The sequence below is a fragment of the Dermacentor andersoni genome, chromosome 10, assembly GCF_023375885.2.
Source record: "Dermacentor andersoni chromosome 10, qqDerAnde1_hic_scaffold, whole genome shotgun sequence".
Taxonomy (NCBI): Eukaryota; Metazoa; Arthropoda; class Arachnida; order Ixodida; family Ixodidae; genus Dermacentor; species Dermacentor andersoni.
Genome location: NC_092823.1, coordinates 76,698,645 through 76,770,733, shown reverse-complemented (window position 1 = coordinate 76,770,733; position 72,089 = coordinate 76,698,645). Strand labels below are relative to the sequence as shown.

Genomic DNA, 72,089 nt, shown 5'->3' with positions numbered 1-72,089 from the left:
TTCAAGATGTCGACTAAATTGCTCGCGAAGTCCAGCTGGTTATTTCAAGATGTCGACTAAATTGCTCGCGAAGTCCAGCTGGTTATTTCAAGATGTCGACTAAATTGCTCGCGAAGTCCAGCTGGTTATTTCAAGATGTCGACTAAATTGCTCGCGAAGTCCAGCTGGTTATTTCAAGATGTCGACTAAATTGCTCGCGAAGTCCAGCTGGTTATTTCAAGATGTCGAATAAATTGCTAAGTAATTATTCGCTTTACTACAGACATTGCGGTTGCCAAATTAAAAACGAGCCATGGTACAAAGGTGTTATACCAGAACTTAACACCACCACAACGTTCAGGGTATCCGGCCTTAAATTACTTGACTAAATGCATTGGCGCCGAAGTTAATTGCCAAACCATGCGTCAAATATTTTTTAAATATAACGCGAACGCAGTGCTGAAGATAAACGTATCGAAAGCGCCACAAATGTTCGCATTCTTTTCTAAACAAACATGATTTTATTACTACTGCACTTCAATTTTGTGTTTGTAATATGTGCTAACTGAAGCATTGCAGAAGTTCATTAGTCAACTTGCTCAATTAGTGACCTGGATATTGCGAGCGATGGTGCAAGTAATCTTCACTACTTCACGTAGAATCCACCTTAAGTCACTGAATTGCGCAATGTACGCGATGCCATTGAAAAGTTGTTATAAATGAAAAATACAGTTACTGTGTCCTATAGGCCGCAAAAGTAGTTATATAGGAATATTTTACTGCCGCGTCGGAACAATTACCGCTGGCAGTATTGTTCTTGGGCTCCTATTTAGTAGCTTTTTTTCGTATCGCCCGCATTTTTTAAGCATTAGTTGCATTAACTGTGGCCAAAACCTCACATCTTTCTTCACGACATGGCTTCTCTTCTCAGAGCCTGGACCGCAAAGCTATAGTGGTAAGTGACCCTTCCTGATGTTTTGACGCCGAACTTCCTGCATAAAAGCGCACCGCATGTGCCCGCAGCGAGTCTTAGTCGTCCAGTCACCAATAAATCAGAGAGTTGCTCATGCCTAAATGTTTATCATCACCTTGCTTTTCCTACAGGCAATAGGAATGCGAGCGCTACTCTAAGAGGCAAGCTGTGTAGTCATGTGTGCACTCTTTCTTGATTTTATTACAGCCAAAGCTGTATATGACTAACCTTCCGTAGTTCTTTTAGTCGTCCGGCAACAGAAATGGACTTAACGTTTTCTAAGAAACCCATACCGGTGCAGTGCGGCATCGCAGATGTCAAAATGCGGAACAGGTTAGAACACTCGCAGTGAACAATAGCGTGACGTCAAGGTTATCGCAGTATAGAAGCATCAGAGGTATCGGTGCTAAAAACAGCTGCTTTATCAATGGGGCGGGCAGGTATAGTTCGTACACGCATCGAACAACATGCGTACGAGGAGCGTCGGAGGGAACAACAACGAGAATGGAAACAGCCCTAGTGCGAAACGACCACCGACGAAGAACGTTCCCTTGATGCTGAAGGAAAACCACAATCGCGAGCCCGAGTACTTCCGAACGACCAATGACGCCAGACTCGCAACGCAAAAAAACGACAACCATTCCACTCTGTGAAGATGGAATGGCAGCGAAAGCACTTTGCTTTTTTGTTCGAAAGCTTTGACTGTCGTCAGCTTTCGCTGCCATTCCATCTTCACAGAGTCGAATGATTGTCTTTTTTACTATATTGCTTCTGCATACACCGCCGCCGCAGAATGTTGTATTGGGCACTCCTTTATTAACATTGTGGATTGGAGGTCCTAATATCCTGTGTTGACGAAAAGCCTTGCTTGCACCAGCATCTGCCAAAAGGCAGATCGTCTTTGCGAATAACAAAGCAGTTAAGTAGTGTAATTTTGACGACTAACTTCAATTGCTTTGTGGGTACAGCACCTAACTGAACATTCTCGTATTCTGAATTGTTTTCCTCATATTATTCGCTGTGGAAAGAGCGACTCGAAGTTTCCAGGAGCTTTGCTGGAAGCCAGTACAGCGAGAAATAAAGGGTACAATAAAGTACTGGAAAACGTTTACGAAGCTCGGCTGAATTCTTCAAATTTGCACCGGCGAAGATTGTTGCTTATTAGGGCCTCTGCAATATAGCCTACAGGTTTGCAAAAAGTTGGAGTCTCGCGCAATCGGCGAAGCGTCGATTGCGATACCAATTTATAGACAGCTATATACGAAGTAAGGATAGTCGTTTTGTCTACCGCATAAACGTGGGAGCATTCGCTTACTGACTCAATTAACAAGCATGGTCTCCCGCACTCAGTAGTATGCATCAGCACATCTCATTCGATGACCGCGCACATTCGATCTCCAAACACTCAAGTGAGAAAGCGCGAAGCAGCAGCGAGCAAATTGACTTTCGTGCTGCCACTCGCTTTAACGCGATCTAAGCGCTGAGAACAGAGAGGAAACGAGGCTGTTAGCCTTGGCTGGAACCAGACTCTGTACTCATCGCAGATCGCTTTGAAGATAGGACCTGGTGGCGGCCATACGCAGCCGCCGCCGGAGTCGAACGCCACTCCCTCCCTCCCTTCCTCAACTATCTCACGCGCGGCGGAACACGGTGTGCTTCTTTTCTGCTGTCCTGCCTTGCGCGCGACATTGAGCCACTACGTTCAGGTCGCACTCTCACGCTTTGATGCGCAGAAACAGCACATAGCACGTTGCGAGGATCTTCTAGTCCTTGCACTTCAGACTGAAGATCACGGTGATGGCGACTGCAGAAGTGTGCCTGCAGAGCCCGTATGATGGCTAACGCAATAAAAATGCCAGCCTATTCAATGCTACTCAGATGCACGCAGTGTATCAGGTTGCACCGATAAGTGGCGGTTATACATCGCATGCCAATCAATTTAGTCAATCAGCCACTACATATTGTCGAGTGTGTTGAACTAAAAATTTCAGTGCCTGATGCCGATATCAGCCTAATTTCTTTTACAGGCCAACCTCAGAAAATGCAAATGTATGGTTAACAAAATTAAAAATTTTGTTCACTCCTTATCACCGAGTAGTCTTTTTTGTCTGATTGGGGAAACTAATAATAACACCCTATAGCCAACAAGGCCAGTGGTTTGCGAGTTTCTTAACACTATCAAAATGGGTAGTCAGTCCAACCATTAATGATTACACGCGAGAGGAATATATTGGAAGTAAATGCTGTCATCTTTCCTTGGCCATGTGATTCTAAGAGCCTTATTCACTAGCACCGTTTCAGCCATAATGAAGTGTCAACTGACCGATCATTATCTTGTAGGCTGTCACCTTGTGTTTCAGGTTCCATTTAGATCCCGCCGTAACCTTCATGGCCAAAACATCCTTGATATCGCTAAATTTGACAATCTTCTTGACAATTATGACTGGACAAAATATTAACGTAATTTCACGACTCTCACCGCATACACGCGTTTTGTTAATGCAATCCGCTTTTTTATAAATCGTCACCCAGAAAACAATCACCGTGGAAAAAAACGCAACCACACACTTCCATGGCTAACGTGCAATGCACTGACGGCTATTAAAGAAAAAGATGCCCTTTGGGCACGTTGTAAGCGTTCCCCAAACAATACACACCTTAGAAATCTGCACAGATCGCTCCGCAAGAGAATAAACGCCACGATTCTATCAGCAATGCGTCAGTATTAAACTAAAACCTTTTATGAAAGCAAGCGCTCCCCCATGAAAGACATGGTAAGCTACTAATGAAGTATTTGGACAAAACACCAATCAACCTTCAGAAGATGGATTCGCAAAATATTTCAGCAACCTCACATCAGCCCTTCAAAAATTAATTTACTGTTTTTCTAAAGCGGCCTTCACATTTTCAGGCTTTTGCTCCAGATGTGTGTAGCGCTGTTCCTAATACTGTACGATCGGCATTCTTGCCGCCAGTTACTGCAGAAGACTTGCACGGCATCTTATTTATCTTTTGACCTACGAAACCACCTGGTAGAGATGGTATCTCCATACATGATTTTCAAGGTAATTTTTTCGTGCTTGAATCCGCCCTTCTCTTCGTTATTAATGGGTATTTCGATTATTGTGTTATTCTCGATGATTTAAAAGCGGCTGAGGTTAAGCCGCTCTACAAGAGTGGTTCTCAACGCAAAGTAGAAAACTACAGAATGATTTCCATTCTGCTTGCAATCAGTAAAATATTTTAAAAACACCTGCTCGTAAGATGACAATTTGCTAAATAAAACTAATGTTCTGTTGCAGGCATAGTTGGGTTTTGTCCAGAGAAGAAGCACTATTTTCCCACTAGAAGACAGTGTCTAGTACGGACAGTGTCTGTTCAGCTTTTCACAATAACGAATTCGTATGTGCTCCTTATGTAGATGCAAGTAAGGCTTTTGATTCCGCATTCACACATTACGTCATGATAAGCTAGAAACAATTGGTTTCAGGGGTCCATTTATAAAGGTATTGTCTAGTTATTTTACTATTCGCTCTCAGGTGGTGCGCATAGGTAACTATACGAGTGCAAAAATGATGTTAAAATCGGGTGTTCCCCCTGGGGTCTGTTTTATCTCTGCCTTTATTTAACCTGTACGTCAATGATTTGCCTCAATTTGTATCAAAATGTCGCATATTACAGTACGGCGACGACACTGTCCTTCTGTCAACTTAAGCATCATTCAATTCATGCGTTTACACCCTTCAAGCAGATGCCACGTCTGTAATGAACTGGTGTACAAGTAACGGAATTGTAATGAATGGACGAAAGACTAAACTAGTTTTATTCCATAATTTCCATAAAAAATTGATCACCTTGTTCCATTTTTTATTCACAACCCTAATTGTATGAAGCGCAAAGGCATACCAATAGAGTGCTCAACTAATGTAAAATATTTAGGCAACATGTTTGATTCTGACATGACATGGAACACCCATGTTACAGGTATTAGAAAAAAAGCTTCGAACAATATCTTATCTTCTGTATAAGTCTAGATATCTGTCCCCGTTTTCTGTCCTAAAGGCATTGCTCACGCACTTGCGTACAGCTATCTTAGATACGGAAATATCATATTTTATCACTGTTCATTTACATGGCGCGTAAAATTGAATTCTATCCTGAAATGTGTTCTTCGAAATCCTGCATACTATAAGACCATTCCCCTTAATAATAATCTATTTTCCTTTCTGCAGTTGCCCCCATTTGATACATTATTTTTTCAAACTGTGGTGATAAAACATTTTTGGAACAGTGATTTCCTTTTTCCTTTGGTTCCTGTTAGACCACTCAGACACCATAATACGTTCACTACCCCGTGGTGTTATACTCGTTTTGGTCGTTATACCAGAAAATATTATGTTGCTAACGTTTTTAATTCTTTACCCAAAGAACGGTACTCGATCTCATCAAAACGGACAATCAAACTGTACCCCAAAACCAATTATCCTTCTGTTTAGTTGTCATTAGAGCCAGTGCCACAGTTTCGATTAGTTTAATTTGGTCTAGATTTGTGTGTATCCTTCTTTTTTTCCCTTTGTGTATTTTGTGTTTGCTTTCGCTGGTAGCTCGCGTTCGTTTTTTTTTGGTACTTTGCTTTGGTATTGTAGCCTCCTCTTGTGTGGTAGTTTGCTTTTGTTTTGTAGTTTGCTTCAGTTTATAGCTTGTTAACCTTGATTTTTTTGAGTACTTGTAGCTGACTGCCGGGTACCGCCCGACAACCCTTCATGGCTTGGTCTGGCCGGTTCTTGAATTTGTTATCTTTTTATGAAATAAAGATTATTATTATTATTAACACCCCATCAGATAATTTGCAGTGATGCTTTTACGAGAGTTGCACCACAGTTCTTGTGCAACGCCGCCGAAGGCCAGTGTACGTTTTTCGGCGGCGGGATGAGTGCCAAACGTCTAACAATACCGTCAGTTATCGTCAGTGGTCGCTGGTATACGAACAAAGATTTACGACGTAATGTTCGAAGCGCAGCAGACTCCAACTTTAGCTCGTAAAGACTGTCTTCAACATTTACGCTTAGCGCTGACCTTCTTTTTTCTCTGTCTCTCTTTCGCGGTACGACACGGACAGCGACCGAGCGTCAATTTCCTGCCGGTAAGTGCTGGTTATTGTGACACACTTAAAGAGTTGCATGCCACATGTTGTAAGTAAAGATATCGAGCTTAAAATTTCTGCAAATGCGCCGTGGTAGCCCAGTGACTATGACATTGTGCTGTGGAACGCCAGATCACTGAGTCCAATCTGGCCAACGCGACCACGCTCCAATGGGGACGGAATGCCGAAACACTTTTGTACCGCGCAGTGGGATGGAAGCTAAAGAACCCTGGGTGGTTGAAATTAATTGAGTCTGCGCTATCGTGCAGCTCATAATCAGATTATAGTTTCGGTACGTAAAACCATAAATTTAATTTACCAAGTGTATTTCCACCTCTTTATTCCTCTGTCACCTCTGCTTCCTGATTGAAAAAAAAAACAAATTAGGGTCGTGAAAGTAATTTCTGAATATTCCATTTGAGGCTTAATGTATGGGCTGATTTAATAACATTTTGCGTACTATTTTTTTCCGTCGTATCAAGTTCTTGGAGAGAAAGCAGTGATGGTTGTTAACCGTTAGAGAACCGAGAAGGGGTGGCGTAATGGGGTATTCACATGACAGACCAAATTCCGCGCCCCAGCCCGACGTAACAGAACAACGGCGAACTGCGCCGACGGCAGCTTATCTGCTTTGTCCTTGTGCGCGGCGGCATTCAGTGGCACTGATCCACGTAGTGTTTGTCCACAGATTTTGATTCGTCTTGTGAATAGCCCAAAAGGAATGCTCACGCAGAAGTGCAGGGAGTTTAGGCAATGTACATTTCACTTGGAACGACAGTTCTTTAGCGCAGTACATGCAGTAACTTCGCCTAAAAAGTTTATATTTGACACAGCGTACAGGTTCAGTGGCTGGGCTTTCTACTGGGCACGAAGTCATTGGGTTCACGCCTGGTCATGGCAACCGCATCATGACCCGGAAGGAGTGCACGATTATCCGTGTGTCGCATTTTGGCTGCATGTTATCGAACCCCCGTGACCAAAGTTATTCATGAAACCAACACGCCCTGGAACTTTAGTGCTCAAGGCGTTGCGCTCCAAGACTTGATGCCGCGAGTTCGATCACGGCCATAGGAAGCTCTATTCGATATTGGTAGCACGCAAAAAAGGAAAAAAACTCACAGAACCCATTTCACAAGGACTGTCGACTTTGTTGCGATAAGCGATGAAACAAGGTTTGTTAAGCCCTGTTACACGGGTGACCGTAACCGTGGTTAACGTAACTGCGGTTATCGCCAAACACGGGTAGTGCAGTTGCACGGCATGTAAAACGGTGCTTAAGCTACTGACCACCGTTGATCGCCAACGAAACTTCGCCACTTCGGTTTAGTGTAACCGACGTTCCGGAAACTTTCAAGATGGCGGACGGTACCTCTCCCGAGTGCAGCGCGGGCGCTAACCAGATATCTTCCAAGATGCATATCATTTGGCCTAATCCGATAACGGAGGCGCTGATGCGCATCTGGGAAGATAATCTGGACATCCTGCGCTCAAGTAGTCGAAGCGCGCGCCTTTGCACCGAGATGAAGACTAGGCTCGACGCCACTGTTTCCGGCTTCTACGGACCATACTCGTGCATGGCATTAACCATGAACAGGATGGCCGGTGTAACTCCGGCGCACTATGGTTGGCGTCCACCAAGGTTGAACGAGTTAACCACGGTTGAGCTGCCCGTGTAACTAGGGTATTACACACCGTATTGTCACCCCCGGAATGTGTCATCAATGAGGCGTGTACTGACGCCGCCGATTCTGTCCCACGCTTCTCACTAGACACGCTACGCAATTTAGCAATGTACCAGCTGTGTCCGCGGGTGGCACATGTGTGAATATATATTCAGATAAGACTGTGTGAATACATATGGAGCGGTTTCGATTCCGCCCAGATCTGGGTAACATTTATGTGATTTCTTACATTCATAAGCGACAAATACCCAGTGGCTCACACGCAGTGACCCAAGATGGCATGAAAGAGCTTCGATGAAAAGAGGAATGTATACTGTGGTACATAACAAGTGACGAAGGATGGCAATCAAAGATGTTTAAGAGCGGCACGTACCCAATGTCTCGTTCGCATAACAGAAGTTGGCGCAACGACTCACTTCGGACTATATACCGCCTCGTAGCCGTCCAATGCTCGACACATAGAAAATGAACTGCCCAGAGACCGATAGATATACAGACAGAGACGTACAGAGAATCATACAGACAGATTTCGAATTAGCTCTCGGATAGCGTGGGATGTTTACTAAGAATGAAGATGCCAATTGTTGCAAAATTCCTGCCGCCGGAACCTCGCATTGAGTGACATAATGCGAAGCATTGTTGGAGTACTCTGTGCACTTTCTGTGGTCTCTCTTTCTGTAGTCTCTCTATAACTGTTTTCCCGCCCGCTTGGATGACTGGGTTTCAATGATGTAATGGTTAGAGCATCGGGCGGCTGTGATCAGGAAACCGGGCTCGAAACCAATCGCTGGGCAAACATAGTTCAACTTCGTCATGCCACTTGGTGTATTGGGCCTGTGCGACTGCTTGTGTGTCCCTGTTCAAATAAGTCCGGTCGCTACAACCCGGATTACTGGGTATGAAAACTAGCTATTGTACCACACTTCAGTGAGCCTCTGAGCCTCTTAGATGTCAGTTCTGGCCACTGGGAATGGCCGCAGGGTATATGTCCCTGGATAGATGCTGCTATTGAATAAACTGCTTTTACGCGAACTTGGGTCCTATATATAAATATGGGTATGTGCCGCTCTTCAATGAACCTCGCTGACGCTAACTCCCTTCATCGCGCAAGCGCCATATGTTATGTAACTGGTTATTGTTGATGAAAACTATAACTTTTTGGGCAGTGTGGGGTCACAAGCTCGCCACACATGCGCGACACACGCGTGGTCCTTGCTGCGGTGGCGTTAGATTGCGCAGTGTCCCCAGAGGAAAGCGCTAGATGGAAGCCTGGCGTCATACACGCATCGCACGTTGGTGTTACAATAGTTGCTTCAATACTAATCGCATTATCCTCAACATTGATGGTGAGATTGGTTCTGCTCAATTTTTGGAGTGTAAGGAGGATGCCAGAAAGCCATCTTAATATTCTGGGCTAAATGACAGCCGCAACGTAAGGTCTGCGCGAACAGGTGTTGTATGTTGCGAGAATTACATAGTTCTTATTGAAGGTGAAATATTTACGGGTTTTGAGTGTTAGAGACGAATACTTACATCATTCGCATGTTTACGTCAAGCAAACTGCTTTTGTTCTAGTAGGGTAGCCCGTACCCCGGTCATTTCAATCGGTTAACAACGCCGAGTGGCCTCGAAGCACTTACGTTTACCTTCCTCGATCTCAACTATGGTCAGAAGCTTCTTGAAGCCAAGTACTCGAGGCGGAGAGTGCTAAAGAGTGGGGCTGGTGTGCTTAAGGAATGCGCTTAAGCGGTTTCATGTTGCGAAGCACTCTGGTACCCGGCACTTGAGATATTTGAACGCTTTTATTGACAAACACTTTATGGAATATAGGCCGGATTTTCAGCCGTCCGTCAGACCGTTTTGTGAGCTGATCCCGAAGGCAACGCTGCCCAAAATGTGGGCCTAACCTGTTTCATAGCGCTATTCAATGGTAATGTTGTTGCAATTTCTCCGGCGTTGGCAGCACCAAGCACACATCGCTCAGGTTCCTCAAGCACAGTAGCCGAACGCTTGCGCTGATTTTCATACGAATGCCTCACCCACCGAAGATACTCAGCATTGCTGACCTGAATATTCCGACTGGAAATTACCTAGTTACAAAAGTTGGCGTTATATATATTCATTGAAGAGCAGAACGTGCCTACTGGCACATACACAGGGACACAAGTTGGTTGCCAGGAAAACACTGAAGACCAGCAAAGAACGAGTGGCGCATAGTATTCCAAGTCGACCTGGACGAGAAACATTGAACAGCGCAGCATACACAGTGCCACATACCCAATCCCGCACACCGACTGACTCATGTTCGAGCCAACGAAGTTCACTATGTGCGTCACGTAGGTACACAGTGATGCATACCCAGTAAGCCAAGTTCGTCTGGTTGGTTTCGAACTCTGTCCCTTCAGCACTGCAGCTCGACGATCAACCCAATGGACTGTGGACTACTCAGAGAACAAGTTTGAAAGTGCTGAGTGATAGTGGCACATGGCAGGTTCATTTGTGGCGCCGCCTTCCAATGTACCTAGTTGCTGACTTTGAGCAACCACTGTAACAAAGTTCGAATCCGCTCAGATTTCAGGGGTGTTTTTTCGTCATTTTAGAGCAGTACATTCGCAATGACACATACCTAGGTGACCATGTTACTGCACTGACGTCAAATACGTTTACTGAAGGGCGACATGCACCTACCAGAACGTACCCAGTGACACAAGTTGGCATCAATGGGGTTCATTGAAGTTACTTGAAAGTTCGTTCCAGTTCATAGCCTTTTTTGAAGAGCGGAACTCACCTTTTGGCAATCAAGTTGGCATCAGAGTTTTATTGAAGACCAGCACAGACCGAGTGGCACATATCCGGCGCCCCAAGTCGGCGTCAAAGAGCTTCTTCGAACTGTGGTACCTAACGAGTCCGGCATCTGTAGTGACCCATGTAGACGTGAACCACTTCTATTGAAGAGCGGCACGTATGGACACATCGCCACATAGTGACCCAAGTTGATCCGATGCTTCGTTTCGAACCTTCTTACTTCAGCAAAGCAGACTGATGCGCTCACCATTCGACCCAATAACCCAGGTAGGCAGAAAAACGTTTATATACAGACAAACATAGGAACGTACATAGCTGCAAACATACAAGGTTTGATAGATAGATAGATAGATAGATAGATAGATAGATAGATAGATAGATAGATAGATAGATAGATAGATAGATAGATAGATAGATAGATAGATAGATAGATAGATAGATAGATAGATAGATAGATAGATAGATAGATAGATAGATAGATAGATAGATAGATAGATAGATAGATAGATAGATAGATAGATAGATAGTACCTCTACTATTCACGCACTGTTGATAATTGCGTTTTTGTTTGTACTCCACTCGCACTATTATAGTGTAACTAATATGGTCTCCATGTTATTGTAGTAGTCCCCCTCCCTATTTATTGCCCTCTTTCCGGGCCCTTAGAGATTCCTTAATAAAAAATAAATCAATAGTTAATGCTTGCAGAGCGCATAAAGTACCCTAAAATGCCAACGCATGTAAGATTTTTTCTATTTCCGCAATGCTGAGACGAATCGAACCCATGTCACAAGGGTTCCTCAAGGGCAGCAACCCGACGCATTAGTATGCTGCGAAGCAAGTGGATTGGGTATGTGGCACTTTTCAATGAACATCTTTCACGCCAACGCTTTCGTGAGCTTTGTCATGAATCCGGTGGATATGCGCCGCTCTTCAATGAACTTCTCGCAAACTAGGGTCACAGCGAATGTGCCACTGAGTGTGCAGCAAGCACAGAAAAAATTGCCTCCTTTCGCAGGCACTGGTTCTCCAGGCTTTTAGCGTAGGAGGCCACGCGCGCACTTCTAGGCAGTGTCACTTGATTACGCAGCGTGTCCAGAAAGATGCGCCACTGACGAGCCCAATATCTGCATAACGCTTGAGCGTCATGAGCCTTTCTGAGCGTTGGAACCCGCCGACGAGCCATGGATTTCAGGGGTCATGCGCACACTCAACTGTGGCGGCTTTAAATGGCCACAAGTGTTCTCAGGGAAGCGTGAAAGCGCAAGCCCTATTCAGTACATTCCTCATACATATCTGGTTTCGAGAGTAGCAACACGTTGTGTCGGTATATTGAATCAATACCCGCCTTGGTTGCTTAGTGGCTGTGTGTTGGCACGGGGTTACGGGATCGAATCCTCACTACAGCGGTCCCATTCCATGGGTGCGAAATGAAAACACACGTCTATATAAAATTAAGGCGCACGTTAAGGAAACCCAGGTTTTCCACATTTCTGAAGTCCCCACTACGGCGTGCCTCAAAGTCAGGTCGTGGTGTTGGCACCTAATCCCCATACATAATTACAATTATACTGAATCAATGCTAAACGCACTGCCGCCGACAGTTGTCGTGGGATGGGGTCCGCATATTCTGACTTTTGCCGCTAGGAGAGGCTGAATTCTTTTACACAAAGTTCGCTCATCAGCAGCTGCAGCGTGTAGGCTTTTGTAAACAAAAGAAAGAAATGGCTTTGAAAAGAAAATTTCGTACATTTCAGTCTGGGAGGGAATCGAAACGGGTCCTCCGGGTTCGAGACGAGCACTCATCGACGCCAAGGCGGCTGCATGGATCTGGCTTACTAAGGGTGTGCCTAGTGCGTGCGTGTGGTTGCCCAAGCCACGTCACAGCCAAGTGGCGGACTAAACTTGTGGCCCAGTGTTGGTGTCATTGGGCACGTGACAGTGCACGCAATCGTGTGTCATCAACGGCACGTCACAGGTGCACAAAGTCAGCGCGTTTATGACGTTTTGAGGTCCCCAGGTGGTGTAATATTTTCGCATTCCCACACGTAAAAATGAAAACAAATAAATAAATATTCACCTACCCGGAAATTTTTGCTCCAGTTTTGAGAGCAGCCTCTTCATCATCAATTTCAAGAAGCATTTGTATGCCAGTGCACATATCAACACTCCATTTTCCCAGTATTCTCAAGTAATGTACTTTATCCTTGCGCCTGGTATATTATTTGAGTCTTCTTTAGTTACCCGCGTTCTACAATTTGTGTAGGAAGTATTCTCTACTTCCTATTAATACAGCTGATGTGGCAGAGTTCCACACCAAAGGGAGATCTTTATTAGATACGAGGCTATCCTGAACAGTTCGTGGCTTTGTAGAGAAAGAATGGAGTAAAATTTTGAAAGTACAGATTTATTCGATCTATTCCCCCTGAGGATGATGCACTTGTTACATCGTTATTTCAGCTTTCCTAATGCATTTGAGCAAACATATTATGATAGGTCGTCAAACAAGTTTCAACAGTACGTTTGACATCAACAATGCAGTCATAATGGCGGCCTTTCAGGTGCTTCTTCAAGTTGAGAAACAGAGGATAGTCAGAAGGTGCCAGTTCAGGTAAATACGGGGATGGTATACTGATTACAAAGCCAGGCTCTTTAGTTCGGCAGATGTAACTTTGCACATGCCCGAAGCTGCTTTTTCCTGCATCAAAAAATTCCTTTGGTCAACTTCCTACGGCGTTTCGTCTTTACTGCCTCCATCAACTGCTCCAGGAGGCTGGCGTAGTGCTCTCCGGTTATATTAAAGCGCGGAGGCAGGTAGTCCGCCAAAATAACACCGTCTTTGTCCTAGAAAATGGACGCCGTGACGCTTTTTTGGCTGATTTTTGTGTGCACAATTTTTTCGTCGTAGGGAACCACTGTGACGCCATTCGTTCAACTGTTGCTTGGTTACTGGGTCTTAAATGTGCAGCCTGGTTTCAACCTTGGTCACTAACCTATCCGAAAAATTCTTTGTTTCGTCAAAATGGTTCAAAACAGCTATGGATGCCTTAACTCGTGACTCTTTCTGTTCACTGTGGGAACATTTGGGCACCAGCTTTGCTGAAAGTTTGCGCTTCAGTAGGACATTGGTAGTAATAAAACCAACACGCTCCCGGGAGATGTAGAGTACCTGGGCTATATCTGGCGGATATTCGCCTATTGGCAAGAATCGGCTTATGGAAAGCATCGCTGGCTGCCGGATCTGTTGAAGTTGTGGTGCCACCGACCACTGCGGCGTCTATCTTCAATGGTAAAAAGCCTGGCATAAAACCCAGGTTTTTACTGTGTTGCATGAAGAACACTTTTCCCCTAATGTTTCTGACATATTAGTGTGAATGTCCTTTGAAGATTTTGTCAGCAGGAACAAGATGTTCCTGATGCCCCGTAACTCCAAAGACGCGAACCTAGCTTCTGCCTCTTTCATCTCAGGTTCTATTTGAAATTAAAATAGTTCGGAAAATAAACACATCTCATGTTTTTTTTTTTTGCTTAACCAGATATCAAGCTTTTATATGGGGCCAAGTTTATGCTTTAATTCTACATGCAAGTTGGAAAAGCCAGGAACTTTTCAACACCCCCTCGTATGTGTCCATGGAAACACAACCCACTAGATAACAGTTTTTATAGTTGTACATTAAAACCACGGTTGAAGAGATGAAAAGGGATGTCCGTAATTGGAACCATGTCTCAAAAGCGGTGTAACGCAAGTGCGTGATAGCTGCTAGTCCAAATTGTCATTGCTCACAAATTAGAAGATGCGCGACCTTCTACAGCATATGCAGAACTTTGTAAATTTTCTGAGGATGCTACGTCCACAAACACGATATCATCTATGCCCACAAAACAGCCCCGATTCTTCAAGATGCACCGTAGAAAAATACTCGGTCACGCCAGAGTGACAGGTTGTTCACCCAGAAGTCTATCATAGTTTTCTGGGATTTTTGCTCGTTTTAATCGGAAGGCAGTAAGCGCCAAATGTCTCAATGCTGCTCGTCATTTGTAGCCACCCTCATCATACTGGAGGAGTTGACGTTAGCTCCATGTAACCTCCCTCTATGCTGCTTCTTTGAATCAGTCAATGCTGGGATCACATAAATTATGGCGAAATGCACAACGAAAGAGCCTTTCGTTGTGGATCATGCCATTTTGATGTAATCCCAGCATTGACAGCTGAACTTAGATTTTCAATTGACATCATTTGCACCTTTACAATCGCTTTGTTCACGCTAGGAATGATGAAATGGTTACTACAGAAGTGTAATCTTTCAATTTATGTAAAGTGGGAGCCCACGTTGAAAAGTCAACTTGTGCCCCAAGATTTATTCTCTTTCTTGCGTTCATTGTGTACCTAAGAATTTAGAAACACGTTAACAAAAAATTATCTACTTATTGCCATTAGCTTGGGAGGTAAAGTGAGTTTTTTAACGAACATCTTCGTTTAGCGAAAGCGAAAGCACATTGCAATGGTTCCGAAAATCAGTACTATTTCTTTCATACAGATATAAATCAAAACACTCTTTTTGTCTTTTTATGCTGTCTGCAAGGGTAACGGGTATTTTGTACCAATTATGCACTTGTTATTCTTCTAAAACATCTACAAAACGCCGCCAGCCCTCTATGATCTCGATGTGTTGTTTTTGACATCGTGGATAGGGTTTGAAAGATTTCTCAATGTTTTCCTGAAAACAAACTTTTGCTCTACCTCATGTTGCGCAAGCGTTGATAACTTTGTTCTAAGTGACTATAATAAAATTAAATTTCGCACACTCATTCCTCGCATAGAGATGCGTGCAAGGAATTGAAAGAAAAGACACAGATGCCATACATTCTTTTTTCATTTGCGGCGCATTTGGCAGATAAATTTGATCCAATTGCACAGTGTTTCTTCGCTTTGCTCAGTTCTTCAAGCATTACTTCCCTAATATTGATCATATTACGTATATACCTGCTCACTTTATAGGGCCCCCACTTGCTACCTAGATGCCAAAGCTTTACTCAATTCAGTATTTCATTACCTAGTTATCATTCCTGTTGTGACTAGTACTCTAAGCTAATTTTATGCCAGAATTACCTGCCAGACATTGAACCATTTTTTTTTCTCATAATAAATAGTTGGGTAAGGTAAATAAGACGGGCTTAATCACAAAAAAGTTACTCAATCTTTTTTTGTGTGATTTTAAAAAGTTTGTGTGTGGCCACCATCCTTAATACTTTCCTTTAGTTTAAATTGAAGCGCACTTCGGACAGTGTTCATTGGGTGGTGAATGGGCGCAGAAATATGTTCTTAATCCTAAGTGCATACGGTTACGCAGTGTATAACACACTAAATTTAGCAATTTAAAATCATTGCCTCTATTTTCCGCATTCGCACTGACCACACCTTCCTTTCTCTCGCACTCTGCGCTTTGGCCGACAACAGGGACCGAACTTGCTGGCGGTAAGCAAAGTTATTATTACAAGCATTAAGTATTATGTACAACATTGCGTATCAGGTGCTGCGACGGATGTTCACAATAAAATGACAACATGCGATCAGTAGCGATCTAACAATGAATGTCTCTGGAGCCAACGTTTCCATGGAGAATTTTCTTTGTAATAGCAACAACTCTTCGCCTGAACCTTCATCAGTTGAACGTTCAGGTTTTTTAGGCTTTCCTCTATTTATAACGAAAAAGATGGGAAAATAAAGCAGGAAGGCTGCTTTTCTTGCATGAATCTATGGCTGAAGTTTTTTACAAGGTCAAAATTTTTACAAGTTGCCTTTGACCAATAGCACAATTCTAATCTTTGATCTAAGTTACTTAATGAAGCGGCGATTACTTCTACGAGACATCAAAGCACCTAAATAAGTAAATAACGTAATTACCCTAAGTAACTTTTTATTTGTGTGTTTGATGACACCTTTTAATGTACGAATTGCAGCTAGTGAGAACGCACGAGTATCCACTTGAAACGAATCCCCGAAACGGTGCAGTACTGAGAATTCATTCCAAGTGGATGCACCTTGCGAAGTCACCGACTATAATTCATACATTTAAACATTTGTCAAAGTATATGTTTAAAACTTTAATTCAGCGATAAAGTGTAATATAGATCAAGGATTAGAACTAGGCCATCTGCCACAGGTACCCTCAAAAATGAAGAAAGGTCAATTTTACATATTGCTCTTAGTTTAACAAATCTAGTTGAGCATTAGTTGAAAGTTTCGCCTCATATCGATCCCATTCAAGTGCATTGGATCTGCACCATAATATTTTTAAATACTGCTGGCTACTTAGGGCACTTAAAAGCGGCCACATTTCCTGCATTTCATCCGAAAGTTGAACAAATTACTTGGCTGCAATAAAAAAAATAAAGAAATGCTACCATCACTTCAAGTACAAGTATGAAAACATCATATAAACACATGGTAAGATGAGTCACATGGTAAGCACATGATAAGATAGACACGAGTACTAAATACATGCAGAGTGGGGATCTCACTCCTGCTGATTTGGCCGCCTTCCCTCACAAAGCAAAGAGGCGTTGACAGACACATAAGTATCCTTACGTGATTACGTGCCTGAGGACTTGTCTGAGTTGTTATCTTAAGAGAAAGCTCCACTTCAATGCACCACTCCACCATGCTCTAATTTGTACTGAGATTAGCCTATCTTAATAGACCTCAAACCACCACAGCCCATCGTAATCCACTTTATTGTACGTTAATCCACTTATTTCCCCCATATTCCGCTTTATTCCACCTCATTGCAATTTTGGGAGTGGGCCAGGTCAGTTTTTTATGTTTTGGCCACGATGCCATGGCTGTTCACCGTGGGATTTCGCAGTGAGAGAAGCGGCCGATGGAGCACCGGGAGGTTGACGTCGTCACTGTTCACTTGGGGTTTGCTACCATAAGATGATAGCGCCGGACGGAAATCGGACGCCAGATTTTTCGCTTTATGGGGCATATAAGGCATTCGCCTTAAAAGTGCATAGGCGAGCGCTGCAATGAGACCACGCGTGGCCATGCCTCTTGCCGTGTCGATGCTCTCTAGGAGAAACATACGTCGAACATAGCAGATGTCGCGGGGTAGTAGGTGCGGATGCTGGCCCAGTCAGCAGCCGGCCTCTCCACCTGCCTAGATAAGTCTGTCAAGACCGTACATGTATTTAGGCGCAATTTTATTTTCTCTATCATTGTTTTAAAAGTGATCTCCTCAGATTTCACAATGTTGACGTTGTGAAACTTGAAAGGTAAGTGGTTTTATTCCATGTTATTCACGAAAAAACCACATGTAAAAGCTTGGGGATATTGTAAATGTTTAACATTTTCTGTCAGAACAAAGTAGTATACGTGTAGAACTACACATACATGTAGCAACATGTAGAACAATGTAGATAGACAGTCAAGCAGGTTTTGGAAAGCAAGAAAATGTAGCAGTCTCAAATGTTTTGCGCGTTAGCTCAATGCAGGCATAAAATTTGGAGTGCGATTAGTTCAGAGATACAATATTATATTTTACTTTGAGGCTTTCCTCGCACATTAATATTTGTGTCGATTAATTAAGCTAGTTTGAAACGGCTATTATTAGTATCTTCTAAGATTGGTCTTGTAGAGACCGTCCGTAACTTCCGCCGTTGGAGTCATTGCCCCCTGCTCGAAGCGAAGCGGCTGCCTGACTAGGGCATCACTGCTGCAGCTCGGTAAACCTGCTTTTACTTTTGAGCAAAGACAGTCGTGACTCCATTCTCAAGCTGTCCAAATGTGTATTCCTTGCTTCCGCTGAACCGACCTCCCAGCAAGTGGTGACCCGGGCGTGATTCGAACAAGCAAGCTTCTGATTCCCACGCCGGTTAGAGTGCGATGTGTTGTCAGCTTTTACTCATTTGGAAATGATCTGAGAAGCCGTCTATGTATAATTAGAGCACATTCACTTGAGTAGATGTTTCCGGCGTTTTCCCTTGGCATTCGTCGGTATTTCTATTCGTATAAATTATTGATACTCTCTCAGTGGCGTCCCAAAAGTGCATAGGCCGCTACTGTAGCAGTTCTAATGCACACCAAGCCGAGAAAGTTATCATTACGTACGTTATATTCAACTGATCCATTTTTTTACCTAGGGGACGGTTGCCTTATGCACTCTACGTTCTTTATGTGTTATATTCATTGATGGCATTAGTTGTTGCAAAAAGGCAAGTTGATTTATTAATATACTTCAGTGATCACTGGCATGTCTCCTGGTTTCCTTTATCAACATTCAAATTTTGCCAATATTTGCTCTTCTGATTCTTTGCTACAAAGTGTGGAAGGGGGGGGGGGGGGTGAAGAATATTTTCACCATATAACATTCTCCGTGTCGATCCCTTTGCAGAGTACTCTCCAGTGTTGCATCTATGCAACCATTGTCTGCTTATGAGAAGCACAAGAAATTTAAAGGCGATTTCTCCCTTCTTGCAAACGTATCGAATTTCTTAGGGAGCACAAAGGGTTGATCAGGAATGCAACAGGCTCGAATCTAGCCACGCATTGTGCAAATTGCCCGTGTAAAGTCGTCTTCCAAAAAACCGAAATATTGTATAAATAAGAAAATCAATGCAACCGCGATATTGTGGAAGCCTAGTTCAGGCATGTCAACTCAGGCGCATGTGTCAGTCAGACTTCTATCTCTGTGCATGGTAAAGAAACGAAGTTTTTGAATGGCAAGATAGGCGGACACGCTTTCACCACTTGTACGCGTCACTTCAACACATGATCACGTTCTCTGTATTTTAATAATTTGTTTAAAAAATAAACCAGTTGTAAAACTGCGGTCGTATCGTGCACTTCCTTCCCTTTTTCCTTTGTCCGGGTTGCCTTGCCCAACCCTAGGAATATGTAAAGACTGTGAAATCGCACCCCTCCCCCTCTAGTGGTATGCTAACACATGCAGTCCTCACTCATGGCAGGGAAAAATGGGTGAAATTAGAAAGACTAGTGACTAGTGTAGCAGTTTATGATAGCCTGTCGAGGTAGCCTGTTAAAATTGTTTTTTTTTGTAAATTTTTCTAGTTGGCTCTGGAAAATCCGGCTGACAAGGATAAAGAGGAAGATCCTGACAAGAAGAAGGACGAGCTTGATGAAAAAACTAAAAAGAGCATTCAAAAGGTACATTCACTTTGTATGCTCTCTGCTAACAAAATCTGTCACAAGCCTTCACAGGATGAATGTGGGCGCTAATGCAGTTGGCATTGAAGAGATGTAACCAGACACCGTATCGCACTGCCGAAACGCGTAGTCTATGAGACATCTATTCCGATGCGTGGACTTTTCTTACTCATCGAGCTCCCACTGTTGCTTGTTGCAGAAACAGTTTGTCAATGTAACCTTGATGAAGTGGTTCCGACTCTCGTACCATATTTTGGGACGCAGTCGATAAATATGTCGGCATGAAATGCTGATTGCATTAACTTAGACAGTCATATCTGTCTTTGAGCTCCCACTGCTGTCTTTGGAGGCAGCCAGTGGATGTCCAACATTTTAGCTTGCTTCAAAAATGATTCTCCACTTTAGCTATCGAGAATATTATGGATTGCTATACTGAAATGCCCATGATCAAAGTATCTGCAAAGTATAATAATTAGTTTCATGCATTTGACTCATCTTTAAGAAAGTGCGTAAAAAGTTAGGCGGTGATTGAGATAGACGATGGAAAGAAAAATTGAGCGCTGAAAGCAAAATTTCAGCAAAAATAAAGAAGCAGAACTCAAGTGGAAAATTCCTGAACGTGCTTTTAACTTTTTCTAATGATCTGCATATCGATTCCCGTGAAATGTTAAAAAAAAAGAGTTGAGAACAGTTTTTCCAAGAGAATGTAAACGTTAATTTTTCCTCCTGCTACCCTCGCATCCACGCAATGTTTACCCTCGCATACCTTGCAAGCTTCTTACTCCGTGCGGAAGTTTTCCGCTGCACTGTGACGGCAACAATTGCTCTCAGATATGCATATTCCATGGATTATATTAAACTTTTCTAAGGTCGGGGTAATCAAGATAAAAGCCAGTAGGACGGTTCATACCTGTAGAAGCTGTGCAAAGTCATTGTGGTGGTTGTTTAACCTCAATATTGCTGTACAGGTGGCCGTCTCCACAATAGTGTGTGAATAGCGTGCGAAGCAATTCTTTGGAACCACAACAACAAAAGCTTGCAGCTAAGTGACTCAGTCAATGTTGGGTTTGCCCTGAATCCGTTAACACCAAAGGTTCTTGCTCGGTGACCTCTCATATGAAATGAGCATACCCAACGTATGGACTCTTGGAAGACTTTGAGCTTCAGCTCGTATGGCGTTCATGAAGGCTCGATTGCATTTAAAGCAGGCAACCTCATCAAGTAATACAAAGTTGTGGTTGTGAACATCAGTTGTAAGGAGTCAATCCAAAAATGAAGTGAATAGACGTACCATGTAAATTTTAGAATAATTTTCAAACACTTTTACTTCGGAGGGGTGCCAACAATCTTCCTGCTTAAAAATTATATGTCAAAGTATAGTTTTTCAGTTGCCACGTAAACTATTATTTTTTGTAAAAACTGATATCTTAAGGCGCATCTACCTTTAGATCTATAAAACAAAGAATTTTTTTCGCGTAGGAGTTACATGTAAGGTAAAGAAAGAAGTTAACCGCTGAGAGAGTTCCAGAAATGCAGCAAGTTGGGGCAGTTCGTTTACATGCGTCACGTATGCGAGGAAAGGAAGAAGGAAATAAAGAGGGGTGTCACACCTGTGTTTTCTTAAGATAATAACGTGGTAAATATATATATATATATATATATATATATATATATACAATATAGCACCTCAGGTTTGCAGAAAGCCGCAAGACTGACTATTGCCGACCACCCTAATCTTACAAGAAGCTGCAAAGGGAACCCCTACAGGTATCCCAGAAAGAAAGCTTCGCAGCTGAGGAAATATTAGTCTTGTCCCGGGATTCGAACCCGGAATAAACGTCTCTCCGAGGTATTCGCTCGAGTCACGGGGATAAAAAGGATGCCAGGTGATCGCAGCGCGAAATAATCAATAACTCAATCATATGGATATGAAAATCGCAGTTCAGTTCTGCAGAATCCCGCAAAGCGGAATGCATGTCACATACGGGAAAACTGACATCTACTCAAATATAGCGCGAAGCTGCAATGTAAATACACACCGGTATCTCAGAAAGAAACCATCACAGTGCAAAGAAAAGTCCTAATTCAAATCCGCGGCCGATGCGCTCCCTGGTTGGTTTCCCTACTTTCTGGGGTAGCCAGATGATGGCTGATCAGGCTGCGAACTACTCGACAATTCTATCTATATGTATTCGGAATATGGCATAACAGTTCTCGAAAAGGTGGAGGAAGTGTGACAAATTCAAAAGTTTCATTCACCCAAATGCAGCACGAAGCAACCAACAAAACCCGTACGGGTATTTTTTGAGAAAATGCGTCATAATCTTGAAAAAATTCATCTTGGATGCACACCCGGCACCAGCGCTTTTACGGGGCACTTCCGCCACCCTCCCAACAAACGAGGAGGCTAGGAAATTGCTGCGTGAATGCGAAATATTCTACAGCTCGACGCTTAGAGATTCTGCATATAGTAAATTAGTTCTGCGGAATCTCGTAAGGTGGAGGAAGTGTCACGGCGGGAAAATTGTCATTTAACCCAAATGTTCCAGACAGCGACAAACGAGACTCGTACGGGATTTTTAGCAATATGTTTCGCAGATGAGGAAAATTGCGTACTGGTACGCGATTCAAACCCTGGACCAACGCCTTTCCATGGCGGTCGCTCTACCATCTGAGTAAAGCAGGATGCTAGTTGCGCGAAGGGCAGTTATTCTAGAGCTTGAAGAATAGGTATTCTCAATAGGGCAAACCATTTCAACGGAACTTTTCAATGTAGAGCAAATGTCACGGAAGGAAATATTTGGCTCGTGTGGGGGGGGGGGGGGAGGGGGGAGGGGAGACATTTACCCAAATGTAGGGCGAGGCAACAAGCGATACCTTTTATGGTTTCTCAGATATAAAGCTTGGCAGCTCAGGAAAAATTTTTGCTGGACCGATGATTCGAGCTCAGGACCAAAGTGTTACCGGGCGGCCGCCCCGGGAGACTTCGGCGCGACCTCAGAATCTGAGCGATCTCGGAGGCAAGCAGATCGCAGCACAACCTAATCATAAACTGAAAGCTTACGAACACATATTATGGCAAATGAGTTCAGTTCAATCCCCTGAGCGGGGGAAGAGTCAACAAAGCAAAATTATTATTCCACGCAAGGGCCCCGTAAAGAGACAAACGAAATCCATTCTGTTTTGGGGATAGAAAGCTTCGCAGTTCAGGAAAAAATACATCTCTGTTCGAACCTGCGACCAACGCCTTTCCTGGGTGGTCGATATAAACACTCCTTACACTTGTTTGCTGAAGGATTGTATCAGTCATGCAGTGGAATGTAGCAGGCGCATTTGAGTGCACCAACGGCTCAACGTTAAACTCGTACACGCCATGGGAAGTGAACAAAGTTGTCTTTCCTGAGATTTAAAAAACGATTAGAAGTATTCAGCACCTTGAAGAAAATCAAAAGTGTCGTCCCACCGAAGGAGATGGTAAACGTCTTCTCTTGTAATCCTCTTTGGGCGGCGATAATCGACACAATATTGAATGGAGCCATCTCTATTGCGCAGTAGGAGGACAGGTGATCACCTAAGACTTTGAGAAGGCTGAATGACGCTGTGCTGCATCATGTCAGCAATTTGTTCAGTGATAACTTGGGGTTGTTTTGCGGAAAGCCGATGCCGGCGCGGTCACAAGAAGGCATTTGAATCATTGTTTGAACCATTTGAACCATTGTCAATGCTATGATACACACTTGTGTGATCCAACGATGGTTGTTTATAGCCCATCGAAGAGAAGGACCCTTAATGAGAGTAAAAGGTTGGGTGCAATGAGGCGGGGAAAGGCCACTGGCGAAGTGCAGTCGGCAACGCCTCATGGAAGTGTTGATGAACTAGAAGTTATAGTGTCATGAGCTAAACGGGTATACGGGTATAAAATCGAATTCTGACCTAATAGCGGGGACGGCCAATGGGAGAACTAGCTGTTTGTTGCGAGGAAGTCTGTTAGATGGCGTAAACACCAGCGTGTTATCTGGCACGGCAGCACACGACAGGGTCACAGACGCCGGCGTCTCCGGAAGTAAGTTAGTATCAGCATCAACGAACACTTTGCGAACACAGAGGTCGGCGACGGCCAATTGTTAGTTAACGACAAAAGGCCCACCTGTGTGCGAGAACAATTGATGATCGTACTATGGCGTGAAAGGAAGTCCCATTCGAGGACTAGATCACGGAAACACGAAATATTTGCCGGCGATTTGGATGCTGCCTAAGGCAAAATTTGGCTGCACTTCTATGCGTTCTCATTTCTAGATATATTGGCTGGCGCGGATAATATCCCTCGTACGGCAGGTTGCAAACGGAGCGAAGTGTGGTCCGATTGCCTCATTAATCTGGAGATCGCGCTAGGCAGTGCGTGCGGGACGACTGGGCGCGATTCACAGCAGGCGCCTCACTCATCCACCAGACGACGAGCGCTATTCTGGCGCCCTCTCGTAGCCGTCATCGCCGCGCCACACTTCCCGCGCTTTCGCTGTACCCTCCTGATCCGCTTACCTCCTTGCATCTTTGATTCATCCTGCGCTCCGCGTATGCTCTTTCATACATTGGTGGGCTCATGTGCTCGGTTACGTAGACGCCGACGCTCGCCGCAGGAACGAGCGCATCAGAGTGGCGCAGTAATCCCGGTGATAGACAAAACCAGTTGGATGATGACTACACGGGCGGTGCACACACCTGCAGAATGAATGCTCTGCACGTATATATATATATATATATATATATATATATATATATATATATATATATATATAAGGAGCATTGCAGAGAGGCAGGGAGACGCGAGAAACTCGCATGTACATGTTTATATATATATATGTGTATATATATATATATATAAGCTGAGGAGACGCTAGAAACTCGCTTGCAGCGTTGCGCGTGCGCAATGCCCTAAGGAGCTTCCTCAGTGTCGCCACATTCGCCTCTCGATCGCTACACTATCCTTTGATCCCACGCAAAAGCCTTGCAGAAACTGCAGCACTTGCCTTTCTAATAATGTGCTAGTCGAGAGGGAAGCTTGATAGAATAGGAGATGGGGCAAAGAAGGCGTAGAACCAAATCAGTCGCGAGACGTGGAAATTAAGGCCTTCCTAATCTCGCATTACGAAAAGCGAGGGGCATAGGGGACGGGTTACATGAGAAGGGAAGGAAAGGCTACTGCTATACTATAAGGCCAACAGCGATTGCGGATAAAGTGGATAAATTCAATTTCAAGGTACAAGATGGTAGGTTTCAGCCACTTCTGAAAAATAAACGCCCTGCAAATATATAAATCGGACAACTCACGGAGTGGCAGCAGAAGCAGACCAGCCTTAATTAAAGTACACCGCAGGGTCTAGGCGACACTACGGAAGTGGTCGCACGTCAAATGAAAACTTCTGCGTCCGCCGCTGCAGCGTTACGGCAATGGCGCTGCTCGAGGTCGAGTGTATGATCCCCACCACAGTAGCTGCATTTCAATGTCGGCGAAATAAAAACAAAGTTCGTACACTGAGGTTTTGGAACATGCTAATGAACACCGCCGTCTGAAAATTAATCCGGGGTCCGACGTAATGACATGCCTCATAATGCGATTGTGGTTTTGGCACGTACATCTGCATAGTTCAATTAAAGTTTAATGTTCCTGCCAGCATGCGATGTGCATTTCAAACAATGATAGTGCGCAACCTTCTCAGGTGTTATGAAATAGGGCGCAACAAAACGCCTCAAGCAAACACCTCCCCCTGTGTGTTTTGTGCACTATGCCAACAAACAACCGTGATATACGCAAGGTAACGCTCAACATCAACTCACCACTCTCATGTTCCACTAAAAGATGAAGAAATTACATATTCACTGTCAACATCACAGCTAATTATCGTCAATCAAATCAAACAAAACAGAAAGCTTCGGTTAGATTGATTTCCTTAGTGCGTGGGATCCTCAATTTTTTTTTTATCTTACGACAAAGATTTTTATGAAGAACTGAATTTTGGGCTGTTAGGTTATTTTATAACTGTACAAGTACCTTAGCGCAACAGAAACCACAGACAAAAGGAAGGTGGGTGAAGACAACCGCTTGTCTTTGTCCACCATTCTTATGTTTTGGTTTTATTTGCGCTGAGATCTTCATAAATGACAGGACCAGGAGACAGCGGCGCTGGTATCGACAAGGGATTGTGCGGCTGCTGCCTTAATCAGGACGTCAATGACATTCTGCGGTGAAAAATGAGCTGTTACAAAGTTCAACCAGCTTGCCGTTTTTGCCTCCACAACTTCGCTAATCTCTTTCCTTCGGCAGTAGGTGGTCGACGACGCATAGGTGATAGAGACCATCGACATTGATAAGGAGAACGGTGGTACCTTGGGGGGGGGGGGGGGGGGGTCGGGGGGGTCGGGATCAAAGCGAGTCGGCGGCAAGTCTGCGGCGTCTTGGCAACGAATTTCCGCGGCATGCTGCGGCGCGTAGCAATACTGGTCCAAGGAACCACATTTAGAGGACATATTGAGACGACAGAAGCACACAATGCGAGCAGAAATTGCTCAGGCGAAGCAAATAATCCTCGTTAGTGATCGGGCGCGGCTGACGACTCCGCGCCGCCAAGGCCAATTGCGTGAGGCGAAAGTGAACGCAAACCGAACGTGTGTTTCGAAGAACGAATCCTGTGGTCTGGGGTGTGGCATCTGTCGGCTGCACGAAGAAGGTGGGGTGAACACCGTGGAATGCGAACACGGGGAACCCGATCAGTTGGTGGAGGGAAGGAATATGACTGTGTAAGTGGTCTTGCGATCGCGGTAGCGTAGCTCAGTGGCGGAGTTGTGACCACGGGTAGTCAGGATACTAGAGCGGTGCCGTCAGAGATGTGAACAGAAGCAGGTAGTCCGCATAGCAATGAGGTGCCGTTGCAAACTGTAGTGTATGAACGGGGGAAGTGCTTCGATATCTTGGCACGGACGGCTTTTAGCAGTTCCCGATACAGTGTTAGGGCCGGCTCTTGGCTATGAAGGTGCAGCGATAGCTGCCGCGGCACTTCCTCTCGAATAACATCATTCAGATGATGTACGAGAGCAGAAGGATGGACATAGCCAGCGGCAACTGCGATGACCGAGACGGAGGCAGCCTGAGGGAGGTTTTGGCGGGTGAAGTTACCTTGGCGGAGGAATTCGTGAAAACTGACACAGGTTGAAGAGTACCACGACACTATTCCGACTCTCGGAAAGAAGTATTTGAAACGCGGCATCCTCAATGTCCTTGATAATATTCTTGATTTTGTGATCCTCCGTGATTGCTAGACTACCACTGCTGGAGAGGTTCCACGCATCTTAATATAGCTAGGAACAGTATCTCCAGGCGGCTGTGCTCGCTGGCATAGATGCTGTTTGAAGCGTTGCTTGCAGACAGCGCGGCGGCCAAACACATCGATGAAATGTGCCCTGAATACAGACCAACTAATTCTCAAACCACAGGTTCGCGCTGTCAGCGGGGTAAATATGTTGTTTTGTCTCGTCATCCCACTTATTGTGAGCGCTTACACGGGAGGACAGTCAGTCTTCAATGTATCTTCGCTGGCGCCAGTCGAGATCGCTGCGTCGAGCTGACAGAGAACGCTGGAGCAAGGGGCTGCCATGGATTCAGTCGGCGCGTTACAGAAGTCTTTTATTTCAACAGTTTGGACTGGCAGCTCGATGCTCATTAGTGTTTAAAAACCGGCACTTACGCACTGATAGTGAAAACAGTAGACCACGTGCCCGTTCGTTCTCACATACATAAAATTGAAAAGGACCGAGGTCACAGTGATTGACTGTTTCTAGGCGCTTTGAGAGATTTACAACAGCTTATTGGCAACAATGCAGGACAAGAGGCTGGCGGAGCCCCATTTAAGTAGGCCAAGAAGGTAAGTGAGAAAAAAAGAAGAAAAATGAGGGATTGATAGGTCGGTGAAGGGCAGAGGGCCGGAGATTAGCATTAGGTAGGTACCAGTATACACGCGGCAAGCAGGGAAAAAACGGCCACGGCGCAGCACCAGTGCGCGCGTCGCCGTTGAAGCGGGAGAGAGGGCAAGTTGGATATGGCGATGGGGGCATGATAGAGAAGGGGCTTCAGGAAGGGAAACAGAAAAGCGGCATCTCGTGCAACGTAACAAAGTGTCACCATACACATAGAAAGGCATGGCCCTTACCGGCGATATTGTGGTGCATCTAAGGCGCGAGTAAGGAACACAAACACACACACGCACACACACACACATATATATATATATATATATATATATGGAAAAAACGGAACGTACTCTAGGCCCAATGGTGTACTCGCATTGCGAACGCTGTGTATCTATATATATATATATATATATATATATATATATATATATATATATATATATATATATATATATATATATATATATATATATATATATATATATATATATAGGCTTGCAGTCAGTTTGAGCCGTGACCAGTTCTTGGCAAACCGAACGTACTTGGCTCGTGCATACTCAAACTCAGTGGGTCCCTCGAGGTTCTCGCAACATGGCGGAGAGCCGAACCCCGAATGTCTGACCTATTTTCTTCGCTTGTCGCCTCGTTGGTCCCGTCGTCCGATAGTGTCGCAACGCTGATCTTCGATATCCTTCTCGAAGCGCCCTCACCCAGACGGCGTTTTGCGTCATATCCAGCCGCAAGCCGTCCCGAACCTGCACACGACTGACAGTGCGACCGCATGGTGTTGTCGATCACCGTGGCAGAGCAGTCACCAGTCCTGTTGGCAGCGAAGTCGTCGCGCTTCATCCGTATGACCCCAGTCACGTTTCCCGTAACCGTCATTCCGACCTAGTAGTCCACGTAGACGTTGATGGTGTATTTGTGTGTGTATGTGAAGTATTCTTAAATAGAATTGAAGAGCTAAGTGCAGTGCCGTAACTGTCTCTCAGAGGAGGGCACCCCTACAGCACTGCACATGAAAAGGGGTGTGGGGAGAAAAAGATGAAGAGAGAGGAAAGGACATGGCGGTAGGGCCCAACACTCGTGTGCTCGGGTACGAGAGGGTTGGCCCGTGCCGCCTTTTCCAGCGCTTTTTCATACCGGAGCCCACATCTCAGGGATGAGCAACCATCTTCGTTTCCGCTTGAAGGAAGTCCTTACACCTGGCGCATCTCGTGCTATCCGGGTTGCTTATGGAGCAACGCTCAGTGTCCTTTGTATGTGCACTGCCCTAATAACTGTTACTAGTTTCAACACCCGTTTTATTTGGTTTTCTGGAATGGTGCTCCCATGACGACCTTCGGGCTCGACTTCTTATCGGACCATTAGGCACTGGTTGACTGCAGTGCTGGCCTCCTCCAACTCGATCTGCCTAATTACTGCCGTCCTCCAAAAAAAGCTGAGCCTCGTTTATGTTCTGCAGATTTCATACGGTTGCCGCCTCAAGCCGCCATGTGTATGTTTTTTACGTGCTTCGCATCTGTTCCTGGCGGTGGCTGTGTGGCGACTCATAATGTCAATGTTCTCCTGCTACGCACAGATGCTGTGGCCATTGTGACCATTGTGACTACTGCCAACAACCGCGTATTCCCCCCTTATTTAAACTTCGGTTCAAGTACACAAGTTAGCCCGGGAGGCATGTCGCTCGGCAACGCTTCTCCGATCCACAATACCGCCATCTCCGTATTGAATGTTCCATGCTTGTTTGCAGCCACCTGCAGTCCGACCATTTGTGCAGTATCAGATCCCGGCATATATTCAAAGATTTTCGCTCATGACCAGCTTCCCAAAATGGCTGCACACCTCTGTCGCGTCTTCTTGTTTTATCGCGACACCTGTGACTTTGAGGATCGGACGCTGGGACAGACTTTCGTGATACACCGGTGATACCAGTCCTATCTGTCGACGTCCCTATAGCATGTCTTACGCATAACGCCAAGGTATCGAAGCTGAAGTACAAAAAATGCTAAGCAAAAGTGGAATTGAGCCCATTTCGACTCCTTGGGCGTCACCGATTGTCTTGGTCAGGAATAAGGATGACAGCTGGCGATTTTCAGTCGACTATCGCCAACTGAACTAGATCATAAAAAGGGATGCGTACCTTCTCCGGAGGATTGGTGACGCTCTCGACTTCCTTCACGGATCCAAATCCTTCTCTTCAATCGACCTGCCATCCGGTTATTGGCAGATTATTGTTGATGAACTCGAAGATGAGAAGACCACTTTCGTTACACCGTACGGCCTTTATAATTTTGGGGCTACCTCTTTCGGACTTTGTAATGTCTAATCAAATTTCGAAAGAATGATGTATTTTCTCTTTTGGTGCTGTAAGTAGTCCACGTGCCTGTGTTATCTGGACGATGTCATCGTATGTTCCCCTATGTTTGACAGCCACCTCAGTTGCTTGGCCGCTATTGTTGAAGGTTTTAGGAAGACTAGTATTCAACTTAACTCTTCTAAATGCCATTTTGGAAGTAAACGTTCTTGGTCACCTCGTCAGTGCTACCGTTATACATTCTGATCTTGATAAGATTCACGCCGTCAAGAACTTTCCTGTACCCTGCTGAGCAAAAGAGGTGCGGAGCTTGGTGGGCTTATGCTCGAATTTTCATCGATTTGTTGAAAGTTTTGCCAGTTTTTCGTGGCCAAAATCACCTTCTCAGCAAGCACATAGCAAGCGGATGAGAGTGTCGAGGGCGCCGGCTTCTCCGAAGAAAGTCAACGACACCTCTGATACTAGGCCACCTTGATGTATCTGCACCAACTCAAGTTTGCGCAGACGCCAGTGGCCATGCCATGGTGCTATCCTTGCCCAGTAGCAAAATGGAGTCGAGTGCGTTATAGCCATCGCCAATCGGCTCTTGTCCCCTTCAAAGCGCAATTTTTCCTATCAGCGAGCGCGAGTGCCTCGCCTTAGTATATGCAGCGGCTAAATTCCACCCTTACTTGTTTAGCCGCCTGTTTGCTGTCGTCACGGACATCCATGCCCTGTGCCTACTATCGTCACTGAAAGACACCACTGGTCGCCGTTGTCGCTTGTCACTTAGACTCCAGCAGTATTCATTTGTTGTAATGTACTAGTCTGGCCGCATACATCTGGACGCTGTCTGCTTGTCTCGTCATCGCGTCAATCCTCCTCACAACAGCAAACAGGATGCCGACGCTTGCATTCTGGCCATTTCTGACTTTCGCGACATCCTTAGTGAGCAGCGAAACGACGACTCTCTCGGGTCCACCGCTCAGCCAATCAAATAAGAGTAGAATGAAAACGCCCAACCAGAATGTTGGTTCTTCATGACGACATTCTTAAACGACAAAATATCAGCTCTGATGGACCAGATGTACTGCTCGTTGTCCCTCGTGATCTTCGTTCAGCTGTTCTTGCTGAGATCCACGATGCAAACCCTAACCGACACCATAGCATTTCCCGCACTTACGATAGAGTTCGCCGTCGCTTCTTCTGACCAGACGTTTACCAATCTGTGCTACACTACGTTGCGGCGTGCAACCTCTGCCAACCCCTGTGCGCTACCTGCTGGCCACCTTCATCCAATCGATGTCCCCACAGAGCCTTTCTTTCGTGTCGGCATGAACGTCCTTGGCCACTTTCCTATATCAATTAAAGGGAACAAATGAATAGCAGTTGCAAGAGACCATGCTACCTGCTATCCGATTGCACGTGTCGTGCCCACGAGCCGCGCTACAGGTATATCAGACTTTTTACTTGTGGATGTGATTCTTAACTATGGCGCGAAGACAGCTGCAGGCTGATCGTGGTCGCTGCTTCCTGCGCCAAGTTGTCGAAGGCATACTTCGTTCCTGCTGCACCGAACAAAAGCTCGCAGCCGCATATCACTCACAAACAAAAACCGACTGACTGAACGTCGAAATCGCACCCTTAGAGAGACGTGTATGTACGTTTTAGCAGGCTATCGTGCTTGGGACACCACTTTGCCCTACGTGACATTTGCATACAATTCGTCGCGTCAGGATACCACCGGTTTCTAGCCTTTCTGCCTTTTGCTTGATCCCCATCCCGCTCGGCCTTTTCACACCCTGCTCCCTTCAGTACCGCGACACACCACACAATAAACTAATGACGCCATTTGTTGGTCTGGTATGGTTTCCCACATTGCCTATTATCGAATTACAGCGGCTCAGGCGTCCCAAAGACTCGCTACGAAAGTGGGTACCGAAACTTTGTGTTCGCTACCGGAAAGCTCGTTCTTTTGTGAACTCCAATTCGTCACATTGGCCTAGCAGAAAAATTGCTCGCACACTATACCGGGCCGTATTCGGCATTACGATGATTAAGTAAAGTAAACTATGAAATCACCCCTGTTTAAGACATACCATCGTCATCCCAGCGGCGAACTGACGTCGTCCATGTGTCCTGCTTCGAGCCATAATATTCATCTAGTTCGCTATAATTAACAAGCGCCGGCATGGCGGTCCAGCACCGCGGGGGGTTATGTTACCTTGCATTTGGACAGGACCGTGTGCGAGCCCGAACGGCGAGACTAGAAATGAAATAGACTTCATACTCTGCGCTAACCCTGGCATCGTACAAGATGTGGACGTGCTCAGCAAGGTGCGCTGCAGTGACCATAGGATTGTAAGAACTCGAATTAGCCTAGACCTGAGGAAGGAACGGAAGCAACTGGTACATAAGAAGTCGATCAATGAGTTAGCGGTAAGAGGGAAAATAGAGGAATTCCAGATCAAGCTATAGAACAGGTATTCGGCTTTGACTCAGGAAGAGGACCTTTGTGTTGAAGCAATGAACGACAATCTTGTGGGCATCAATAAGGAGTGTGCAATAGATGTCGCTGGTAACTCCGTTAGACAGGATACCAGTAAGCTATCGCAGGAGACGAAAGATCTGATCAAGAAACGCTAATGTATGAAAGCCTCTAACCCTACAGCTAGAATAGAACTGGCAGAACTTTCGAAGTTAATCAACAAGCGTAAGACAGCTGACATAAGAAAGTATAACATGGATAGAATTGAACATGCTCTCAGGAACGGAGGAAGCCTAAAAGCAGTGAAGAAGAAACTAGGTATTGGCAAGAATCAGATCTATGCGTTAAGAGACCAAGCCGGCAATATCATTACTAATATGGATGAGATAGTTCAAGTGGCTGAGGAGTTCTATAGTGAGTTATACAGTACCAGTAGCACCCACGACGATAATGTAAGAGAGAATTGTCTAGAGGAATTTGAAATCCCACAAGTAACGCCGGAAGAAGTAAAGAACGCCTTGGGAGCTATGCAAAGGGGGAAGGCAGCTGGGGAGGATCAGGTAACAGCAGATTTGTTGAAGGATGGTGGGCAGATTGTTCTAGAGAAACTCAGGACTTCGAGCATACCGGAATCTTGGAAAAACGCTAACATAATCCTAATCCATAAGAAAGGGGACGCCAAACACTTGAAAAATTATAGACCGATCAGTTTACTGTCCGTTGCCTGCAAAGTGTTTACTAAGGTAATTGCAAATAGAATCAGGAACACCTTAGACTTCCGTCAACCAAAGGACCAGGCAGGATTCCGTAAAGGCTACTCAACAATAGACCATATTCACACTATCAATCAGGTAATAGAAAAATGTGCGGAATATAACCAACCTTTATATATAGCTTTCATTGATTACGAGAAAGCGTTTGATTCAGTCGAAACCTCAGCAGTCATCGAGGCATTGCGGAATCAGGGTGTAGACGAGCCGTATGCAAAAATACTGAAAGATATCTATAGCGGCTCCACAGCCACCGTAGTCCTTCATAAAGAAAGCAACAAAATCCCAATAAAGAAAGGCGTCAGGCAGGGAGATACGATCTCTCCGATGCTATTCACAGCGTGTTTACAGGAGGTATTCAGAGACCTGGATTGGGAAGAATTGGGGATAAGAGTTAATGGAGAATACCTTAGTAACTTGCGATTCGCTGATGATATTGCCTTGCTTAGTAACTCAGGGGACCAAATGAAATGCACGCTCACGACCTGGATAGGAAGAGCAGAAGGGTGGGTCCAAAAATTAATCTGCAGAAAAGTAAAGTAATGTTTCACAGTGTTGGAAGAGAAGAGCTGTTTACGATAGGTAGTGAGGCACTGGAAGTGGTAAGGGAATACATCTGCTTAGGGCAGGTAGGGACTGCGGATCCGGATCATGAGACTGAAATAATCAGAAGAATAAGAATGGGCTGGGTGCGTTTGGCAGGCGTTCTCAGATCATGAACAGCAGGTTGCCATTATCCCTCAGGAGAAAAGTTTATAACAGCTGTGTCTTACCTGTACTCACGTACGGGGCAGAAACCTGGAGGCTTACGAAAAGGGTTCTACTTTAATTAAGGACGACGCAACGAGCTATCGAAAGAAGAATGACAGGTGTAACGTCAAGGGATAACATAAGAGCAGATTGGGTGAGGGAACAAACGCGAGTTAATGATATCTCAGTTGAAATCAAGAAAAAGAAATGGGCATGGGCAGGACACGTAATGAGGAGGGAAGATAACCGATGGTCATTAAGAGTTACGGAATGGACTCCAAGGGAAGGAAAGCGTAGTAGAGGGCGGCAGAAAGTTAGGTGGGTGGACGAGATTAAGAAGTTTGCAGCGACAACATGGCCACAATTAGTACATGACCGGGGTAGTTGGAGAAGTATGGGAGAGGCCTTTGCCCTGCAGTGGGCATAACCAGGCTGATGATGATGTGTGCGCAAGGGTGAGGCGAAGACGAAGTGGTAGACTGTCTACTAGAGCTGTGACAATTGTACCAGCCTGCGCGTTTACCACTAATGCTGGCCTGTGTAAATAGTTTACTAAGGTGTGCCTGGGACCTCCTATTCGTAACAATATATATATATATATATATATATATATATATATATATAGAGAGAGAGAGAGAGAGAGAATATGTGTAGTTATGAAGCTTGGTTTTAGGCGCTAATTTACGTTTTCTTTCAGAGTCGACAGCACCGTGCACCTACACCCGCACATTATATATATATATATATATATATATATATATATATATGTGTGTGTGTGTGTGTGTGTGTGTGTGTGCGTGCGTGTGTGCGGGTACAATGATGTACAATGGGTACAACGATGCCTCTCCTGGCGCCCTATCTTCATATGGTCGCGGCAATGATGTCAGCACGCTTCAGGCATGCCAAAACGAGGCAGGGCTACGAACCACTATTTATCTGCTGCAATTCTAGATCTTATCGTTGGTATAGTGGACAATTTAGACATCCCTGCGCACACGTCATCCGTTTTATATTCGACCATGCAATCTGTGCCTATACATAAACAAAACATTAATAAACTTCGTTTTTTCTTATACATAATCAAGCTTATAAATTCAGAGTCTGCTGCAATTAACGAAATTTAAATAATTGTTCATTGCTGCCATCTCCTCCCGGAAGAATGAAGGTGCACCCATCTAGTGGTATAATGCATGCAGTCTTCACTCATGTCAGACAAAAACGGATGAAGATAGAAGCACTAGTGACTAGTGAAGCAGTTTTTGATAGCCTGTCGATGTAGTCTGTTAAAAGCGTTTTTTGTAATTTTTTCCTAGTCTGCTCTAACAACTCCGGCCGACAAGGACAAAGATGAAGATCCTCAAAAGAGGAAGGGCGGGCTTGATGAAAAGACTCGAAGGAGCATTCTAGTGGTACGTTCACTTTGTATACTCTCTGCTAAAGCATTCTGTCACACGCCTTCTAAGAGTGAGTGTGGACGCTAATGAGATTAGCATTGGAGCAATGTCTCCAGACACCGTATTGGCACTGCCGAAACACATCATCTATTAGATATCTACTCAGAGGCCCTTACTTTTCTTGATCCACGAGTTCCTGTTGCTGCTTGTGGCGGTGAACAGTTTGTGAGCGTAACTTTGTTGAAGTTCAGATTCTGGAACCTTACTTTTACGACGCTGTAGATGAATGTGACTGTCTGTAATGCTGACTGCAATAACGTAATCAGTCATCTCGGCCTATGAGCTCCGACTGCGGTTTTTGGCGGCAGCCAGTGGCTCTCCAAGATTTGAGCTTGCTTCAAGAATTATCCTGGACTTTAGCTATCAAGATTATTATACGTTGCTATACAGAAATGCCCATGATCAAACAATCGGCAAAGTACAGTAACCAGTTACTTGTATTTGAGTCATCTTTAACCAAGTGCGTAATATGTTAAGCATAAAAGCATCAAAGAATAATTTTTAAATTACCACGTAAAAAATTATTTCTAATGAAAACTGATATTTTGAGGTACGTCTTTTCTCAAATCTATAAAACACGGAAGCAATCTCGCGAAGGAAGTAATTGGAAGGCAAAGAAACGAATAACGAGGTGAGAGAGTGGCTGTTGTGCAGTGACTTGGGCGAGTTCATTTGCATATATAACACACACACGCACACACACACACACACACACACACACACACACACACACACATATATATATATATATATATATATATATATATATGTGTGTGAACCCTTCGTCGTCTTCTCTCTGGTGATCGGAATTTGTAGCGGGTAGGCTACTTAGCGTATATATATATATATATATATATATATATACGCAATCTAACCTACGGGCTACAAGTTCCGATCACCAGAGAGAAGACGACGAACGGTTCAGTTATCTTCGCGACATATTATTGGCGATGGTGTGGGTACATGCTAGCACTACCGGAGACACAGCGTACTCCTGACTCGTCAACTGTAAAGAGCCCGAGAGAGACTACCCGTGTACACATACGTGGGCTCCAACCTGAGCGCGGTCTTTTGCCAGAGCCTATCCGGACAATGAAGCGGAGTCCACTGGCTGCTGCTGCTGTTGTGCCGGCGCAGTTCATCATCACCTAGCCGCGGGCGCCGATTGCAATTCACATAGATGCTACTGAAGGCGTAGAAGATTGGCTGATCATTTTGAGCGGATCGCCGAATGCAAGGGATGGAACGAAGAGCGCAAGCTGCGCAACGCGTACTTCACGCTCCAAGACTCTAGGACGACGTGGTTCCATAACCATGAAGCGGCATTGTTTTCCACGACGGCTGAGCGCCACATACTTCAACACGGACAGGAAAGAGAGCGCGGAGTTGGCAATACGCGCAAGATTCGAAGCCCCGAATGAGGGCGTCACCACGAATACTGAAGACAAGGCTCGGCTCTTCAGACGTGCGGATGCCTCGATGGCTGAAAAGAAGCTCCGTTATAACGCGAGGTGCCAAGCAAGAGATCTTTGCTGGGCTTATTCGAAATCCACCCACTACACATGCGGACTTCCTCGCTGAAGCGGCAGCCACAGAAAGCCCCCTTCGACAGCGTGCCAGACAATACGACTGCAACGTGGTGGAGCTTTCGAACATCCTCCTACCATGAGTTCGGGAAACCATCTCGAGGGCCTGCGTGAAATGATCCGGGCTGTAGTATGAGAAGAGCTAGAGAAACTGCAGTTTCCTGACGCGCTCACGGCGCACATTTCTGTGGCAGAGATAGTGCGCGATGATTAGGCAAGTCATCCAAGCTCCAGAATGCTACGAGGCACCACAACGGCGGGAGCCAGTCCGAATGACTTATGTGGACGCGGTACGACGAATGTCGCTGAACGACCCCTCAAACGTCATACCCCCCACCGAACAAACAGAAGTTGCATTCAGGCGTCGCAGTCCACCGTCTATCGACGAGTCGAGGCCCCTGAAAAGCGACGTCTAGCGAGCTCCTGACCTCAGGCCCTTATGCTTTCATTGCGGACACTGGTCACGTCTACTGGATGTGTCTGGAGGTGAGGCCGCTGACGCCGAGTGCATCGAATATCCTCCGTCACAACTCTATGAAGTGGACAAGTTTTTTGTAGGCCACCTTGTCCTACGACTTGATTCACAGACCTGCCGCGATTGTCAGCGCCGCAAAATATCACCAGTCAAACCGTCCGGCTTTCTCCATCCTGTAGACCCTCCTCAAGCACCGTTCCCACAAATAGGAATGGATCTACTTGGGCCATTCCCAGTGACCTCTTCGCGCAACAGATGGATAGTCGTCGCTACCGACTACTTAGCGCGGTACGCCGAAACCGAAGCTATCTCTAAAGCAAACTCGTATGAAATGGAGAAGTTTTTTGTAGGCCACCTTGTCCTACGACTTGATTCATGGTCCGTTCTCATCACCGACCGTGGTACATCATTTACAGCGGAACTTATGCAGGGCGTTCTCCTGCTGACGCATAGCTCTCACCGCAAGAGCACAGCGTATCACCCTCATCCCAATGGATTAACGGAACGTCTGAACAGAACGCTGGATGATATGCGCTCCGTGTATGTCGACGTAGAGCACAAGACGTGAGACGAGATTTTACCTGGTGTGACTTTCGCGTATAACACTGCTGTACAGGAGACTAGGCAGCTTACGCCGTTCGAACTTGTATACGGGCGCCACGTCAGGTCAACACTAGACGCCAGGCTACCTCTGCCTGATAATAGCCCGACCAGCGAACACGCGGAAGAGTTTGTACAAAGAGCCGAAGAGGCACGCCAGCTTGCTCGGCATCGTATCCGGAGCCAACAGCTTACCGACACCCTTCGATACAACCAGGGTCGGAGCGACGTCGATTACAACACCGGCGCCTTCGTGTGGGTCTGGACGCCCGTCCGTCGCCGTCCACTCTCGGAAAAGTAGATTGCCGGTATTTTGGTTCCTACAAGGTTACACGCCGCCTCAGTGACGTGACCTACGATGTCGTCCCCTGCCGTTCTGACCCCGGTTCGCTCAGTCGCCGTCCTCGCGCTGAAGTTATTCATGTAGTGCGCATAAAACCATACTATGCGCGTACGTGAACGCCGAGGTGCACCTCAGGAGCTTCACTTCTTATGTCGCTGAACGAACTTTGTGACGCGACCGAAACGGTCGCTTTTCGCATGCGGGCAAATGACACAAAGATGTGGGGCTCCCGAACAGCAGAACGGCGCGCGCAAAAGTCGGCGCCATGAGAGACGATGAAGTGCGTAAGCTGCACGCTCTTCTTCTGGCCCGCAATTAAAGAGAAAAGTCTATTTTGTAACCCTCCGTCTCCAATCTACGTTGCAATATTTACATAAGTACAAGAAAATGCAAAGAAATGCTGAAAAGTTGATGATAAAATGGTAGTCACTGAACAATGCTGCCGTCCGTAGCTCCTTTTATGCCTTATGTGATCTTCGTTTAGTCGTTGCCCCCAATTCGGCGCCAGGGGGTCGATGAGATCAGGTCCCACCAATCCGGTGTCAGGAGGCCGCTGACATCAGGTGCCACCAATCAGGAGGTTGGTCGCGCTTTTCGCCGACGCCGATGTTAGTCTGAGAGGTGAAGGCCGGGTCATACTGAGCGCGTCTGTGGCTCGGACGCACCAGTTTATGTTGCTGACAGGTGACAGTCGCATCATTGCTAATCGTTGAAACCTCTTATGAACGAACTATTCCATGCTGGTCATAATTCATCCATGTCGAGAACTATTTTCACGTTCCCCACAATCGTGCGAGCCTTGACCGAGGGGTATCGCGGGGTAAACGGCCCATCACAAGAGCCCGTCCACCGCTAGGAAGAGGCCTCGAAAGGGGGCAACTGATCGGTGCCCCTTGAAGATGCCTTCGCCGCTCAGCAGTTGCAGCTCCGGGCTGAAGTCCCGGGCTCTCCGAGAGAACCACGTCCAATGGCCATCTTGGAAGGAAGGTTGCCTGAAGGTCGTAGGCTCGGGACTGAAATTTTAGTAAGCAAGTCCGCACAGCTCCCGAGCAGCGAAAAGGCAAGCGCTCAAACCCCCTCCGAGATATACCAGGTAATTTCACCTCAGCCTTAGTTATTCCCGAGGTCAGAACCAACGAGCGCCAGAAAGGCAGTCATAGAGAGCGCTGCTCAAACGAACCTAAACAAATAATTGACTAATTTAAATTTCAGAACCTAAACAAAGTTTAAATGGTACTGTGCCTAACGGTTTGGTCAATGTCGTTTCTATCGTGTCTCAAAGAAGGCGCAACTCACGCAGCTCTGAGGCAAACGATAAACAATTGGAGATTGTTTAGAGCAGAACGGACAAAAAACTATTTTACGTTCCCAATCGAGGCATAAACAGCTAACAAGTGACATAGCTCATAAGTCTGATACTTTCAGCCACCTTTGTGCCGACTGCATTCAGGAAAACGATAAACAATTGGAGATTGTTTAGAGCAGAACGGACAAAAAACTATTTTACGTTCCCAATCGAGGCATAAACAGCTAACAAGCGACATATCTCATGAGTGTGATACTTTCAGCCACCTTTGCTGTGCCTTTTGAAACGGCCCCAAGGCCGCTGTTAATTTGGTCACGGTCCGGCGAGGTCGAAATTCGAAGAACTGGAATCCTTCCCCGGCAACGTGTCCCACGTATCCAACCCCGCCCCTCTGAACTGAACATACCACGTAGCTCGCGATTCACAAGTGGCCAAAGCGAAAGAAAAAGGCGACCTTTTGAACCACGGGATTCGTCACAGCGATTGAAATGGACAAAGGGATTAGTGTCGCGAGCCAAGTTGCTCGTTCGGTGAGTGCCACATGCCAGTACCAGCGCCTCTAAAGCGAAACGTACTGGGCTCTGCTTGCCGCGTTACTTTGGGCTAAATTGATTCGCAGAGTGCTATTTAAAACCTAACAAAACAGACGCTACATTCTATCTACGCGCAAGAACCTTTCAAAAAAATTGCTTTCCTAACGCGAACTATTAAAATGAAAAGTAATTCATTCTTAATAACTAACAAAAAATCCATCGCCTACTAATTACAAAGAGAAGCAAGACTAACGAAAAAAGAACTTATACAAGTACTCAAATTACAATTACTCTTTCTTAATGCTCGCTCAAATGGGTCGCCTACCGAGAGCCTTTGGGACACGCTGAGCACAAGAGGCGCACTACCTACATTTTTCTCTGCCGTCACCCGTCACTCCATGTGCTCGCGGCTGGCTGTCTCGTCCCTGTGGGGGAGGCCGTAAGCGCGGGAACTGGCATTTTCACTTTGATCTCGTTCTCGCGCCGCACTCTCGCTCAGTGACTATTTGACTGGACCGGTTCCGGCTCGCATGTCTCAGCCCAGTTGAATTTTGCTGCCGCACGGCTACTTGAAGAGACGCGCTCTCTCCGGTCTTTATCAACCTTTCGCGACGCTTCCGTTTCCTTAATCGCCACAACAAACCCTTTTCGGCTCTGCTAGATGGCATGTCCCTCTGTCTCACGTGCGGTGATGTGTCATTTTTCGCGAGCTTTCGATACACCGAATACTGCGCTCTTTTGATCCTCCGCCACCTAAACCCATTTTTCGCTGCCAGGCGGTCGCCGAATGTGTCACAAGAACCCTCGAGCGTCGGGTTCCGGGCCTGCCTGACCGCCATGGCCTTCTCTCCCTTTGTCAATTCCGGAACGTCGCCCAAGTGCGGTGGTACGAGGGAGGTTTTCAGCGCCTCCTTTACTCTGTTGGGGCTACTGAAACAAGCTACATCCCCGCAAGGAACGCCTTTCAGAATCGCCACTGTCTCTTCTTCGCCCTCTATCCTCGAAAATTCCAGAAAGTCGCTCAAGTGCTGAGGCACGAGGAAAGTATCCAGCCTGACACTGACCCCTCATAGGGTTACTGCAACAAGCCTCGTCCCCGCAAGGAGTGCTCTCCGGGATGGGCGCTAGCTCGGTTTCAGTGTACGGCTGCATTGCCCAGTCATCGATGGTGGAGCCCTGAGCGATTACCTCTCCGTTCTGCCACGTCGTGAGTTTCCTTTGCTCGGCCGCTACCGTATCTGGGTCTATCCTAGACGATCCCGGAAAGTCGCCCACGAGCTCGGATACGAGAAAGGTCTCCAGCACCGCTATAACGTTCTCATGGCTACTGGAACAAGCCTCGTCCTCGCAAGGGGCGCCCTCCGGAATGACCCCTCTCTGCAGACCGGCAACGGCCTCGCTCTCGGCGCGCTCAGTCTCTGAGGACTTCGCCACCTTGCACTATTGGTGCTCATGGTTTACTGGCGCAACCTCAGTCTCTTTGAAAGGATATATTTTGCACTCGTCATTCGAGCTTTCCCTCACGCGCTCAGCAGGAATACAAAAATGCCGGAATAACGTGCTCTTTGCTTTATCGTAATTCCGAAAGTTTTTGTGGGAAAGGCGAGCCAAGCAACAAGACACATTACAGAGAAATACCCCCAACAACCCTACCGGCAATTGGTCATGGTCCAGCTGCCCAAGAAAGCTTTCTATGTTTTCGCCGTCCTCGAATACGTGCAGCCTAGACCGTGCCTGAAGCACCCTCAGATACTGGAGTTCCCTGTATATTTCCTCCGTCCGCATTCTCTGCTGTCGCGCTCGCTCCTGCTCTTCCCTTTTGCTTTCTTCCTGCTGTCACTTTATCTGGCACTCTTCCCTTTCACGTTCGTGTTCGTGTCCATCCTGCTCATGCTTTCTCTGGTCCTCAATATCCTTCCAAGCCTCCATGATCTCCTCGTCATCTCTGGCGATTTGTTCTATCGCATCGATAACTCCGCCTTATTTAGCTCTTTCCCACAATCAATCCCAAATTTCGAGCATATCGCATTTAGGTCCGTTCTGCGCAACTTCCTCTAATCAACGGCTACCTCTCTTTTGCCGAGAAGTTCCTCCATGAATTAAGTGTTGAAGCAAGGTACCTTTCAACAAGGTTTCTAACACCCTTGCTACCAGGAAGAACTACGTCAAACCTGGCAATTCTCAAGAAGAAAAGGTCGTGGACTCACCATGCCGAAGTTGAAGCGATGCACAGATTATCCCACCGCTGTCATTCGCTGTTGCGACTCGGAGTTCGAAGACGTGGAATCCTGTTTCCTCGTGGAAGGCTAAGTGAACGTGAGGCTGAGTTCGATATTCAGGAAGTTAGACAAACACGTATATATTTACATAGGTAGAAGAAAATGCGAATAAATACGGAAAAGTTGATGATAAAGTGGTAGTCGCTGATCACTCCCGTCGTCGATAGCTCCTTTTATGCCTTGTGTGATCTTTGTTTAGTCGATTCCCCCAATCTTGTACTATTTGGTCGATGACATCAGGTCGCACCAATCCGGTGTGACCGGGCCGCTGCCATCAGGTTCCACCAACCCTGAGATAGGTCGCCCTTTTCGCCAACGCTGATCGTAATCTCAGAGGTGAAGGCGGGGTCATACTGAGCGCGTCTCTGGCATGCACACGCCAAATTGTGCTGCTGACATGTCACAGCCGTATCAAGGCCAATCGCTGAAACCTCTCTTGAACCAGGTCTCTTGAACCAATTATTACCACGCTCGTAATAATTCATCTGTGTTCAGAACAATTTTGACGAGGCCGTCAGCCCATTCCCCATAAGCGTGCAAGCCGTGATGAAGGAGTGTCGTGGTGTGAACGGCTGATCACAACAATCCGTAGTACGGCAGCTGTCCATATAGCATGATGCTACCTCATTAAGTCATGGCGATCTTGGTGCTGTCCGCAGCATTGTGGTGCAGAGGGTGTCAAGTACCAAAGTAAGAAGCACTTTCACCAGATGTATTTTTGTATTGACGGTAAAAAAATAAAATGTTACATGCGTTACATAGATTTTTTCCTTCTAATTGGGCGAACTTCTTCACAGAACAGTAAACATCACTGAAAGCAAAACAATAATATTGAGCACAGTCTTTAGTTGTTCAAATTTGAGGTACGGCTAAAGTGCGGCGCCTATTTATAGGGGTCGCATAAAGCCGAGAAACGTTTATTGTAGTCAGTCAGCGTTGATTTAAGGCCGCTATTGTGAGGCAAAGACAGGGGCAGGCTCAAATAGGCGTTTACTTGCCCTAGTGCGTGTTGTTCATTTTGTGATGTTTCTCCAGTGTTCATTCACTGAAATTTGACATGACAACATACAGGTACTGCTGCTGTATTAGCACTGCACCCAGGGAGCAGTTCCGGCTGTAGGGTTAACATACAGCGGGAAATTCAATGCGTAGCTCAATCCACCGTAATTCACCGGTGAACTAGGCCGCTTCGGAGCCGTTTCAGCCATTGGTCTGTATTTGATGGTAATTGTAACAGTTACATGCCGGCTCATTGATTCATAAGTCAATTAGTGAATTCAAGTGGTCTGTGGAGTTCACACAGGGCGAGTTACCCGTGTTACATGCTCATTCGGTGCACCACCGTCGCTATGTGCTATGTCACTCGCCGAAATCTATGTATGCGATGGCAGTCCCGTTTCTTGACTCAATGATAATATGCAGGCTAAGAGTGGTTGCGACAACAAAACTGACTCGATTATTTAGCCTTGCAGTAGCAAGACCAATTCGGCCGCACTAGATGACCGAGAAGGATCGCTACAGCAGTACACAATATGTGTGTGCACAGTTTAATCTGCTGATTGATTTGACCGATTAATAATGACATAGCACGCGAAAAAAAAAAGCTAACGTGCTCGTGCAGTTGATCCCCTGTGGTTGCGTTCCCTTTTTTATTGCGCCCATGCTCGTTGTGCTGGTGTGGGAGCTTTCAAAGATGTTCCGCGTATCCGCTTTCAGAAAGTCATGCTTGCGCTCTCAGGGCCATGTCTTATGGCGAACATGTTTTCCGTTCGTCAGAACACAACAGCGCGCTTAGATACATGTGGCAGAGCGCGTGCGGCCCACAAAGTTTTTTTTCAAAGGTGTCCTGCTCTCGCTCCCATGACCATCCTTCCCAGGGGTGGCTGGAACCTAACTGCTACTGGTACCTTTGACTATCTCCACTGTGTTGCTGCAAGGTACCCGGTGCATCGCTGGGGACGTTCGCCTTGCTGCGGGCGCGGCGACGTCATTCATATCGACAGCGCATTCTGATTGGAGAAACCAATCTTACTACAGAATCAGTGGCAACGTATCCGGACGGAGTTTGCACCTATCTACAACTTTGTAACACTGGTCAATGGAAGGAAAATGGTCATAGAAAAAACAAGCAAATCTGTTCGTCAATATTTACATACTATGTTCATATTATAAAATGTAACCACTTGTGTGAGCCATACGAACGTCTACCTAGTAAGCTTGGGTTACACAAAATATGGATTATTACAATCATGAGATGCCTCTATTTCTTTGTTTTCATTTTCAGTTTGTCTTGTTGATGCTGCTTGGTATCCTTCTCCTATTTTTGTTTTCTGTTGAGGTGAGTAACCACAAGTACTCTCACAAAAGCCTACGTAAGCTGCTTAATATCATAGAAGGCACTTCCCTATAAGTTTTCGAAGATCAATGTTGAATTCCCTTGTCTTAAAATAAAACAAATACAATAATGCAGCTAGAAAACACAGTCGCACTAACTGAAATCATAAGCAACATAACATTTTAGCAATGAGAACATGCGATAGCTTCCATATGTAATTTAAGTGAATTGTTCTTACTCTGTCCCCTGTAGGGATGTATTAGACATAGATAACCTCCTTTTTTTGCAGAATTCCTAAACCATCAATACAAGCAATTCAAGCACATAAAAAGAAGTAGGGGGGCCAAAGCCGTAACTTCCATATAAGTTATTTTTCTGAGACGCAATCCAACTGTATTCGTCCGCGCCTATGCACATCTGTGTATGTGTGTGCGTGTGTTAGTTAAAAAAGGAGCGATATAAATACAATTTCAGTGACAATTACGATACACCCTCAGGCGAAATTTTTGCGCACATCTATAGGTGTTTTAATTTTGCGATATATTGGATGGCGCGGACAACCTCTCTCGTTCGACACGTTGCAAAAGGGGCGAAGTGTGGCGCGACTGCCTCGTTAATCTGGAGATTGCGAGAGCCAGCGCGTTCATCCTACATTTTCATTGCATTCACTAAATTCATTTCTAAATTAATTTCTACACAGATTTTCATAGGAAAGAATTGAATCGGTCGCGGCGTGCTCAGCAGCGCCACGCTCTCGCAAGTCAAGCACTGTACACCAGCACATTCATCATCATCCCCTGCAGACAGACAGACAACGAACTTTATTTAATCCTGAGGAGCTACTGTCAGGACCTCCTAACGGGAGGCCATTGTAGCCGCTGGCCGCGCTCACGTAAAGGACTGAACGCCGTGACGCTCCGCTCTTTCCTGGGCCCTCTGGATAGCCTGGGCTTGCTTTCGGAGTACCGTGCTTCTGATGGCCTCCTCCCATTCGGCCTCGCTGGAGAGGAAGTCGTGAGGCAACGCGGGACATCGCCAGAGCATGTGAGCCATTGAGCAAAAGGTTTCAGTGCAGTCGGGACAACTAGGGTCCACATCCGAGTACATCCTACTGAGGAATCCCAGCGACGGGAAAGATCCCGTCTGCAGCATTCTAAGTGTAGCTGACTGACATCTACTGAGCTTAGGGTGAGGCAGAGGATAAATTCTCCGACCAAGTTGGTAGTGTTTCGTAATTTCATTAAATGTGAGGAGTGGATCGTTCTGCTCAGTCCCTTCCTGCCCCTCCGGAGCCTCCAGACCGTTGCGGCGCGTGAGTTCTCGCGCACGGTCGTGGGCAAGCTCGTTGAGGTTTGGGAATCCCTCGAGAACGTTCGTCCCCATATGTGCGGGGAACCACGTGATATAATGAAAACCGGGGCAAGCCCTTTTTTCTAAAATAGAAGCCGCTTCTCGTGCGAGGTTACCCGACTCGAAAGCTCTGATTGCGTCTCTCGAGTCGGTGTAAATGTAGGAACGCTCTGGGTCACACAAGGCCAGCGCAACCGCAATTTGCTCTGCTATACTCGCGGTGGCCGCTCTGACCGAAGCCGAGGACCGAAGCACCCCCGCCCGTCTACAACCGATAACGCGAACATTCTCCTGTTCCCGTACTGCGCCGCATCGACAAAGACCGCGGAGTCTCTGTCATCTCTAACTTTCTTCAATATGGCTCGTGCACGGGCTTTACGTCTACCCTCGTTATGCTGCGGATGTACCTTCCGCGGGAAGGGCCTCATTAGGTAGGTCGCCCTTGTTTCTCGTGTCAATGTTATACGCCGGTCCTCCAATATCCTAGGAGCCATGCCAACCTCGTCGAGAATTCGCCTGCCAGCATGGGTCGACGATAGCTTGACCACTTGGGCAGTGACCTGTGCCTCTATGATCTCGTCTATGCTATTGTGCATACCGAGTTGATCTAGCCTGTCGGAGCTCGTGGCAATAGACAAGCCTAGCACTTTCTTGATGCTCTTGCGCATGAGTGTCTTTAATTTGGTCTTTTCCGTTTTTGTCCACACTAGAGCTGACGCCACATAGTTAATATGGCTCATGAGGAACGCGTTGTACATCCGAAGGGGGTTGTCTTCTCCTAACCCCTTCTTTCGGTTGGACACCCTAGCAATTAGCCGCAATATATTCTCCGTTTTGACTGTAACGTGGGTAATTGTACTGGCATTACCGCCCCTCGCGTCTATAAGCATGCCTAGGATCTTAACTGAGTCGACTCTAGGAATTTTCTGCCCATTATTCGCGTATAATGCCACGGATAGCTGGTTGAGGGGTGTTAGACCCCGAACCCCTTGCCTTGCGGGTCTGTAAAGCAACAGCTCCGATTTACTCGTAGACAGCTTGAGACCCCTGTCCGCGAGGTAAGCCTCCGTCTCGTCCAAGGCCGCTTGTAGAGCTTGCTCCATTTCAGCTAGGGAGCCCCTTGAGCACCAGATCGTGATGTCATCTGCGTAAAGTGCGTGACTTATGCCCTGGAGGCCGCCCAGCCTATCTGATAGACCCTTCATGACTATATTTATGAGCAGTGGCGAGATGACTGATCCCTGAGGGGTACCCTGAGCTCCCAATCCGTCCGTACACGCTCGACCGAACCAGCTCCACCTAAATAGTAGCAGTTCTATTCATGAGAAACGACCTGACAAAGGCCTGTAATTTGACTCCCAGGCCTATCCCGGCCGTGGCTTGCAGAATGTATCTATGAAACACTGTGTCGAACGCCTTAGTGAGATCCAGGGCGAGAATCCCTCTCACGTCTCGGGTGCCGCTATCAAAGATTTGCTTCCTTAGCATTAGCATAACCTCCTGCGTCGATAGGCCGGGCCGAAAACCAACCATATTATGCGGGAAAAGGTTTATGCGCTCTATGTACCCGGAAACCCTGTTCAACATCGCGTGCTCCGCTACCTTGCCTATGCACGAGGTTAGTGATATTGGCCTCATGTTGTCCAAATGAAGGGGTTTTCCTGGTTTAGGGATGAGTGTCACTATAGCCGACCTCCATTCGTCAGTCACCTGTCCTGTCTCCCATACCCTGTTGACCTCCTTAGTAAGTAGTTCCACTGCTTTATCGTCCAGGTTTCGTAATATCCTGTTAGAAACTTTATCCGGACCCGGAGCCGATCTGCTGTTTAAATTGTAGATCACCGCCCTGATCTCTGATTCTGTGAAAGGCACGTCCAGTTCCTCTACCCTCGCGCACTCGATCTGCGGGTAATCATCTTCCTGCGTCGGCCCTATAGGAAGGTATCTATCCGCGATCGCATTCAAAAGTGACTCTTCAGTACCTCCCTCCTGTTTGTGCCAGTGTATGACTTTACTAAGTGTTTGCCTTTGATTATGCTTTGTCTCCGCGTCACACAGGAGGTGCTTGAGGAGGTTCCACTTCCTTCCTGAGCGCATGGACCCGTCTACTGCCGCGCAGACCTCGTTCCATTGTAGCCTATTGAGCTCCGCACAATATCTCTCAATGTCTCTATTAAGCACCGCAACCTTTTTTCCTCAGCCTACGATTTAACCTTTGTGTTTTCACCTCATCAGAATTGACGATTTCGCCTCCAACAGATGCGCTAGGTACGGATCCATTCCTAGGACCTCCGCTTCTGTTTGTTCTACCTTAGTAGCCCGCTCAACGTCCTCCGTTAGCGATTCGATAGCCTCGTCAAACGAGAAAATGTGCTCGTTCGCCCCTTCCTAAGTTTCCTGAACTCCTCCCAGTCCGTGACTCGAAATACCCTGGCCGGTCGGGCTTCCACCATTAATGTTACCGCTACTATGAAGTGGTCACTGCCCAGGTTCTCCTGCTTATTGGCCCACGTTACGTTACCTACGTTCCTTACACTGGCCAAATCAGGCGTTGTATCTCACGCAACTGACGTGCGCTGCCTAGTGGGGGAACCCTGGGTCAGTAATTACCGAAAACGCAAGATCATCCAGGATCCTCGCCAGGTTCTCTCCTTTTACAGTCCGTCTGACGTAGCCCCATGCATTATGAGGGGCGTTAAAGTCCCCAGCAACTATCAGAGGAGATTGTTTGGCTATCGAAGTCGCCTTCCTAAGCAGGGAGTTAAACGTCTGTCTCTGGTCCGATGGCGGGATATAGACATTAAGCACAAAGACGCTCTGCTTGAGACGCCCATGCGGTATAACCTCCACGAAATGGGCCTCCATCTTACCCCGTCCAGATCGGATTGGATGTTCAATAAAGGCTAGATTCTTTTTGATCATCGTAGCTAGTGCTCTGCCTCCATCGTTCCTGACCGACACAGTGTTGAAGCCAGAGAGGGTAGGATCGTCACATAGTGTCTCCTGTAATAAAAAAAATCTGCGGTTTTTCCACCTCATTCGCCAAAAGTTGCCGTAGCGGAGCTTTGCGCCTTTGAAAACTAGCTCATTTCCACTGCCACATTACCAGCTCTTTGTGATCGCCCGCCATGATGCTACAACATACCTTGCTCCACAGCCGGAGCAACCTCGGAGTGATTCACTGCCTTGCTTTGCCCTCGGACCTTGGCTTTGGCCTTAATCGCTGCCTTTTTTTCTAGTACGGTCACTCTTTGGACCAAAAGCTTTACGCTTTCCTGATTTTCTCTACTTATCCAAAGTAGTTCCTCCAACATCTTTTTTTGCTGGACCTCTCCCTCACACGTTTCGGAGTCGGTCTCGTCGTTAGGAAGGGGGGCCTTACGCTTTGCTTTAGTGAGCCCTACGCGGGGTATATGTTCGACTACCTGTGGCGTCTGGCCGCTCGCCTCTATTTCAATGGACTTTGGATTTGCCTTGGCGGATTTGAGTCAGCGTACCTCGTCTCTAAGCTCCTTAACTGCCTTAAGTAATGCGCCCACGTGCGACTTACTACCATGCTCTGGCGAAGCCTACCGCGTTAGCTCCGTGGGTCTCTATAGCTCCTTCTTCTTCTTCCCTTTGACACGATCCGCCCAGGTAGGCTTCTCCCTCTATCCGTACGTCGGACACTGAGTGCCCTCTTGATCTGGAGCGCTGCCTGATTGCACCGCGCTTCTGCGCAGCTGGCGTGCGAGAGCGGCTTCTTTCGGTGCTGCGCTCCTGCACAGCTGGCGTACGCGAGCGGCTCCTGCCGCCAGCCGTGATGACGTCGGTTCCCAGCTTCAGCGGCGCGTCGACGCCGCTGCCGCCGTCTTCTTCTGACAATATATGGAACTTGAAATTTGTCCCTACACTCTTTGGCCGCAGTGGGGTGCGGGCCACCGCACAACGTGCATTGCGGATCGCACTGGTGACCTTCCGCCGGCGATCGTTTGCCGCAGGTGCGACACCACTTGCTTCCCGGGTTCGGACACACGTCGGTCCGGTGTCCCAGTCCTCCGCAACCGTAGCAGACTTCCGTGTGGCGTCGGTACAGCGTGCAGCGAAACATGCTCGCGCCGCATGCCACGTAGTTGGGCACCCTCATTCCCTCGAAAAGTACCACCACCGCTGTAGTGTTCTTGATCCGCCTGGCCACCAAAGCGCCCGGATTCCGATTATTTACAGTTCTCGCTCTGATTTGAGCCTCGCTGACTTCCACGTCGACTCCTCTTATGACTCCTCTACACGTATTCTCGGGTGGGGCCAGGTACGCCGCCACCCCAAACGTGCCTTCACCGAGCCTGATTTGCTGCACTCGGGCGTACGCGTCCGCGTTTTTCTCGTGAGGAGTACACACGAGAAAAATGTTCTGAACTCCATTGGGACACATCGTGTCCTCTTCGATTGCGGCTGGAGCCAAGGATGCCGCCATGGCCAAGGCTTGCTCAAAGCGTTTTTTACTGACCTTGTTGACATTCAGGCCGTCGCGTGGTCTAACAATAATGCGAAAAGTGTCCCTCGGCAGTCGAGGCAGCCTGGAAGCAGCGGTGACGCGTCGTATCGCGTCGCGTGGTGCGACGGTGCGGCCGCCGTCCCTCCGTCTGCCACTTGTATTTCCACCGTCTTGACCCGAAGAATATTCTTCCGTGTGCCTGCCGGGCCGGCGGCCGTACTCCACCTTCCAACCGGCGTCGCATGCCTCTTCTTGAGCCTTCCACAACGTCTATCCTGAATTCAGAGTCCCACATGCGCGGGAGTAGCCCTAAGCCTACCCTCGCCGTGTTTCAAACACTCGCAGAACGGCAAAATACCCTCCCACCGACGAAAACCCGGTATCGGCAGAGTCCTCTTGACGTGCCACGTCGATTAAGGCATAACTCGCCCGGTTTCGCAGGGAGACCCACACGAAAATATTGATGAAAGCTGGAGCCGATGTCAAAGCGTCCGCACTAGTCAACTTCTTCTTCCTCCCTCATCATCCCCTGCAGCAGCCTATTCTTTTGTTCACTGCCCCAGCACAAAGGCCTCTTCCAGCAATCACCAATTACACCTGTTTTGCGCTAGCTGATTCCAACTTGCGCCTGCACATTTCTTAATTTCTTCACCCCTCGTAATGGCGCGTCCCTTCAAAACGGCCCTTGGTTTCTCTTGGTACCTATTTTGTAACTCTAATGGGCCGTCATATATCGGCCCTGGGCATTAGATAGCCTGCCCTTCTGCATTCATTTTTCTCTTGATGTCAATGGTAATATCGGCGATCCCTCCTTGCTTTTTTGTACAACTTGGACGAAGGCTAAAGTTTTGCGAAGAAAATGAAACGAAGCTAAGCGAAAGGAACCCATTACACAACACGAGCACTTGTGGTATTTTCTGTACACCTTTCGCATGTCGCCGTTTTCTTTTTGTTCGCGCACTTTTAACCTTTCTTCAAGTACGAACCAGCAAGCCATCAAGAACGCCCTATTAAAGGCCTTGATCCACGCCGTCCTTTTCCTGTCTTTTAACGTTACGCATAACATTTATCGTTTCATCGCTCTTTGCACGATCATTACCTTGTTCTCTACTTCTTTTACTACCTCCGTATTGGTGCCCTTTATGTTTGCACCGTATAATACAATGGTTGTACACTTTTACAGCGTAAGCTGTTCTGGGCTCATTGAAATGACCGATTCGGTTGGCGAGGGTGTCCGCCGCCAACCGGTGACCGTAGCAACTATCCCGGGGACTGAGAAAAAAAATACCCAGTTCACGGCGGGATCGAACACTGGCCCGCTGTGTAGGAAACAACTATTCAACTACTGAGCCACGCGAACGCTTGCTAGCGTGCAGCGTAAAAATTCCCTATAAACGCGTCCTAACACCCGAGGAGATACGTCACGTGACATGCGCGCCGCGTAGCGTCTATGCGTAAAATATTTTGCGCTGTAGTTACATATTAATACGAAACACAGAAGGCCGAATACCAGATTCAGAGGCAGCGGTATAATGCAGTTAAAGATTTGAGGAAGAGATGTTTAGGTAGATGCATTCAAGAATGCTAGAAAAATATATATTGTTTACCTGAAGAATCCAGCTGGCTAGGTGACTATGTCACCGCCTCGTTTGAAAGGTGATGCCAATAAATCAACATCATCACCACCATTAGCATCGTATCCTACCACTTCTCATATCAAACACACTAGGTGACCATGTCCACACCGAGTTTCCAAAGAGATAGCCAATAGTCATCATCATTAGCATCCTACCGTGCCACTTGCCTTGCGATGTGAGAAGGCAGCGAGTAGCATCTATGCGTGCGCCGTGTGCATTGCAGTTGCATATTATAACAGCAGCTGGCATGCCATGTAGCATTTGCATAGGTGGCGGCACAAGGCATTGAGAAAAGTATTGAGAAAGATAAAGAAGACTATGGAGATGTACAATAGCTGATGCAATGGAAAACATGTATGACACACCTGAATAATTCGAGCAGGCTAGATGACTGTTTGTCACCGTCCCGTTTCAAAGGGAATGACAATAAATGATTGTCTTCATCATCGGCATGACATCGTACCATTTGACATCGCGCCACATAGCGTCGATACGTACAAACCTTAGATTTCAGTTCCCCGGTATATTCCAATAGGGGCGCCATAACATGAAACTATTCCAAACTTTTATATTCCATGTCTACAATCGACTCTCCGTGATTGGTCAAAATCTTTTTGGAGCACCCCCACTTCACCTGTCTATCACAAGACGTCACGCAAACCACGATCGCTCCCCATCTGATATGACGTGTACATGCTTATTATGCATGATTTCACCGATCAAAAGAAAAATTATTTCATATTCGACGTCTCTCGCTATTAGCCCTCGGCTATTTGTAAAAATTTTAGGTCTGCACCCACTTCACCTAGCTGTCACGTGACGTCACAAAACCGCGAAAACGTACTGTCAAAGTGACGTGTACGGCTAATTATGCATTGAAATGCCGAAAAAAACTGATTTTTCTTATGAATAGCCGGAAGTTGCCCCGTTCTGCATGAGTTATTTTTGTACTATAATTTTTTTTTGCGTGGCCTTGTAACGTTTTCGAGCACTTTCAGCATGTTTACGACGTTGCTCTGCCAACTCTTCTTTGCTGAGAATCCATTTTAGCGACATTATTTACTTTCCGTTGCATGCCTCCGCGATTTTCCACCAGCCAGCTCAAGCTAAGCAAGGGAAAGCGGACCAATCGCAGACGCCGGCACCACCCTCTTCATCCGGTTGTCGATTTTCAGCGCAGTGGCTCGGCCCCATTGAATTTCTCTCTACTTGAGCTTGCTCCTCGGTTCTTGTCAGCCAATTAAATAAGACAAGCCGCTAAGCGTAGGCAATGTTATTCATTTTTCAAGTAGACAAAAATGACCTCCTATGATCGAGGAGAGAGTTTGATTGGTCTGTTCATAAAACCCTGCGAATGACTGCCCGATGCTTGCACCGCGTTTAGGCAAATTTGACGTCAGGAGAGTGGAATAAAAAACATATTGGAATAGCTTTACGTTATAGGGCCCTATGTGTCGTGACTTGTAGCAGTTGCATAGAGCATTTGCATGCTGCATGTTCTAGATCTGGTTAACTCAAGCAGGCTAGGTTACCCGGTATCACCAGCCCGCTTGGAAGGGGATGCCAATGAAACATGTCCTCTACCAACAGCCAGCCAGTGCATGGCTTTCGTGGCTTGTCATTTCCTTGTCGCTAAACTAGGCAAGAAATATGACTCCCAGAGTTTAACTGTCTTGATGGGCAATGCTTTTTCGTTGACGCGGGAATAGAAAAAATGAGCCATATTCTCGTAACTCATTTCACAGTCCCTATTTTGCGGACGCTCATGTCAGCTAAGGGAAGAAGCGAACACTACTACATGACGTGTTTCTTGTTACCACTTTTGGTGAAGTGCCCTCTCTTGTTCAATGTGCTACTTGTGGCTGTATTTGAAAAGTACACTGTGCGTAATGGAGCAAGGCAAACTTTCTTTGCCTCCATTCGAGTGGTCTGGCTCGTCTACTGCTTGGTTGCTCAACCAGTAAGCAGGGCCGATCCAGGAGACAGTCTGGTAGTTATGTGGGCAGCGTAAGAGCAAACCGGGTCGAACACGGAGCAGTTGCACTAGTCAGCAGGACTAATCAGAGGCAGTATAATAGTAATCTCGATTACAATGGAGGCCGCTGTACTTCAACACAGGGCCGATCATTGAGATAGATCATTGAGCTTTTATAGCTCAATGATCTATAACTCGGCCTATAACGGAGACCATGTAATAGCAACAGGGCCTAGAATATAGACATCCTGAAGTAAACAGGGCGCACCACGGAGACAGTGTAGTAGGAAACTGGGCTGATCACCAATAGAAAAAATAAGCCCAATAAACTGGGCCGATCACGGAAACAGTGTAATGGTAAGCTGACCACGTCACAGCAACTGTTAAAGTAAACTGTACTGACGAAGGAGAGTGCGCAAGTAAATGAGGCCGACCACTAGACGGTGTAATATAAAGCTTGGCAGATCACGCAGTCAGTGCACTTGTTAATTGCGCCGATCACAGAGACAGCTCTTATAGTAAAAATGCCGATCACGAAGATAGTATAATGTCAGGCAGGGAAGATCACGCAGATAGTGTAATAGCAAGCGCCGCTCATCACGAAAACCTCTTTTATAATAATATAATCGATCTCGGGTACAGTGTAATATTAGGCTTTGCAAATACTGCAAACAGTATAATATTAATTTTGGTCTACCAGGGAAGAAGTAATAAAAAATCGTCTCGCAGGCACTCCGTACAGGTGGTAAGTAGCGAATCTGAAACGTGCGATCCCGGTGTTTATCACCGGGTTAATCCCGACGGCTCGTTAAACGACGACTTGGTAGGTTGCTGGATCCTGGGTACGGAGTTGCTGCTTGCGCTCGTCTGCACGGGCCCATTCTTATCGCCGGGCTGCAGCATCGGCACGGCGTATACGAGCTCTTTCCCGGTTCTGCTCGTCACGCTGCTGATCGAAAGCTGCCTGCTCTTCAGGAATACCTATGACGCGTGGCCTACCCATTTCAGAGCCGGGGCGAAGCTGATGAGCGCACTCGGCTGCGATGGAGAGCAACGACGTCAATGCTGCGCAGCTAATTCAACAACACCTAAATAACACGAACCTTTTCACTCCGATCCATGACGTCATGTCACCCGACTCGACTGTCATAGAATATAGTGCGGATGCTCCGGAAAATCTGGAGAAGGCAACAGTGATTTTGACGCCGACGATTTCATCGCGCCAGCATTCTCAGTGAAAATTGCGGGCCAGGCACCGTGAGGTCATGGATCGGAGCAAACAGACCTTGTGCTAATCATGCGCCTCTCTCTCTCTCTCCCCGCGCATGCACATGGGGCTGCGCCGGAGGAGTTTTCGCCGTACAAGCGATCGACAGATGGACGTACGGACACACGAATCGGCTAGCCATATACAGCTTCGCTGTAAAGGTTGCCAGATCCTGATGGCGGTGTCATCGAAATTGGGTCCATTCCTGCGTATGTGTCCTCCGTGGTTGTGTGTGGGACGTGGCGAGGAATCGCTGCGTCTTTCCTGGCCGCAACGCGTTCACTGTGCTGCAAAATGCGATGCAGAACGCGAACTGTTACGTGCTCTTTACCAAGAAGCCATCTGACAGACAACATCTTCTGTAGAAGCAACTGAACAGTGGCTCGCACGTACTTGGACATTATTAATATTTGACGCCTGATGTGGGTTTTGAGATAACACGTTTTTAACACTGGTTGGAAACATTACTAGGGCTTCATTTAATAGTTAAAAAAAAAGGTGTGGCTTGGCCGTAATATTTTTTTTTATTTCTCCTGTTTCTTGCAGATATTCATCCTATACAGGCTGGGAATATTCGTCGACAATTTACCCAAGTAACGGCAGGAAGCCTTTGTTCAGGGGCTGCCTCACAAATAGCGCTGCATCATCTCGTACCCGTTACCAAAAGCCAAGAGTTGTCATCTCAACGAATAATTCAGGGGCGCGCATCGACCTTATTCTTTCTTTTTTGCTTTCTTTTTTGAGAGGGTGGGTGAGTCTTATTATGCGGTGACGAGAGTAATTTACACAGCCATTTTTAAAATAAACGTAGTGACTATAAACAGTGCTCACGAGTCTGCGTTACTTTATTTTCAGTATATTCGGATGTTTGTTTCGGCAACGCCGAAAAACAAGAACACACACCTAACAGAAAGATGCCTCGCTGTAATCAAAAGTTCCCATCTATATTTCCCATGTCAAGTGCCCTCGCGATATCAATGCTAATATTCCGAACTACCCCTGCCAAACCCGCAGGTGGTGTGCCATTACACGTCTGACCTTTAATTTCCTAGACATCTATCAACGTTCCAGAAGAGTGGATTGTTGAGCTAGTTGGTTTTCCATAACTGAACTAGTAACATGGCACAATAAAAACCACAGGCACAAGGGAGGTGGACAAAGACAAGCGCTTCTCTTTGTCCACCTTTCTTGTGCCTGTGGCTTTTATTGCGCCAAGTTATTAGTTTAGTTATCTATCGACATGTCTAGGGAATTGTCGGCGGCTGCGTATGATGCGACTGAGCACGGTCATGCGAGCACTATCTCTAAATCGATCTGTGACGTGTACAGAAACTATAAGCCCCGAGGGCTCAAAGCTTCTGAGTGCGCTGCGTTGTCGCTATTGGTGGGTGTTGAAAAGAGAGGCCACACGAAGTTAAATTGGCTCGCTGCAGCTGCCGCTCCTCCTCGCGCAAGCGCTTTTACAGCGGGAGTCCGCGTTCATCGAGTGAGATGTGTTTCTGTTTGCCTGTGCTCTCGTGATACCATGCTTGTTCATTCAGTTTGTTCATTCAGTAAATGTTTACGAATTTATAGTGCCGATAAAACTACTATCCTTACTTCGCATACATATCTAATAATTTACTATTTCAATAGATGCTTCGCCTTTCGGGCTCGACTGCGACTTATAAAACAGCTTTTAGGCATTTGGAAATGTCAACTTTGCTGCAGTTCGACATAAAACTGGAGCAAAAGTGTAGCTTTTGTCCCATGACTGTTTATTGACATATAACACCAGAACTTCCATATTGAAGCAGGCTACATTCGTCAGGGAGCTCGAGTTCGAGGGCTATAAGGCGATGGTTCGCCTTCTTCAGAGGTAAGATTCCTTGGACATGAAAACAAATCATTTGTTTGTTACTAATGCTCCATGTGTGGTTTTAATAAAGACTCTTCATACCGTGGTACGTATGAATTATTTACAGAAATTCGCACGTTTTGCATTCATAGGTAAATGTCCATCTATAATACTAGTCAAAATGAGCATGCATTTTTCGAAAACTAGCAGCAATGCATTCGATATACGTATTGCGTTTGGCACTGTTCGCATCATAATCGATCTGTTCACAAAAATTATCCTTCAGAAATCCGTGCTGTTTAGTACCCAACGTAAGCACTTAATACATTTTCATCCCTAAAGGGGCTGTTTTGCCCCATGATTGACATGTCCAGCCATAAGGAGCAAGATAAATACGGTGAAGACAAAAAGTTTTCCTTCTTGGCGAGTTCTGGCAACTGCGCATGATGGTAGTGGCCGCAAACGATTGGAAAATTGCCTAAAATAAACATTGATAGCTATCGCCGTCAAGTTCTGTAACTTTTCAAAAATGGTTACCTGGTCGAGTTGTATTTGTCTTCACCGACAAACTGTTGTGTCAGGCATTTCAATCGTAACCCCCCCCCCCCAGTTGCTCGGACCTTATACACATATTTTCTACTGTACCCTCTGCGATCAAAAATCGGGTACGTTAGTTTTTACTTTTACAATCCTCAGGGTACGGTATCAGTCATGTGACAAAGCAACACCCTTAAAGGTGATAAAATTTTTACTCTGTACTGCCTTCACGCGGGTGACTAAAGAAAGAAACTATGGTAATAAAGTGAGTGATGTGTGCTATTTCAGTATTCGCGGTAAACGTTGAATTACGGTCTCTGGTGTGGAAAGGCATGGAGGCGACACGCCCAAGAGAACTCACCGGTGCAAAAATAATCCATGCGCTCTGACAGTACTGCATGTGTCTGTGTTTTAGCAAAAGATGCATGCTTCATGGGAGCCTGTAGCATTTGGCGGCGAGAAAATCGCAGAGCAGGACTTGCGTTATGATCGAACCAGATTGCTGAACTTTACGGAACAATGACGACAACTATGTCAAAACGATGGCATAACGGCATGAATGATATTTTCTGGAGGCTTTCCAGGTTTGGGGATGGTAACCATTTCCACATGTCGCCAAGAAACATGAATGACAAGCTCTATTCTTGGCACCTAAATTCCCCTCGAGAAGTTTCCCTTCCGTGCGTTTTTTAGGGTCAGAAAGCACGCAATCCAGTCCTCGTGCCTTGCACCGCTTCGATAGGTATATTGACGCTAAAAGGTGCAGCATATCCAACTAGATGACATCCGTATATAGCGAAGCTTTGTGTGATTGCATAGATGCAAAGCACAAGTTTGTGTTTATTGAATGTTTGCAAAAATGATACGGAAGGCCTTATCTCCACAGTATAGCTGTGGAGGACGTATATAATGAACAGACTGAAAGAGAAACACAGTCTTGTAGGTCTGTACTAAACTGAATAGACCACTCCCGTCTTGGCAACAAGATAAGGTTACCCCTGCATTCAGAAACTCTACTGGCCAATTCGGTCATTTGGTTCTCGCAGTGATGAGATCGCGCAAAGGACGCGATGGCGCTACGATGACCGGTGACTGTAAAACAAATAAGGAACAATTTAAAGAAAAGCTTTCTTTGTCCCTTCCTTCGATTTTTCCGCTGCTGTTGGTGTCTCCAACGACGCGTCGAGAAGGAAGTTCAGAGCGTGCATAAACATGGAAGTATCCTGGCAGAGAGGAAAAGCGACGCGAGAGACTCCTTTGGATCCTTCCACTGAGCCCCAAGTATACAATGGCCTCTGGAGCTACATCGAAATTGTTAGATTAGGCCCTTGATAGCTTTAAATAGGCACGAACCCCAGCAAAGCATTGCTGCAACTGCAGCGGTTATCCTTATACTAACGCGCAAGTCATGAGCAGATGTATATAGAATTGTAATAAGTATGCAGGTATAATCGGGAGAGAAGGGTAGAACAGGCACAGTCGCGAAACGAGCGAATAACAGCATTGCCACTCATAGCTGACAGTTCCTATACAGGAGAGGAAGAGCAGGACAGGGAAAAGGTGATGTGAGAAGATACGGGAGCCCTCCTACTGAAGACACGGCAGCACTTGCGGGCGAACTGAAGGTACAGCAGTGTCCCCTTCTGCTATTTCAGAAAAACAACCATGGAACTTTGTCAAGCGGACAACTGACCCAGTGCGTGCGCATTCAAAGTAGCATTACATTACCGTATCGTCGAGGACGACACTACGGAAGCGGCCGCAAGTTAGATAAACACTTCTGCCTAGCGTAGGGGAGCGAAGAACTGTTGCGTCGAAAAAGAGACCAAGAAAAAAAAAGGCGTTTACTTGCAACTGAGTTTCTTTTGAGAAAAAGAGCACCAGAAACATCCTTTCGCATGCGCTGACATCTGATACATGAAAAAAATATTCAAAATTTAAATAAGATCACCTGACACACGAGGAAACGTCACGGCATAAAAAAGACAAACTAGTTGGGGTTACAGAAACATCGGCACGTGTAAAAGGCTTAAAAGAAATCATTCCGATAAAGCAGCTTGGAGGGAGGGGGGACGAGGTGCACAAGGAAAAATTCAACAATGAACGAAGAACATTAATTCCTGGTCATCAGAAACACTTACGGTCTACTAATGCAAGGAAGTAAAGGTCCTCGCTCTTTGTCCGAGGGGCCCAACGTCGAAGCAGATCATTAAAGGGCGGCAGATACCCAGGGATCCAAATTGGTCTACCAGCAGGTTTCAAACACGGTTCCCCAAACCCAACTGTCCGATGCTCTACCCATCGCGCCAAGGGCCACCCATTTACCGAAGTTAACGTGAAATAGTTTCGCAGGGACAGAATAAAGCACACACACAGACATAACGCCAAAATCTTCTGACGCCACGTGCAGACTCGGGTGGTGTCACAAAATGGTGCAGCATGTTCAGACAGAAGCGCGAGAGAGGATCCCGGTTTCCGCATCATGTGCTTCTAGTCGTTTGTTCGCACCAGCGCGCCAAGCATTTCGGAGACAACGAGCAGGCTTTGCGGCCGCGCCGCGAAAGGGCGCAGAGTTTTTTCTGGGGAAGTGCCACAGAGCAGTCTCGCTGAAGTACACGCCTCACATAAAGGACGTTTCAACGGCGGCAATGCGCTTTGTCGCTACAATATTTCAATGCTAACCGCATTATTCCGTTCAGAGTCATCATCAGATGAGCTCTGCCCAACTTTTTCATGCTAACTACATTGTGAAAGTTTCATGACGAGCGCTTTCTTCTTTCTCATGCCATAATGATGTGCTTCAAAAGAGTACGATGTGCATTTTGGGGACATAACCCTACGCAAGTCCTGAAATGTATACGAGATCTAGCAAAGATCTTAGAACGCAAAATGCACCGTCGCTTACAATACTCCCTAATGCGAAATTTGAGCGTAGCTTTGTGCCTGTTTCCATTTCGCAATTTATTAGCTTTCGCGACCAATCCGTCTAGCGCGGCATGTTGCAAACGGAGCAAGTATGACGCGACTGCCTGACAAATAGGGCGGTCGCGAGAGGCAGCGCATGAAGGACGCGTGGGCTGCATTTTCAGTGTTCTTGGTACCCATTCTGTAACCCTAATAGTCCAACGGTTATCAAACCTGCGCATTACATGACCTGAGCAGCTCCATTTGTTTCTCTTATTGTCAATTGGAATATCGGCTATACCCGTTTGCTCGCTGGTCCAAACCGCTATCTTTCTGTCTCTTAGCGTTATACCTAGCAATCTTCGTTCCATCGCTCCTTGCGAGCTCCTTAACTTGGTCTGAAGCTTCTTTGCAATCTTCAAGTCTCTGCCCCATATGTCAGCACCGGTGAAATGCACTGAGTGTGTACACCTTCGTTTTCAACTATACTGGTGAGCTTCAGGCAGGAGCTGGAAGTGCCTGCCTTATGCGATCCAACCCATTTTTATTCTTTTATGAATTTCCTGCTCATGGTCAGGTTTCCCTGTGATTAGTTGACCTATGTAAACGTGCTCGTTCACAGACTCTAAAGGCTGATTGGCAATCCTGAACTCTTGTTCCCTTGACCGGTTATTCATCATTATCTTTGTCTTCTGCATTTTAATTTTGAACCCCGCTCTTACACTCTCTCTGTTAAGCTCCTCAATCATTTGTTGTAGCTCGTCTGCAGTGTTGGTGAATAGAAGAACGTTATCGGGAAAGCAAAGGTTGCTGAGGTATTGACCGCCGATCCTTACTCCCAAACCTTCCCAGTTTAACAGCTTGAATATTTCATCCAAGTACGCAGTGAATTGCACTGGAGAGATTGTGCCTCCATCTTTGACTCCTTTCTTTATAGGTATTTTCCTACTTCTCTTGTGTAGAACTAAACTAGCTGTGGAACCTCTGTAGATATTTTCCAATGTATTTACGTAAGCGGCCTGTTCTCATTGAAAACGTAATGCCTCTATGACAGCTGGTATCTCTACTGAACCAAGTGCTATTTCGTAATCTATGAAAGCTATATAGAGAGGCTAATTGTAATCTGTGGATTTGTCGATTAACTTATTAGTGACATTGATGCATCTGATCCATTGTAGATTATCCCTCCCTGAAGCCAGCCTGTTCTTTTTGTTGACTAAAGTCCAATGTTGCGCTTATTTTATTGGATATAATTTTATTCAATATTTTTTATAATACTGGGAGTAAGCTAATGGGCCTATAGTTTTTCAATTCTCTAACGTCTCCCTTTTTGGATTAGTATAATGTTGGCATTCTTCCAGTTTTCTAGAAACCTTGCAGTCGATAGACACTTCGTATAAAGAGCTGCCAGTTTTCCTAGCATTATGTGTCATCCATCTTTAAATAAATCGTCTCTTATTCCGTCTTGCCGCTATTCCTCGATTCATGTCCTTGTAAACCCCTTGTGACCTCATCGCTAGCTATAGGAGTTTCTGTATCCTGTCCATTGCTGTTACTAATAGAGATTGCCTGACGGCTCTGGGTATTGTACAGGTCAGTATAGAATTCTTCCGCTACTTATACTATACCTTCGTGATTGCTGATCATAGTACCCTGCTTAAGAGGGAAGAGGTGGAAGAGAAAGAAGTCGGCATTCCTTTTTCGACGGTATGCCATGTACGAACATTTTGGACATCTTTCTTGTGTTCCCCACCGGTATGTTGGACTTTCCTAAACAAGGTTTGTGCGAGCTTTCCGACGATACAATTTTTGTTGGGGCGAATGAACTTTTCGGTGAGTTGAACATTAAGTGCGCGAAACGGCGGCTTAGCTACGCCTAGGCTTAGCTACGAGTTCGAAGCTATGGTTGGCTTGGCTTCGAGAACAGCACTTCGGCGGCAGCGGCGGGCCTCGTAAGGCCCCTATCGCCCCTGAATAGAGGCGAAGGTGCCTGAGATGGTGACCTTTGAATGCATGGACATAAATCTAGAAGATTTCGACGGAGCTGGGTGGACCACCGCCTTAAGCGCCCAACCACGACGGGATCCAGCAAAGAGCGCAGCGGCCACGGCAGCCGCGACGAAGGCAAACACGGCGAATAAGAACTGTTCCAACGTCCGCTCGACAGAACGTCGACTGGGACGCTGTCCGTGCGCTTGATGTGGCGAAACTCGGAGATGTAAGAAAGGTGTCGAATCTCGCGGGGAGAGTAACAGGACGCCGAACGATTCGTTGCGGGCACAAGGAACGTGTGGTCAGTCAAGACAGTGAATGCGCGGCCTTCTAGGAAATGGCGAAAATGCTTGATAGCCAGGTAAACAACGAGTAATTCACGGCCGAACACGCTGTAGTGGAACTGCGCCGGCTTCAGTTTGTTGGAGAAAAAAGCAAGTGGATTCCACGCATTGTCGATGAATTGCTGAGAACGGCACCAACGGCGGTGTTTCAAGCGTCGGTCATGATGGCAGTGGGCGCGTCTGGCTTTGGGTGTCTAAGCTGCGTGGCATCGGCGAGGGCAGAGTGAACCCTTGTGAAAGCGTCGGTGGCCTCTTCAGTCCACTGAAGCACTTGTTTGCGTTTGTTTACCAACAGAGCGTCTAGCGGAGCCATAAGTCGTGCGCAATAGGGAATGAATCGACAGTATAAATTGATAAATCCGAGAAATTGCCGAAGCTTGGTGAGTGTGGTCGGTCGGGGAAGGTTTTCGATAACGCGAATCTTGGACGGGAGTGGTCGAATGCCGCTAGCGTCGACCATATGACCGAGGAACTCCAGTTCGCGCTGACCGAATTCACTCTTCGCGGTGTTGATGACAATTCCTTTAGTGGCAAGTCGTGAAAACAACTACCGCAAGTGGTGAAGATGTTCTTCTGCCAAAAAGCTTGCAACGAGAAGGTCGTCAATGTATGCAAAAACGAAAGGCAAGCCTCGGGTGACGGAATCGATGAAACACTGAAAGGATTGGCCCGCGTTCTGTAAACCGAAAGGCATGCGGAGAAATTCGAAAAGATCAAAGGGTGTGGAGACGGCGGTCTTGGGAATGTCTTCTTCAGCGACCGGTAGTTGATAAAAGGCGCGAACAAAATCTATCTTAGAAAATACCGTCGCACCGTGCAACGCTACTGTGAAGTCCTGAATGTTTGGTAGAGCGTGTCGATCAGGAACTGTAATTTAGTGCCCGGTAATCGCCGCATGGGCGCCAGTCTCCCGTCTACTTAGACACCATGTGAAGTGGTAATGCCCAGTTACTGGAGGAAGGGCGGATGATGCCAAGTTGCAGCAGGTGTTCGAACTCCACGCGAACAATCTTGAGTTTCTCCGGGGACAAATGCCGGAGTCTGAAATAGACCGGTGGGCCGGAGGTGACGATGTGATGGTACACGTCATGATGCACCGGTTGCGTCCAGTCCAGCAGGCGCGTCAAAGTGGAAAACTCGCGTAAGAGCGCGGCGAATCGTCCGTCCAACATGGCAGAAATAGGCGCTATCGGCGATGTGCGTGATGGTGGGACGCCGGGAGCGGATAGCTGGGTCACGTCTGTGACCCAGCTATCCGTTGTGCAGTCATTGGAGCAGACTCCAATGACTGCACGACGGACGTCTGCAACCAGGAAAATATAGCGAGAAGCTCGTCGAAGGCCAAGGTTTAGCATGACCGAGCGTGACGAGAAAACGAATTCTGGTGCCGTTGAGGGCTTGCAAACATGACATAGGTGTCGCTTTTCGGTCAGAGTGCTGGACGGGGAGAATGCTGACGTCAGCACCTGTGTCGACTAAGAATCGCTGTCCCGTTACTCTGTCCTTCACATAGAAAATATGGAGGACGCTTCAGCTTCCCCTTCAAGAGTGGAACGCGACAGCGTTGCCGTCGACCCGCCAAGGGGTGGAAGAGAATGGGCTACGGCGCAGCGATCAATTACGAGGCGCCCCGCATCGGACGCGGTGAGCGTCGAGCAACGCAGCGTTCGGCGCGGCAACGAAATGTGCGCCTGAGCAAGCGGAACGAACCAAAGAACTCGGTGTCTCGGAGGGGGAAGTGATGCACGCCAACCAAACGTCATCGGCACGGGCAGAGAGATAGACAGATAGGGATCTAAAGAAAGGAGGACGCTTGATTCTGCAACCCATGGGGAGCAAGGCGCGCCTGGCACCGGTCCCCGCACAGCCCCAATGCGCGCGTGGCGCGCCACCTCTCGGGGCAGTGCCGCACATTGAGAGGAGGGGGTCTTCTGTGTTTGCCGCAAGATGGCTCTGCGTGTGAAAGCGCAGAAGAAATATAGCGGAAACGCACTTCGCTACTCGTGTAACCGCGACTTCTTTAAGTTACATGTTCATAATTACCGATATACACCACAGTATAACTTTCTACAGCTCGTTTCTAAGGCAACACCGCATTCACTAGAGGCGCTTTTGTAGCGCTTTGAAGCATCCAACTCGTGGCTGAGTGGTAGCGTCTCCGTCTCACACTCCGGAGACCCTGGTTCGATTCCGACCCCGCCCACCTTGCAAGTTGTTTTTTATTCATGAAGTGCCTGCAGAGATTTACCGCTCACGGCCAACGCCGTGGACGCCGACACCGACGCCGACGACACCGGCTTTTCTGCGATACGAGCTCCTTAACGCTGTCGCGTTAAAAGGCGACTTGTGTGTTGGACCGGACCATTCGTCGCCGTTAGAGGTCTGCCGGCCCGTTTCCCTGCCAAACGCAGGGACGCCGACAGTGACGAGCAAACGCCAGGCGTTGTAGTTGATGTGTCATTGCTGGTGCCCGGGCGTCTTGATTTGCTGGAACTACAGCTGCGTGGGCGACGAGATGTGCGGTGATGTTCCGCTCCACAGATGATGCATTTCAGGCGCTCACAGAAGGAGTCGAGCGGGAGATTGCACTGCTGAACAGCAGGCAAGGTTTCGCAGGGTGGCTGTATTGTCACCCGGAGACGATGCCGTGCTGCGTGGTTGGGATGGCTACTTCCATGGCTTTGTCGGCCAAAGCGGCAAGTCCGGTAACGTCCATGGTAAAGGCTGTCGCCGGGACCATGTGCACGTAAGCCTGCAAGAAAAGTTCGCAGCAGCGTGTCGTGGATGGAGGTCGCGTTGTTTACGAGCAGCTGCCTCATTCGGCGAAGAACTCGACTAGGGCGTCGGTCGCCGAGTTCTTCAGCGGAAAGAAGCTGCTGGATGCGGGAAAGCCGTGAAGCTGCTGTGCGCTGTGGCAGGGCTGCCTTGAGATCGTCGTAGGCGGCGGCAGACAATGGGTAGTTTAACAAATCTGCTACCTCGTCAATGGCGGCGGGCCAGAGTGCTGCGACGGCGTAACGAAACTTTGAGGCTTGAGAGCGGATACTAGCTACTTGAAATTGCAATTCGGCCTGAAGAAACTACGCCGAAGGATGCTGGTGGAACAGCGATGGTAGAACAGGAGAGCTCACCGCGTTCCTCGAAAGGGTTCTGGTCTTGAGCTCTCGTATCGTTGGTCTGGTACATGGTTGTCTCTACCACAGGAGCGTATGGCAGTATCACGTCCTGGGTCACCAAACTGTGGCGACAGGCGACCACGTAGACTGGTAAAGTCTCGGACTCTCGCAGGAGAGGAAGAACCGACACCCGATTTTCTAGCGTAGAATTCTTTTTAATAATCTCCTTCAGAATGCTAGCCCATGCCGGAGCGTACCAGCCGCTCATGCCTCGTGTAGACGAGAGCGTCTACGTCATGATCATGCAACGCCGATGCTGCTGCCACTACAGAAGCATATACAGCGCTTAAAACGGGCACGTCCTATGCTGACGGGGTTTAGCGGAGCGACGAGAACTAAGAATCGGATTCCTGAATAATAAGGATATAGCTGGTAACATACAGAAATTCAATAGCCAATCCGAATAATCCCAATAAAGAAAGACGTCAGGCAGGGAGATGCGATCTCTCCAATGCTATTCACAGGAGGTATTCAGAGACCTCGTTTGGGAAGAACTGGGGATAAGTGTTATTGGAGAATACCTTAGTAACTTGCGTTTCGCTAATGATATTGCCTTGCTTAGTAACTCAGGAGACCAATTGCAATGCATGCGCACTGTCATGGTCAGTCAAAGCAGAAGGCTGGGCCTAAAAATTAATTTATTTATTTATTTATTTATTTATTGTACCTTCAAGGCCCGAAGGCGTTACAGAAGGGAGTGGAGCTTAATATACAGCATGTGCAGATAACAGGGTATAATAATAGCAAGAAAAAAATTAGAAAGTGCGGATTAACAAAAGTATTCTTCAATAGTAGTTCTGAAAGCAGATGTATCGGTTATGTTAACAATTGAGGGCGGCAGATGATTCCATTCATTGGTAGTTTTAGGAATAAATGAATAAAAAAATAGGTTCGTGCGACATTGTGGAACGCTCAATTTATGCCGATGGTCAGTACGAAATGATATATATGCAGGTTCGGACAAAAGTTCACATTTTAATTCCGGATTGTAATAATAAATTTTGTGCAGCAGTGATAAGCGTGCTAACTTCCTACGGGATGAGAGGAGAGGGAGGTTTAAAGTAGCCTTCATAGATGCTACGCTTCATGTCCGAGAATTGTTAGTAAGAATGAACTGCGCGCTACGATTTTGTATAGATTCTACGGCATTTGTTAAGTAATCCAAGCCAGGGTCCCATACAGAAGAGGCATATTCAAGCTTAGGACGTATTAGTGTTTTGTATAGAAGTAGCTTTATCTTAGCGGGTGCCATAGAGAAATTGCGATGGAGGTAACCAAGCGTACGGTTCGCATTGTTAGTGATGTGGTTTGTGTGTGTTTGCCAGGAAAAATTATATGTTATGTGGACGCCTAAGTATTTATAGGAACTGACTTCTTCGAGTAAAGAGTTCTTCAAGTGATAGTTGGATAGGTTAGACGAAGCATTATTGCGGGAAATCCTCATTAGTTCGCACTTTTGGCTGTTAAGTCGCATTTTCCAAGTGTCGCACCAGTTAGTTACCTTGTCTAGATCAGATTGTAGTGTTAGAGTGTCAGAATTTGATGATATTACTCTGTAAATTACACAATCATCTGCAAATAACCTTATGGAGGACGCTACACAGTTAGGCAAATCATTAATATAAATGAGAAAAAGCAAAGATCCGAGAACGGAGCCTTGCGGCACCCCGGAACTGACAGGACAACGTGAAGAGTCAAAATTGTTAGCTGAGACAAATTGTGTTCTATTGGACAAGAAGTGTTCAATCCATGAGATAATGTTACGGTCAATGTTAAGTGTATTTAATTTTAGACAAAGTAATTGGTGAGAGACGAGATCAAATGCTTTAGAAAAGTCTAAGAAGATGGTGTCAATGTGAAATCCAATATCCAACGCGGCACAGATGTCATGTGTAAATGAAATAAGTTGGGTATCACAGGAAAATGATTTACGGAACCCATGCTGATGAGATTAAAAACATGAATTTGTTTCTAGGAAGTTGATGAGATTAGAGTATATTATATGCTCTGGAATTTTGCATGGCACAGTTGTTAGAGAAATTGGCCTGTAATTTAAAGGTGTATGCACGTCGCCAGACTTAAATAATGGAACCACCTTGCCGACTTTAAAGTCCTATGGTAGTGAGCACGACAGAATAGATTGCGAAAAAATGTTGCAGAAAATTATGAATGAGTACACTTCAGTATTTTTCAAAAATTTAGAGTTAATATCGTCTATTCCTGACAATGACGAAATGTTTAACTTACGAATCAAGTTCACGACACCATCGTAATCAATTAACAAGGGCTCCATCGGAGGAAACTTCATCTTAGCAATTTCAGGTAGAGAGGCACAGGGCAACACGTTATTCAAAAATGATTTAGAAAACACTTCATTGAGTACGGAAAACTATCTGCGGAAAACTAAGGTAATGTTTATCTCGGAAGAGAACAGCAGTTTACGATAGGTATCGAGGCACACCAAGTGGTAAGGGAACACATCTACTTAGGGCAGGTAGTGTCCGCGGATCCTCATCATGAAACTGAAATAATCAGAAGAATTAGAATGGGTTGTGGTGCGTTTGGCAGGCGTTCCCAGATCATGACCAGCAAGTTGTCAGTAACCCTCAGGAGAAGAGTGTACAATAGCTGCCTCTTACCAGGACTCGCCCACGGGGGAGAAACCTGGAGGCTTACGAAAAGGGTTCTACTTAAATTGAGGATCACGAAACGAGCTATGGAATGAAGAAGTATGGGTGTAACGTTAAGGGATAAGAAAAGAGCAGATTGGGTGTGGGAACAAACGCGAGTTATAGACAGCTTAGTTGAAATCAAGAAAAATAAATGGGCATGGGCAGGACATGTAATGAAGAGGGAAGATAAACGATGGTCATTAAGGGTTACGGACTGGATTGGAAGGGAAGTGAAGCGTAGCAGGGGGCGGCAGAAAGTTAGGTGGCCGGATGCGATGAGGAAGTTTGAAGGGTCAACAGGCCACAATTAGTATATGACCGGGGTAGTTGGAGAAGTATGGGAGAGGTCTTTGCCCTGCAGTTGGCGTAACCAGGCTGATTATAATGATTATCATGATTATAATGATTATAAGACCCTGCACCACCGACAAAGACGCCGAAAAGACGATCTCGACGATATATCAACGAGACGCCGCTATTACGACGAAGCCATAAATGCAAGAATACACCGACGAAAGATGACTTGACGACGCAATGTTCCAGCTTCAGTTCAACGTGATGCGGGCGTGGTCCGACGCCAAGACTTAACTGCAACGCAAGACAAAGAACCAGCGATCTCGACGTGCCTCTCTATGGTAACGTAGTTACCGCCTTAGTGGACATAGGAGCAGGCTACTCCGTCATAAGCGGAGCCATCGCCGCCCAGTTGAAGAAGGTCAAGACTGCATGGAAGTGCCCTCAAAATCGGACCGCTGGAGGACGCCTAAACCGCCGACTGGAATCTGGACCACGTGAATTACAGTTCAATACCGGACTTACCCTGCCGCCTTGATGATCCTCCAACAAAGTTCACAAGACGTCATTCTCGGCAAGCCCTTCCTGAAACAACACGGCGCAATCATCGACCTGAAGTCAAAGTCGATAACGCTGTCCGAAGATCAAACGATAGCGCCGGAGAGCTGGTCACGAGCATTGAGTGTGCTCGAAGCTCAAGTCACCATATCTTTCGCTTTTCTAGCTCTGGATTGTTTTGTTGATTTCAATGAATACTTATCTTTTTAAGGCTGTCTGGTAGCGCAGTTGAACAAGTGGAGAACGCAGTCAAAGGACAGTATAAGGAATTGTCAACGTACACACTGCCTCCGATGCCCATTGACATTGCTGCACACCTCTGAAATATCACAGGAGGAGGTGTGCCTGACAATCTTTGAAAGAAAATTGAATGGATAGCCTACAATTTGTCATCTCAGACAATGTAAGTCACAACAGTTGCCTGGATGGAAATGGGCTGCAAAATATTTAGAACTCGCTCACACTCGCCAAAATTCTACTCAGCCGGGTTTATTCCGGCTAACACTCACCGAAATTCGACTCAGTCGAACTCGCTGAGGCTCACTTTCGAGATCAGTCTGAGTGAACTCATGCATCAGTTAGCCGACCTACGCCAGATGTAAATAAAGTTGGTATAGAATGTACTTAATGACAATTCATTCCACAGTAAATGTCTCAATTATGTTTGGTTATGCATTTCTCCCACCCTTGTATTGCAATATGAGTGTTAAGAACAATGTTAAGTATAAAGGGTATTGCCTTCCATTCTCATGCGGTTACGTCACTAAGGCAAGTGGGAGGTGTCTATAATGAAAACAAGTTTTTCTTGTCTAGTTCATGATTATAACTTAGTTGCTGCGTAGTTGCCCTTCAAAACTCTCGATAACCGAGGGGTAAAATTGTTTTGCTAAAGCTTTGCATTGGGGCAGTGAGCAATGTCTAAATTGTCTAGTGTCTTTTAAGCGTTTAGGAGGGTATATGGCATTGTTGGTTCAAAATGTTTTTATCACTAATACATCGTTGACTAGCCCTGAATTACAGTTCAGTCATGACCTCGAAATGTAAATATTCAATGGCAATGCCGACATTGCAGCCCTGAGCCCATTTTATTTATTCTGGCTAACAACCCCAACCCTAACACTCCCAGCGCTACATTTTTTCGGGTATACAAATACCAAGTGAATTGGATGGAAAGACAGCTGTGGCTAGCGGAATTGGTGCAGTGCTGCGTGTATCATGTGAAATATGGGGGTTTGGCTACCAGGAGGGAAAGACAGTCATGGCTAGGCAAATTGGTACAGCGCTGCATGCGTAATGTAAAATTTGTGGGTTCGGTTACCACTAGCAGCATTTCTTCTGCTTCCATTCCTCTTTCTTCGAAAAAAAACGGTCATGAAAGCTAAAGAAAAGTTAACACTCAGTCATAATTAATGTCATGCTTCAATCGAGCAAAATCCTTCGTGGTTTCCTTGCCATGAGTTTTGGTTTGTTGAGGATGAGGGGGCTAGTATGATGCGTTGAATACAGCTTCTTCAGCTGCTGGTTACAATTTTTATAGGTAGTGTGCACCACAAAGATAAACAAGTACATAGACAGAAGTGCCGACTGTCAACTGAGATGTTATTATTCAATGTGCGAAATTTACACAAGCAAGTGAAAGCTATCTGTTGTATCCTTTTATTGTTTCAATTTCGTTTCTTTCAAGTGTACATATTGTCATCGTCATTCAATATGATTTCCTACATAAGTGGCTTTACTTTGACGAATAAAGAGGGTTGCATACTGCGCTTGCGTGGTCCAGTGTCATGCGTCTGGGCTGAGCCAGACACCACATATTGGCGACGAGGGTCAGTATCGGAGCCATGCCGCTCGGGTGTTTCCCAGCACCGCCCCCTTTCTTGCCGGCACCCGGCGACCCGGCTGTGCCTTGGCAGCAGTGGAAACGCGTATTCCTGAATTTCCTGGAGGCCATTGGCGGCGATGAACTGAAGCCGAAGCGTTGCAAGGCAATTCTGCTAAACTCGCTCGGGGTTGAAGGCCAGCGAATATTCTACAGCATCCTTGCACAAGGAGCAGACGTGACCGCGGACGCCAAGGCCGAGGACAAGGTGGACCAGTTCAAGGACGCGCTTGCTGCACTGGATACACATTTCGCGAGCGCTACGAAT

General features: G+C 46.5%; 1 long non-coding RNA gene across 1 annotated transcript; it reads left to right on the top strand.

Moving 5' to 3' along the window:
* Positions 1-19,557: 19,557 nt before the first annotated feature.
* Positions 19,558-56,448, top strand: LOC140213522 (uncharacterized). The gene is made up of 3 exons (XR_011890381.1): positions 19,558-19,748; positions 35,328-35,423; positions 56,175-56,448. It is a non-coding gene; the product is annotated as an uncharacterized lncRNA (long non-coding RNA).
* Positions 56,449-72,089: the final 15,641 nt, after the last annotated feature.